Source organism: Miscanthus floridulus, chromosome 10 (genome assembly GCF_019320115.1).
Source record: "Miscanthus floridulus cultivar M001 chromosome 10, ASM1932011v1, whole genome shotgun sequence".
NCBI classification, from domain to species: domain Eukaryota; kingdom Viridiplantae; phylum Streptophyta; class Magnoliopsida; order Poales; family Poaceae; genus Miscanthus; species Miscanthus floridulus.
This window is the reverse complement of record NC_089589.1, coordinates 80477527-80549396: the sequence shown is the minus strand read 5'-3', so window position 1 is coordinate 80549396 and position 71870 is coordinate 80477527. Positions and strand designations below refer to the sequence as shown.

General features: G+C 44.8%; 2 protein-coding genes and 5 long non-coding RNA genes across 7 annotated transcripts; 1 reads left to right on the top strand and 6 right to left on the bottom strand.

Moving 5' to 3' along the window:
- Window positions 1–39537: 39537 nt before the first annotated feature.
- Window positions 39538–40679, top strand: LOC136488939 (putative cyclin-dependent kinase F-2). The gene is made up of 2 exons (XM_066485708.1): window positions 39538–40380; window positions 40431–40679. Exons 1-2 carry the CDS (start codon window positions 39538–39540, stop codon window positions 40677–40679), a joined length of 1092 nt encoding a protein of 363 aa, XP_066341805.1.
- A 3117-nt stretch (window positions 40680–43796) lies between these two features.
- Window positions 43797–44203, bottom strand: LOC136484950 (uncharacterized). The gene is made up of 2 exons (XR_010766277.1): window positions 44118–44203; window positions 43797–44000 (listed from the first exon to the last, which is right to left on the bottom strand). It is a non-coding gene; the product is annotated as an uncharacterized lncRNA (long non-coding RNA).
- A 2256-nt stretch (window positions 44204–46459) lies between these two features.
- Window positions 46460–46866, bottom strand: LOC136484949 (uncharacterized). The gene is made up of 2 exons (XR_010766276.1): window positions 46781–46866; window positions 46460–46663 (listed from the first exon to the last, which is right to left on the bottom strand). It is a non-coding gene; the product is annotated as an uncharacterized lncRNA (long non-coding RNA).
- A 2256-nt stretch (window positions 46867–49122) lies between these two features.
- On the bottom strand, window positions 49123–49529 carry LOC136484948 (uncharacterized). Its single transcript, XR_010766275.1, has 2 exons — window positions 49444–49529; window positions 49123–49326 (listed from the first exon to the last, which is right to left on the bottom strand). It is a non-coding gene; the product is annotated as an uncharacterized lncRNA (long non-coding RNA).
- Window positions 49530–51784: 2255 nt separating this feature from the next.
- On the bottom strand, window positions 51785–52191 carry LOC136484947 (uncharacterized). Its single transcript, XR_010766274.1, has 2 exons — window positions 52106–52191; window positions 51785–51988 (listed from the first exon to the last, which is right to left on the bottom strand). It is a non-coding gene; the product is annotated as an uncharacterized lncRNA (long non-coding RNA).
- Window positions 52192–54226: 2035 nt separating this feature from the next.
- On the bottom strand, window positions 54227–55831 carry LOC136488938 (translocon-associated protein subunit alpha-like). The gene is made up of 6 exons (XM_066485707.1): window positions 55815–55831; window positions 55619–55698; window positions 55295–55456; window positions 55017–55105; window positions 54768–54845; window positions 54227–54650 (listed from the first exon to the last, which is right to left on the bottom strand). The coding sequence occupies exons 1-6, from the start codon at window positions 55829–55831 to the stop codon at window positions 54390–54392; spliced, it is 687 nt and encodes a 228-aa protein (XP_066341804.1). The 3' UTR covers window positions 54227–54389.
- A 3939-nt stretch (window positions 55832–59770) lies between these two features.
- Window positions 59771–60172, bottom strand: LOC136484946 (uncharacterized). Its single transcript, XR_010766273.1, has 2 exons — window positions 60092–60172; window positions 59771–59974 (listed from the first exon to the last, which is right to left on the bottom strand). It is a non-coding gene; the product is annotated as an uncharacterized lncRNA (long non-coding RNA).
- Between the last annotated feature and the right edge of the window lie 11698 nt (window positions 60173–71870).

Here is a 71870-nt window from a genome sequence, read left to right as displayed (position 1 = left end):
CGAGCACCAGGTGATTCGATCACCTAGACGACGATCCTACAATGCAAACATGTAGAACGGGTAGTACATGATGCACCAATAAATAAACTCTGGAGAAAAATCAGCAATGGTGATGAAACGGCGTATGCAGTTTGTCGATCAGTTGGCGTGAAAATACATTCATGTTTAATATAAACTGCCCAAATAGTTAGTGTGTAGCTGAGTCTCTAGCCCTAGCTAGCCCATAGTCCATAACGTCGAGCACGGAGCCCGTGCACGTGTAGAAGGAACAAGCATCGCTAAGGAGCCGCTGTTGACCACCCATAACGTAGAGGGCAGACGCTCGTGCACGTGTAGGGAGGAGCCAAAGACAGAGCCATCTCTGGAGGCGTCTGATCGTCAATAGGACTGTTCGGGGGTTCGCCTTAGACTTAGCTGTATGTCATCTTTAAGATGGTATACATGAAAGAAAAACGTTTGGAGAGCAAACATAGAGAAAATAGCTCGGAGAAGCATTATGGCGATATACGGAGATTGGAGAATATTTAGGAAAAATATTAAAGCGTGACTTAGCTTTAGATAGAATGTCTGGTCTGTGGTGTATGGCATTATCTGGTCGGCATTGATGAAGTTGCCCGGTGCTCAAGCTTTTCGAACTGTCATCATGGCGGCAGTCGTGATTGTCATGGCGCCGTTCTTCGCGGCAATCATCATTGCGACGCGGCATGTGGTCGGAGTAAGTAGTCTAGGCGACGTCATCCTTATGCCTCTAGATGGCCATGGCGTGATGTCCAGATGGTGCCGTAGTAGCAGTACCTCACGTGCACAGCAAGCTGGATTGCTCTGTACATGAAGCATGCACACGTACATGCATGATTATCCTGCATGCCTTTTTCGATCTTGCTCTTTCCTTATTGGCTTACGGTTAGCAGCGTTTGGTGCCCCCGTTGCCTCGTGGAGCCGTGACAATGAAGGATGCTGAGCACGAAGACATCCGTGTCCGGCCCCCATAATCCTCATGTTTGATCCATCTAATCGTTGCCGGAGACATGTTGACATAGGACTCCGAGTTCTGTTGCGTGCAGCCACGAGTCGCTTCGTGATGCGAGTCTGAGGTCGTCGATGATGGAAGCAGATCGTGATGCACAATGTCGAGGGACACCGGGGCACCGCCGACGTCGTTGATCTTGAGGTATGCCACTTGGTTCACTAGAGGATCAGCACGCACACCCCTTACCTGGCGCGCCACTATCGACGAAATATGATCGGCAGTCCATCTAGGGGTATGCCCATGATGGTAGATTGTCGGTAGACAGTGCGTGTAATCAGGAACCAGATGGTTACAGAGGCACAAGACACAAGATTTATATAGGTTCGGCCACCATGTTGGCGTAATACCTACGTCCTGTGTCTCATTATTCTATATTGATTGAGGTCTGTTGGAGATATCGACTAGGGGACCCCTGCCTCTCCTTATATAGTCTGGAAGGACAGGGTTACAAGTAAAGTATCCTATTTGGTACTATACAATGTCTTGTGGTGCTCGCCAAGCAGCGCCGTGCACGTCTTGATCTTGTGGGCAAGGCCACCTCTGATGGTACGGCCCATGTCTTGTCTTGAGGATACCAGGGGCCATACCCCCACAGCGTTCGATCAGCATTGACCGGACGTGTCCGGTCATGTTTTCCCCTCACTAGAACCTTACTGATGTTGACCGAACGCTGGACCTCTAGAGTCCAGTCACTTGCTGAGCAGCGTCCGGTCAGTAACCGGAACCTGATCAGCGTCCGGTCAGTATTGATCGGACGCGTCCGATCAGAATTCTCCCTCTTTGGGACCTTACTGGAGTCTACCGGACGCTGGCCCTCAGCGTTCGGTGCCATGACCTCGCAGCATCCAGTCATTTCCAAATGATTTCACCTTGGTCAAATGAACTGACCGGACTCTAAGCCAGCGTCCGGTCACATCGGAGCCAGCGTCCGGTCAGTATTTGACCCTCCATTCACTTCCAACTCTCAATCATTTGTGAATGAAGTTTGCTCCATTGGATCAAAGGGCTATTGTGGAGCTACCAAGTGCTAGTTTTAATAAGTGTGCATCACACCTAACTCACTAGACTCACCTAGGTCAAGCTACCCGTTCATACCCCCTTAATAGTATGGCTATGGGGGTATTAACGCCTATACCCTTATGGCTAGGCTTGGGCTGGCCCAAACCAGGGGGTCTGGCCCACTAGAAGACGACACATGGCCCAGCCAATCTGCTCGGAGTCTCGTGCAAGGAATCAAGGCAGATTTGGAGATCAAGCAAGATCCTGGTCGGTTAGAATAGGGATCCTTATTCGGCCACCTATGGCAATTGTAACTAGTTAGGATTAGTTTCCAGATCTGTAACCCTACCCCCAGACTATATAAGGCGGGCAGGGGACCCCTCTCAAAAACATCTCTCATTGACATATTGCAATACAATCAGATGTAGGACGTAGGTATTACGCCTTCACAGTGGCCGAACCTAGATAAAACCTCGTGTCTGTCTTGCGTCACCATCTTGTTTGTAGCTTGCGCATCTGTCTGCTGATAATCTACTACCTTGGGTATACCCCTAGGTAGACTGCCAACCATATTTCGTCGACAGTGGCGCGCCAGGTAGGGGGTGTGTGTACTGCTCTCTAGACGAACAAGATGGTCATCATCCTTGGTTCCATGGCTATGACGAACGACCTCACGTTCACCATCGGCCAGATCACCTGGACCACTGGCTCCGACAACTTCATTGCCATGACCATGGAGGAGGCATGGATTCAATCTGCGTCGACCACTGCTTCACCTGCATCGGCTACGGCTCCGACCATGGTGGATCTAGCTCTAGCCACACCAGCATCGTCTTCAGCCATGCCGACAACCCGTCGTTCGCTTCCTCACTACAAAGGGAGGTAGATCGACAACACCGACCTGCTCGACTCCATCGATCGGGTCGGCACCAAGCTTGCTGAAACCCTAGCTCTAGTAAGTTCGATTCAAAATCAGCCTAATGAATAGGTAACCACTACCCACAACAGATCTACTCGACTAGCTCAGGCCAGTCGTCCTACATGACTCGGTATGGATCTCGTGGTCATGTCTACTCCTAAAGGGCGCTCCGTTCATCGCCGACCAGCCCCCGCGATGGGTCTTTGGCTCTCCGAGTGCGAAGCCTCGATGGAGAACTACCAGGCTCAGCCCTACGGCCTGCGCAACTTTGTCAACATGGTCTGGATTGAGGAGTATCAAGAAGGATCGGTCCACACAGTTCAAGAGGGCGGCTCAAGCTCCTCGTCCGGCATCGCATCTAATGGCTCCGTCTACACCGAGCTCCAGCATCATGACAATGAAGGAGTTGAATACGATCTAGACATCCCAGACCACTCCTTGGGTTTCCCACGATTCCCATCTTTCCCACCAAGGCAAGGAGACTTGATCAATGTCGTCAGTAATGACGAGCCACCGGCAGTTGGCGAAACAGAATAAGAAAGGCTAGCACGCGAAGCACGCAATATTGATCGGTTTAATTGCCGACAAGCCGAAGCCAAGGCAGAAGAGGAGGCACGACGCATAAGGGTCCATCCATGCAACCTTAACAATGCCTTTGATAGGGTAGGGGACAAGCAGGTCTTTAGGACTCCAAGCGCCAACGTAGCTATCGCTATGGCGACAATGCAACGACTACCCAATATGCTAGAAATCCAGGCAGTTCGTGATGATATACAAGCTTACCTGACGGCTGCTATGGCCCAGACCGTGGAGATTGCAAATCAAGCCCGGGCTTGTAACACCCAAAATTCTACTGCAAATTAGCAATTAAATTCTTGCCCTATTTATACATTTTCTAGGTATTTCTAACATAGGCCAAATAATAAATATTGTATAAATAAAATAAACTATAAGTTTAGAAACTTGTTTGTTGCATTCATGCCGAATCATATGGGTTTTGATTGAGTGTAGGGCTAGATGATTTGAAATTTTGCATTCAAAACTTATTTGAATTTGGCTTAAAAATGAAAATGGAGAAAATAGAATTGGATAAAAATTTGATTTGGAAAAAAAAAGAAATTCACCTTCTGGCCCAACTCCAGCCAGCCCGGCCTTCTTCCTCCCCCTTCCTGGCCTGCCTTGCTTGGAGCGGCCCACTCGGCGGCTGCCCCGCGCTGACGCGCTGGCCCGCACCCCGCGCGGCCCAGCTTGCCACCCGCGTGCGCGCATCAACTCGGCCGGCCTTGACCACCGAGCCAGCCCACCAGCGCTGCCCACCTCGGCACCGCGGCCCGCAACGCCCACGCCGCCCACCTATAAAGGCCGAGCCTCCCCTCTGCCCTTCTCCATCCCTTGCCCGCTGCCGTGAGCCACCGCCGTCGGTGAATCCCCCCTCCCAAGCGCGAACGTCGTCGCCAAAGCCACCCGAAGCACCGCCGAACTTCCCCGCGCCTGTTGGTACTCCCCAATTCACGTTTTGGCCTTGTTTTGCCCGGCTACATCCTCAACCGCACGCCTTTTCTCTCTCCAGTTCATGGCCGCCGTCGACGACCAACTTCGGAGCCTTCCTGGTCGCCACGTTCCCCTCCAGACGACTCACGGTGAGCCCCTCCGTCTTTCCGTGCCCTCAGATCTTGTTTTGGCGCCCTAGGAAGCCGTAGCCCAAGTTTCTATCACACCGACCATGGCGCCGCTAGCATCTCCTTCTTCCCCGGCGAGCCACCGCCCGGCCCTCACCCCTGCGCCGTTGGATCTAGCATGGATGGCCCATATTAGATACCGGTTGGATTTAAGTGGTCGGTCCACGGTGAACCATGGACCCGGCGCACCGTGCCTGCGTCAGCACCGGTCTACGCCATGTGGTGCACCAAGCGAACCACAGTGCGCCACGTGTCAGATGAGTCAGCAGCCCCGGTCAACACGCGGTCAGCCATGCCAGTTTTACAAAATAGCCCCCCCCCCCCGATTTTTAGTGAATCAACCCGCAGTCCTGGTTAGTTCAAAATAATTATTTTTCGGTCCTGATTTTATTCGTTTAGAACCCTGACATTTCCAGAAATAGTATGCCCGGTCCAAATTTCATTTAAATTCAGATTTTTAATTGTTTTAATTTGAAAATAGGTTAGTTTATTTACAGAATTGCCATTACATCTTATTTCATGCATAACTTTCACGTTTTAAGTCCGATTTGAGTGATTCTTTCGCTCATGTGTTCGTAGCAATGTGTAGAATAGATCTGTAAGCTTTTCAACATATGTTTTCACTGTTTGGTGTACTGTTCTAATGGAGTTCTATCTTGTATGCATGTAATGATTGGAATGATGCTTGATTGATGATTGGATCACGATTAGAGGGTGAGCCATTCGAGGTGACTGAGGACCCCCAGCAGGATCAGCAGTGTAACACCCCAGGTGTTTGTCACCAGTTAAGCAATGGGTTTAAGCTCAACCTTGACATGTTAAGTGGTGATGGAGATGTTAGGTCAAACATATGAAAATGAGCCACCACTTAAACTTGGACCATGCACCATTGCTTACATGTTGCCTTTTCTAAAAAGTATGCTTGAGTAATGCTGGATGTACTTGTTTCATGTGTCTCGCATCAATATCCATCTATATTGATCCATGGAAAAGTTTCATGAAGTTTGGAATCAAAAAGTCACATGAAATGATGAGTCATATATTTGCATGAATTGCTTTATCAAGTGGATGGAAACCTATGAAGCCAACCAAACCTTGGTACCTTGCTCAAACAACTCTACTTGCACTCATGAACAAAAGTTATGAAGGGTTAATGTTGAGCAGGTGGCCAGAAAATGCTCCAACAGATTAAAAAGGGTGATTTAAGCTTTATAGTGATGCTACTTTGACTTGGTTTGAACTGCAGCTTAGATTGTTTGCATGGCAGTGGAACCTAAATAAAAGTTGGAGTCCATGTTATGTACAGCAAACTTTATGTTTGGACCAAGAGCTAGATTAGCTTTGAAGCAAGTCAAACCGAGGCACAAAGATTGAACTCGGTGCTGTTTTGAAACCTCAAAAATCGGCTAAGTCTGGGATGACTGAAATTCGTGTTTGAGTTTTCGTGTACCCCACTTTGGAACCTTGTATCTCCCAAACTAGGCCTAACCAGCTCAACTTCATATAAGAAAAGTTGGAGACCCCATGTAGCTCTGAAACTTATATTAGTGAAGTTTTCGCTAATTCGCGTTAGTTTGGGAGTTTGAGGGAGTCAAAGTTTGTGTTTCAGTCGTAATTTTGCGGTAGTATTAGTTCCTTCAGTCATTGTAACGTCTGAAGCTTGTCATGGCCGACCGGCCACAGAACTTCGCTGCCGCGTGGCCTCCCATGCCCGCGTCCGTTCGCCAGCTCGCACCACACTCGCCCACTCTTCCCCGCGCTGTCTTGCTCTGCCTCAGTACATCTCCGCGCCGCAACAGAGCATAGCGCCACAGCAGAGCATAGCGTCCCCACGCCACCTCCTCGTCACTGTCCTCGCCATGTCGGTTCCGCTCCTCTTCGTTTGCCCTATAGAGGCGGAGACTGTGGGCGTGAACTACGGCCGCGTGGCGACCAACCTACCGAACCCGACGGCGGTGGTGTAGCTACTGAAGCGGCAAGACGTCGCGCTGGTGAAGCTATATGACGCCGACCCTACCGTGCTGTGCGCGCTGGCCAACATCGGCATCAAGGTGGTGGTGGCGCTGCCCATCGAGCAGTTCACCGCGGCGGCGTCGCGCGTGTCCTACTCGCTTCTGTGGTTGCGCCGCTCCTCCCCAGCTCCTTTCCCGAGCCCCCCTCGGCGTCGCGGCCTCGCTGTAGAAGCCAGTGCCACCGGTGCCACCTGCTCACGCGGCTAGCAAGCCACATGCCACCCAGGCTGAGCTGCGGTCGTCAGGAGGCGCGCCGGGAGCCGGGACAGCCAGAGCCAGCAACGGTCGTCGCTTCGCCACCGTCGTGCCCTTCCCTGTCGTGCCGCTTCACCGCCGAGCCACGGGCTCGCGTGGCCGGGCCAACTCGGGCCGCCTCGGGCCGAGCTGAGCTGTCCCTCGGGTGCGCACGGGACCGTACATGCTCCACCACCACTCCACCGCCACCGACAAGCCTCCTCCGGCCGTCCGTGGCGAACTCCCGCGCCTCCCCTGCTGTGATTTGCGACGAGGGGCCTCGGGCTCAAATTTGACAAAATAGAAGGGTCTAACTGTGAAGTCAGTGACTCAAAGGAATAGTGCCGATAAGGACCTATTTGCAGTAGATTTGCTGAATCTTTGAAAATTCATAGTAATTCATAGGAAATTCGTAAAATAGTAAATGAGGACTTTTTGGAATCCTTGTGAAATTCTCTATGCATTAGATCTATAATATGGCATGTTTTAGTTTCAATATTTTGTGGTAAAAATAGATTTGTACAGTAAGGTTGTAATGCTAGTTGAATTTGTTATTTTCCATAACTGTAGATCTAGGGCTCCAAATGAAGTGAAATTTTTGTGGCATGCTACTCATGTGATAGTTGATGTGTGGTAAAAATTTCATAAGTATTGGATGAAGTATGAGTGAGTTATTGGTTTATCTTGCTCTCCCTTGATTTCTTGCTTTAGCAACTTGTCTTTTTCATAGAGGTTGCTGTACATATTAAAATGGAGTGAAATTTGTACAGTAGACTATTGAGAGCATATGTGAGCCACTGTAATTTTTGTAGAATTTATTGTATACTTTTGGTATATGTTCATTAAATCACCTTATTATCTAAAATAAATTAAGAAATGCATTAAAAGAATTTATTTGGTCATGGACACTAGGTTTTATAGTGTTCTTTAGTCATGTGTGACATGTTGGTAAAGTTGGTTTTACCTAATAATGTGTTTGCAACATAAGTTAATATTTATTTTCTTGCAAATGTGGTTTATGGACAGATCTGGGAACCTAGCAAAGTTCTTCATGATAATGTGCTTTGTTGTGAGACTTGTTTATACAAAAGTTGTAGATAATTTATGTATCTAGCTGCTGTTAAAATTTGGTGGTATTTTGCCTTGTAGTTTGTGAGTTATGCCTATTTAAAGTTGGGTTTCAGAAATTGCTGCTCTCTGTCAATTGTGGACCAGTTTCTGTAAATGTATAATTTCGACCTACTTAACTTGTGAATCATGCTATGATGGTTATAGATGAAATGTAGATAATTTCATAAGCTTTCCAAAATGTCTTCTTGCAAGTCATTTGGATTTGTGTAACTCCAGTTATAGCTAAATCTTGTAGCTGCTATTTGCATGTCCAGAAATTGGCAGATTCCAATTATAGTGTTTGCTTGTATATTGTTAAGTGTGACTTATGCCTTGAATGATGACTGAGTTAGAGCACCTGAGATCTTGGAAAACTTGTGTCATGCTTGGTGTTGTCGTCTTCTTTGCCATCTTAGCATGATAGGATGTGTGATGTTAGTTAAATAGCTATTGGTGTCTATGTCTTGCATAATCTTGTGTTTGTCTTGAATGCTTATGTGATGCATCTTGTGTTACCATTCATCACATTCATACACATGCATCTTGCATCTCATCTAGGTGCGCTAGATGAACCACATGAAGGATGTGATGTTGGAGCCGAACCCGAAGACGGTGTTTGATGGATCTATCCCGAAGATGGAAGGACTAAGCAAGTGCTAGGACCTGCGATGTCACCAAGACGGTGCAAGCTAACTGAATTGACTTGTGTCGGATCCCAGGCAAGCCCCGGAGCATTCTAAGTCTCCCATGTTTTTACAAATATCTTGAGTATCTTTTATTGTTGATGATGCATTAAGTATAGGAATTGGTTGGAACCAATTGTTGCATTATATCCTTACCTTGTCCAGATAAAATCCTATGAATCCTAATTAAGTGTAGGATCGAATAATGCTTAGCTATGCTTAGACCGGTAGAAGTCAGGTGATTTCCTGTCACCTGCGAGATGTAGGATGAGCTCTGGTCATGGTTGGCTATAATGGCTATCATGAAAAAGAACCATGTGTTAATAATGAAAAGGAGATCGGACGGGATGATGGTAGTGCAGCAACAAGGCATGGAGGTCTTGGGTGTGAATCTATCCCCGTCTGTGTCGTTTAAGGACCGATACGCTGTACGTCCTCATGTCATGTTGAACGCAGCCTAACACTTAGCTGGCCGGATAAGTCGTTCCGACCGCGAAGCCTAGTAGCTCGACTTAGGCCGGGGACGCGAGCAGTGGCGTGCATTCTGGAGGTAGTAAGGATGTGTGGAGAGCCATTGGCATAAGTCCAAGGCGGGTTAGAGTCCCGAACAACCTTGGCAGAGTGGTTCTCTGAGAATGTCGATCTGTTCGGACTCGCGACTCCTGAATCGTACCAACGGTGACTTGTTTGCGACCCTGACGGGGGAAGCAGGGTTTGTGTTTAGGAATACCCCTCCAGCTGGATAGGAATCGATTCGAATCGCCGTCTCTCCCGGATAGTGAGAACTTGACTGAGCAGCGGCAACGTAGATTCACTAAATTTAAAGATATGGTTAAATAATGATGATGATGATAATGACAATGAGCCATGAAATACTTGATATGGTTATTATTGTTTGCAACTTAATCAAGTGATTGATTAGTACAGGTGCTAATATAGATGGTAGGTAATGGCTAAAAGTCACTGCTAGTACAGGTGAATAATGCTAATGGTTACTCAAGCTTTTATGCAAAAAGGTTGTCCAGCCAGATCCACTAAATTAAGCTATGCATGATCCTTGGTGTCATTTGTTTTGGTTTTCGACGGGTAAGTCTGGCTGAGTACATTCGAGTACTCAGGGTTTATCCCACCATGTTGCAGGCGGAGTTCTCGGCCTGTTGAAGATGGTGGCTAACCGCCGGTGGGCTCGGTGATTCTATAGTTACTTCTCATCTATATGCTTTTGTCGGATGATGTCACTTATGCTAGCAATATATTTGGAACTTATATTAATGTAATCATTTGAAAGCTATGTTGTTTTCACTAAGCGGTTTTGAAACTCAAACTTGTACTTTTATTAGTGAACCCATATGTAATATTATTTCCGCTGCAACCCTGTGTATGTGATGTGTATTTGCTTAATCACGCGATCTTGGTTGTGATGTTGATTTACCGAGGTCTTTTGGGACACTCGGCGGACTACCGGGTTTATATAAGTGAAAGTATGTGTGTGTCAACGTGTTAGCGGGGACAGCCGTACTTGATCTTGTATAAATTGGGCGGTTCTGTCACAGCTGGCATCAGAGCAAGATTAAGCATAATACTGTCATGTACATTGTTTTAAAAACAAAGTTTTGGTTTTAAAAAGCCTATTTTAACTAAAACTTTAGCTACAGGCAAATTTGTCAAAACTAATTTGCAAAACTATGCTAGCGACATCCTCCTTTATGCCCAGTTAAGGACTATTAGGTGGCTATCTAAGTACTAACATGGGGGTTTTTACTTTCGTCGTCCATACGGCGTGTTATTGTATGGATGCCATTCGCTTGAATGGTAATGTATGGATCAATTGTCTCTACGCTCAGGTAAGTGTGAGTTGTGAGAGCATGACCGTCCAACTGTCGGTCTAGGGGAGAGTTAGCTGTGGTTACTGGAATAATTATATGTTACACCCATGTATATATGAAGGTACTTAATTGCGGGTATATTTATCGGGTAGCTATGGATATCGAAGTATATACATCTGGGGATGTATATATGGAGAGTATCTTAGTTTACTGCTTTCATTGTGTGCTTATTTATATCTTGTGGGATGGGCTGCAATGAATTTGCCTGCAGGTACGCTAACCACGAATGCGTAGATTGAATGTAGCTGACGACTAGCTATATATCGAGAGAGTACGTGTTATGCCACCGACATAGAACGTGATTGCCACCTTAGGCTGGCAATTTGGTGAGGACGAATAGGACGAGCATGCATCATGATTGTGCTTGTGCATAAATATGCTTCCCTCACCTTGTTCTAATACTAAGTAACTTGTGATCAATGTGATGTTGCTATCTTCCCTGGGTGAAGCTAGACAAAATGCCTTGTTCCATGTTGCTTGAATAGGAAGTTCTTGAGAAAAGTGTGTGCTTAGCCTTGCTAGAAATAATTGTGGTTACATGTTTGAACCTATAAATGTCCTCTAGTTTAGCCAAGTGGTGGGTATGTTGTTCTTACAAGCTTTTGCAAATGCTTTAGGCCTCACTTAAGTACTTGGTGTTCTTATGATTAAAATTAATTTATTGTTGCTCTAAGGTAACAATGTTTAGAGCTGCTAGAATAACATGTTTGTGTGCTCTCTTGTTAAGTAGAACAAAGGCAAGTTTTGTTTTGCTTGTGGGACGTTGGCTGCTAGAACAGTTTCTGTAGTAGTGATGTTTTCGTGGTCATAACGGTGTTTTCTATAGTTATGGAGAATACCAAAGTCGTAGCTAACTTTCGTATCTTGCTTGTCCAAAAATTTCATGACCCTAGGCCTTATGGGTTAAGAGTTATGAATTTCAGAAGTTTGTTGTCAGGTTTTGTTTATGTTCGGAATAGATCTTAATATTTGGTTTGTTTTACCTGTGTGCATATAGAATTATTGCTTGGAAATAGTAGAAGAAGTGTAGTAATTTTTCTAAGCTTTCCAAAATGTCTAATAGCACTACTTTTGGTGATCTAAATCTCCAGTTATGAGCTTGCAAAATGGAATGACAGAATCTGTCCAAATCTGGGCAGAGATGTCTTCTTTGTCTTGTTTGGTCTTGTTAGTTGTAGGATCATCTTCATATGATAATAAGAAAGTTATAGACAACTTAATAAGCTTTACCTAAAGTCTAGGATCACCTTTGTTTGATGCCTACAACTTCAGTTATGCTTGAAACCTGTGCCTACTGTACTGTTGTTCAGTTTTCTGTGCATATACTAAGTGGATGCTTTAGCTTGCTTTGGTTTTGGGCCAAGCTTGTAGTTAAATCTTGTATGGTAAATGCTTGTTATGTGTGTGAGCCTTGTGCTTAGTAATTGTGCTTAAGCTAATTTGATTGAATCTCTCCAATGCTTGCTTGAAACTATGATGTGGTATGTATGCCTGTTATCTAATTAGTGCCATAGTTGTCACCTCGTTTGTCCTCGGTAAGCATATGAGTGTCAAATAGCTTTATCTTAGAACAACGCTCAAGTTACGTAATCGCACGGTTGTCGCCTCCAATTAGATTCTCTCTTAGGAACCTGAGCCTGTACATGTGGTTGCTAGCCTTGAACGTTGCGCTACGAAGACTTTATCTATGCCTTTGCTCGACCTTAGGCCCAAGCTTAGTTCCCTTGAATGCTTGCATGTGTCGTGGTTGTTTCGCTCCTATGTGGGAGGACCCTGCTCAAAAATCCTTGTCGGACCTCATTGCTCCTTCTCCTACAGCTGATCTGGTGCAACGCTAATCGCTATCTACCCTGGCTTTGGAACCTTTTCCTCGCAGATCATGTCATTGCTTTATCAACTCAATCCCTAGTCAGTGCATTGGCTATGTCCCTTGAATCTCATTTATTTTGCCTCCAACCCTTTCAAGTCTCTGGATGTTTATCAGTCTTGATCGCATGATGCTGCTCGACAAGACCAAATCTCAGTTTAATCTTTATCTGGTACTCACTTTGGTGGACACGAGGCGTATATGGAAATTAGGCAAGAAGTCCCCTGCTCAGTTGTCTTTGGTAAATAAGCTATGTTCTCTTGCGCTGTGTTTTGATCTTTAGATCGCCTCCTTGTTGATTCCTAACCTTGTGACTATCCTTGTTGCTATCCCTCTTTTGCACAATGCGTGTTCTTACAATTTAATGGGTGCCACGGGAAATTTCACTTTGGTTGTCAGTTCAGTAATGGTGTTACGATTAACAGTCTATGGTGCCACGACGAAACTGAGAGCCTCCTGTGGGCGCGCACACAAGGTTGTGCTGCTCGGCACGTGCAGGTATCAGGGTTGCTAGTCATGATCCATTATGAAACGACAGTTGATTTGATATTTTCTTGTGATCCTTTCTTGGTTATCTCCCCATATCTTATCAAAAGATCAATCTATTAGGACCATATGTAGTAGAGCTTCCTCCTGATGTCGTCTGGAAGATAACCTTTGAAGAACATATCACCGGCATAAACATTAACAGACTGCAAGAGGTGGTAGACAAGTGACTCCACTTGGTTGTCCCAGTATTGACGTCCGTCACCTAGTGAACAACTTATGTCATCATTGTTGGATCAGAAAGGCACACAACACTTAATGTTGGATACGTTGTTAGTAGATAAGAATCGAACGCCACATTATGATTATGACCTGGCTATCCAAGTCTTGATCATTATGTCCATGTGGATCGCACAGTCGAGATCAACCATTTCTAGTGTGACCCCTTTTCTGCTGACTTTGATGGCGACCATCTGTTATGCGTCAATCACAACTATGTTGGCAAGAGTGAAGATTTAGAACTTTTAGTGTTGAGAGACAACTGATTAGTTACTAGTAGGAAGCTTAACCTCTGGCTAGGTGGCAACTTTTTGCTAATTAGGAAGGCCATGTCTCGTAGAGCAATGTTAAGCAATGAAACAGCAAGCCGTTAGCAATGCAACTACTGCTTTGTTTTCCAAAACCTATGCTATCAAGTCAATTCCATCTTGGATAATCACATAGATAGTACAAAACGTTGTATCGGCTATGTAAGGAGCTAGCGAAAGCACGTCCCTAGTTTCAGTCAGCATCTTTGTGCCCCTAGGTGCCACTAACACATGTGTCCGAACTCTATTGAATGAAGTGCCGATGGATATATAGGAATGGTTCCTTATCTTTGTAGGACAGTCCCTCCATGTAGAGTATGCTTTGTGTTCCGAAAACATAGCCACAAGTCCAATGTTTGTGCATCGTCAAGTTGGTGTCTAAATCAAACGATTTAAGTTGTTTCCTGAGAACCACATATGGAAAACCTTAGTCTATATCCTCAGAGAAAAGAGATGCTGCTACTATACAAGGATATCAAGAGTATAGAACACACACCACAACGTGTGAAGCAAAGAAAGAAGAACAAGAAATTTGTCTAGATTTTAAGGTACAGAACCGAACATCTTCAAGCCGGCGATTAGTGACTCAAACGAAGTTGGATTGACCCCAAACTTGGTGATCTCATTCCTTGCTTAGGACCCTTCAATGTCTTAAGTTGGTTTGAGTATTGGTTGAGTAAAATATCGGATTTGAGAGATATCTTGTCGGCTCGGTTTGCTGCCATTTCAGAACAGAGCAGTTTTGGTAGATGAATTGTTTGGATGGTCAAACGGTGTCCGGTTGAGTTGAATTTTGGTGAGTAGTTAGACGACCCATGGATCTACATGCCCACCAAAATTTGTGCATATTGGAGCAGTAGTTTGTGAAATATGAATAGAAAATAAAAGGGTACAGAATCTGCAATTTCGCTGTGACTGCGATCATCCTTTGCATTAGACGGTTGTGTTTGTAATTCATGCCAAGAAATTACAACTTGTAGGTGTATTGCTGTTAGACAACCCTCCATACCCTTGAGAAGACTAATTGCACCCCTATGCGCCTTGCTTTTGCCCTCTTAGATCAGCAATGTGTGAGCAGTCAAGGTGTTCTAGAAGTCAAATTGTGCCTTGCAAATCGAATGTAATTGGAAAGGTGTCAAACCATAGATTTTTGGATTATGGTTTTTGAGATATTGATTGGCCAAAGAATGGAAGCCTCGACGTCAAATATAGTTTAAGAAAACTGGTTTTGCTACGATGCAAGTAAACCCAACTTGTTGTGCAACTGCACCACGAAGGCAAATTGTACTTAGCCTGCTTGGTAGTGAACTAGTCCCTAGTTTTGTGATTACTTGCCACTTATGTTGCCCTCCAAGCCTCGCTAACATCCTTCTGCATCAATGGTTCTCCAATACTGACATGCCTAAGGTGTCTTCTATGTGTTTTACCCAAGGGGTTGCCTCAGATACAACTCAGATAACTGTTGCCATTTAGGATACGAGAATTCCCTTAAATAATGGTCATTGAAAACGCTGAGTCAACAGAGTCAGCTATCACATTCACCGCTCACTCAACTGACTCAGGTAATACAGTATTGTTATCAGAAAAAGAGCACTGCACACATGGAACATTATGTAGCTTTCCATTAGTTGACATATGAGTGAGTGCACCGCTACAACCAGTTTGGATATTGGTTAACTAGCTTCTCATGCCCTCAAAGGATGTTTACCCCATCTATGATCACATCCTTTACGAGAAGTTGTGCTCAAGCCACGTTAGTAGAGAACTGCTTTTCAGACCTTAGGAGCCAATATAACACCGTTGTAAGGAATATCCGTCAACCGACTGCAATCTAGTGCAAAGTCCATAAGTTCTATGCTATATCCACTAGGGAAGTAGATGTTACAAGTATTTAGTCTACGCTCGAATCACTCTTCGTACATCGAGGACGAAGTACGTAGGACAGTGCTATCTTGGATTCCTTCCAATGTAATAATGCTTTATGGACGCCAACGAAAGAAATTCTTCAGACAACAACTTACGACGAAGAGCAAGTACCAGAAAGTGTCGTGACCAAATTATCCTCTCTGATACTTTGAAGTTAAAGTAGCCTAATGCTATCACTGATGTTGGAAACTGGATGACAAGTTTCTCTTCCCTTAAAAGTCTTTCGCACCGAATCTCGAGACGTGATTCCTTTAAGGGGGGAGGGCTGTAACACCCCAGGTGTTTGTCACCAGTTAAGCAATGGGTTTAAGCTCAACCTTGACATGTTAAGTGGTGATGGAGATGTTAGGTCAAACATATGAAAATGAGCCACCACTTAAACTTGGACCATGCACCATTGCTTACATGTTGCCTTTTCTAAAAAGTATGCTTGAGTAATGCTGGATGTACTTGTTTCATGTGTCTCGCATCAATATCCATCTATATTGATCCATGGAAAAGTTTCATGAAGTTTGGAATCAAAAAGTCACATGAAATGATGAGTCATATATTTGCATGAATTGCTTTATCAAGTGGATGGAAACCTATGAAGCCAACCAAACCTTGGTACCTTGCTCAAACAACTCTACTTGCACTCATGAACAAAAGTTATGAAGGGTTAATGTTGAGCAGGTGGCCAGAAAATGCTCCAATAGATTAAAAAGGGTGATTTAAGCTTTATAGTGATGCTACTTTGACTTGGTTTGAACTGCAGCTTAGAGTGTTTGCATGGCAGTGGAACCTAAATAAAAGTTGGAGTCCATGTTATGTACAGCAAACTTTATGTTTGGACCAAGAGCTAGATTAGCTTTGAAGCAAGTCAAACCGAGGCACAAAGATTGAACTCGGTGCTGTTTTGAAACCTCGAAAATCGGCTAAGTCTGGGATGACTGAAATTCGTGTTTGAGTTTTCGTGTACCCCACTTTGGAACCTTGTATCTCCCAAACTAGGCCTAACCAGCTCAACTTCATATAAGAAAAGTTGGAGACCCCATGTAGCTCTGAAACTTATATTAGTGAAGTTTTCGCTAATTCGCGTTAGTTTGGGAGTTTGAGGGAGTCAAAGTTTGTGTTTCAGTCGTAATTTTGCGGTAGTATTAGTTCCTTCAGTCATTGTAACGTCTGAAGCTTGTCATGGCCGACCGGCCACAGAACTTCGCTGCCGCGTGGCCTCCCATGCCCGCGTCCGTTCGCCAGCTCGCACCACACTCGCCCACTCTTCCCCGCGCTGTCTTGCTCTGCCTCAGTACATCTCCACGCCGCAACAGAGCATAGCGCCGCAGCAGAGCATAGCGTCCCCACGCCACCTCCTCGTCACTGTCCTCGCCATGTCGGTTCCGCTCCTCTTCGTTTGCCCTGTAGAGGCGGAGACTGTGGGCGTGAACTACGGCCGCGTGGCGACCAACCTACCGAACCCGACGGCGGTGGTGTATCTACTGAAGCGGCAAGACGTCGCGCTGGTGAAGCTATATGACGCCGACCCTACCGTGCTGTGCGCGCTGGCCAACATCGGCATCAAGGTGGTGGTGGCGCTGCCCATCGAGCAGTTCACCGCGGCGGCGTCGCGCGTGTCCTACGCGCTTCTGTGGTTGCGCCGCTCCTCCCCAGCTCCTTTCCCGAGCCCCCCTCGGCGTCGCGGCCTCGCTGCAGAAGCCAGTGCCACCGGTGCCACCTGCTCACGCGGCTAGCAAGCCACATGCCACCCAGGCTGAGCTGCGGTCGTCAGGAGGCGCGCCGGGAGCCGAGACAGCCGGAGCCAGCAACGGTCGTCGCTTCGCCACCGTCGTGCCCTTCCCTGTCGTGCCGCTTCACCGCCGAGCCACGGGCTCGCGTGGCCGGGCCAACTCGGGCCGCCTCGGGCCGAGCTGAGCTGTCCCTCGGGTGCGCACGGGACCGTACATGCTCCACCACCACTCCACCGCCGCCGACAAGCCTCCTCCGGCCGTCCGTGGCGAACTCCCGCGCCTCCCCTGCTGTGATTTGCGACGAGGGGCCTCGGGCTCAAATTTGACAAAATAGAAGGGTCTAACTGTGAAGTCAGTGACTCAAAGGAATAGTGCCGATAAGGACCTATTTGCAGTAGATTTGCTGAATCTTTGAAAATTCATAGTAATTCATAGGAAATTCGTAAAATAGTAAATGAGGACTTTTTGGAATCCTTGTGAAATTCTCTATGCATTAGATCTATAATATGGCATGTTTTAGTTTCAATATTTTGTGGTAAAAATAGATTTGTACAGTAAGGTTGTAATGCTAGTTGAATTTGTTATTTTCCATAACTGTAGATCTAGGGCTCCAAATGAAGTGAAATTTTTGTGGCATGCTACTCATGTGATAGTTGATGTGTGGTAAAAATTTCATAAGTATTGGATGAAGTATGAGTGAGTTATTGGTTTATCTTGCTCTCCCTTGATTTCTTGCTTTAGCAACTTGTCTTTTTCATAGAGGTTGCTGTACATATTAAAATGGAGTGAAATTTGTACAGTAGACTATTGAGAGCATATGTGAGCCACTGTAATTTTTGTAGAATTTATTGTATACTTTTGGTATATGTTCATTAAATCACCTTATTATCTAAAATAAATTAAGAAATGCATTAAAAGAATTTATTTGGTCATGGACACTAGGTTTTATAGGTGTTCTTTAGTCATGTGTGACATGTTGGTAAAGTTGGTTTTACCTAATAATGTGTTTGCAACATAAGTTAATATTTATTTTCTTGCAAATGTGGTTTATGGACAGATCTGGGAACCTAGCAAAGTTCTTCATGATAATGTGCTTTGTTGTGAGACTTGTTTATACAAAAGTTGTAGATAATTTATGTATCTAGCTGCTGTTAAAATTTGGTGGTATTTTGCCTTGTAGTTTGTGAGTTATGCCTATTTAAAGTTGGGTTTCAGAAATTGCTGCTCTCTGTCAATTGTGGACCAGTTTCTGTAAATGTATAATTTCGACCTACTTAACTTGTGAATCATGCTATGATGGTTATAGATGAAATGTAGATAATTTCATAAGCTTTCCAAAATGTCTTCTTGCAAGTCATTTGGATTTGTGTAACTCCAGTTATAGCTAAATCTTGTAGCTGCTATTTGCATGTCCAGAAATTGGCAGATTCCAATTATAGTGTTTGCTTGTATATTGTTAAGTGTGACTTATGCCTTGAATGATGACTGAGTTAGAGCACCTGAGATCTTGGAAAACTTGTGTCATGCTTGGTGTTGTCGTCTTCTTTGCCATCTTTGCATGATAGGATGTGTGATGTTAGTTAAATAGCTATTGGTGTCTATGTCTTGCATAATCTTGTGTTTGTCTTGAATGCTTATGTGATGCATCTTGTGTTACCATTCATCACATTCATACACATGCATCTTGCATCTCATCTAGGTGCGCTAGATGAACCACATGAAGGATGTGATGTTGGAGCCGAACCCGAAGACGGTGTTTGATGGATCTATCCCGAAGATGGAAGGACTAAGCAAGTGCTAGGACCTGCGATGTCACCAAGACGGTGCAAGCTAACTGAATTGACTTGTGTCGGATCCCAGGCAAGCCCCGGAGCATTCTAAGTCTCCCATGTTTTTACAAATATCTTGAGTATCTTTTATTGTTGATGATGCATTAAGTATAGGAATTGGTTGGAACCAATTGTTGCATTATATCCTTACCTTGTCCAGATAAAATCCTATGAATCCTAATTAAGTGTAGGATCGAATAATGCTTAGCTATGCTTAGACCGGTAGAAGTCAGGTGATTTCCTGTCACCTGCGAGATGTAGGATGAGCTCTGGTCATGGTTGGCTATAATGGCTATCATGAAAAAGAACCATGTGTTAATAATGAAAAGGAGATCGGACGGGATGATGGTAGTGCAGCAACAAGGCATGGAGGTCTTGGGTGTGAATCTATCCCCGTCTGTGTCGTTTAAGGACCGATACGCTGTACGTCCTCATGTCATGTTGAACGCAGCCTAACACTTAGCTGGCCGGATAAGTCGTTCCGACCGCGAAGCCTAGTAGCTCGACTTAGGCCGGGGACGCGAGCAGTGGCGTGCATTCTGGAGGTAGTAAGGATGTGTGGAGAGCCATTGGCATAAGTCCAAGGCGGGTTAGAGTCCCGAACAACCTTGGCAGAGTGGTTCTCTGAGAATGTCGATCTGTTCGGACTCGCGACTCCTGAATCGTACCAACGGTGACTTGTTTGCGACCCTGACGGGGGAAGCAGGGTTTGTGTTTAGGAATACCCCTCTAGCTGGATAGGAATCGATTCGAATCGCCGTCTCTCCCGGATAGTGAGAACTTGACTGAGCAGCGGCAACGTAGATTCACTAAATTTAAAGATATGGTTAAATAATGATGATGATGATAATGACAATGAGCCATGAAATACTTGATATGGTTATTATTGTTTGCAACTTAATCAAGTGATTGATTAGTACAGGTGCTAATATAGATGGTAGGTAATGGCTAAAAGTCACTGCTAGTACAGGTGAATAATGCTAATGGTTACTCAAGCTTTTATGCAAAAAGGTTGTCCAGCCAGATCCACTAAATTAAGCTATGCATGATCCTTGGTGTCATTTGTTTTGGTTTTCGACGGGTAAGTCTGGCTGAGTACATTCGAGTACTTAGGGTTTATCCCACCATGTTGCAGGCGGAGTTCTCGGCCTGTTGAAGATGGTGGCTAACCGCCGGTGGGCTCGGTGATTCTATAGTTACTTCTCATCTATATGCTTTTGTCGGATGATGTCACTTATGCTAGCAATATATTTGGAACTTATATTAATGTAATCATTTGAAAGCTATGTTGTTTTCACTAAGCGGTTTTGAAACTCAAACTTGTACTTTTATTAGTGAACCCATATGTAATATTATTTCCGCTGCAACCCTGTGTATGTGATGTGTATTTGCTTAATCACGCGATCTTGGTTGTGATGTTGATTTACCGAGGTCTTTTGGGACACTCGGCGGACTACCGGGTTTATATAAGTGAAAGTATGTGTGTGTCAACGTGTTAGCGGGGACAGCCGTACTTGATCTTGTATAAATTGGGCGGTTCTGTCACAAGCAGTACTCTTAGGATGACTGTGAGGAAGGCAAGTGTACCAAAGGCCCCTTGTTACCTATGAACTACTACCACTTACATTCATGCATGAGTTTAATTTGAATTGCCTTTAAGGACTTTACCTAGATGATTCCTTGTACCACATATCCTTGATACCTGGGTTTATTGGGTAGGCATTTTGGATAGATGCTGCAGCGCTTAACATGAAGTAATTGTTAAACATATTTAAAGATTATATGCAATGTGATAAAATGGAACTTTTTAGCAACAGATAGGGGGCTAGAGTACGGGGTTGAGTACTCTAGTGCATCTCCATAAGGACTTAATCCTGAAGCAGCAACCCAAGAGGGACCGTACAACCCCGAGTGTCACATGGCTCTGACTTTAACCTATTATCTAGATTGTACTAGCTCGTCTATAGCTCCAGTAAGAGGTAAGAGGGTATCTTTCCTTTTTCTGTTAGGGTGTGCATCGTGCTGCGATGCCCACGTGTGCCATTCCTTTGTAGCTACGACCTGTTAGTGCAACTAGCTAAGGGTTTCATAGTGAAACTCTGCCACACTTCCTAGGAAGAGGTGTAGTGGGACTCATGAACCCTGGCATTGGGAATCACGGCTCGGTGGGTAAAGATGTACAATTTCTGCAGAAATAATTAACCTGTTATAATAGCCGTGCTCACGGATACGAGCGGTCTGGATCCTTCGAGATTAGTGGTTACTGTGGATAATGGATGGATGGGTTATGAGATAAAGCTTGATGATACTTTAATACCACTTGGGAATTGGGACTATTCATTAAAGTAGTAATTCAGGTTGCTAAAAATTGATCAACTAAAATTGCGAACCGCAGTCAAACAGTGTCAAGCCTATTTGAGCCTCATAGATCCCTTTGTTATACTTGCTAAGCATGGTGAGCTTACACTAGCTTTACATCCAATGAAAATCCTGGATGGGTAATAGATAATGGATATGAAGAGTTTCTAGAGGATGTCCAGGACTACTAGGGAGACGTTCACCAGTTGGAGTCCCTGTGGCAGTTGGGCTAGTTATTCTGCTGTGTTTGTAATAATATTGCCTTCGAGCAAACTTTGTATTTAACTTTATGATGAGATATGCGATGTAATAAGTACTTTACTTTGATACTATTGCAATTTGTGATATATGTGTGTGTTTGGACATCCTAGGCGCACAGATATGAGTACTTGGTTTTGCTTTGCAAAATTGGGTGCGACAGGGCTCCATCCGTCTCAGTCGAATCTAGCCATAGCCGCCAGTACTCAAGTCGCTCACAGCCACCCAACCAACGTGGCTCGCGCAACAATGACCCATCAGACAACCGTCAAGGCGGAAACGGTGGTCATGATGGTGGTCGGGACGACAACTATCGCAACTACTGGGACAACAACCGCCGAGACAACCACGACAATCGCCGTGATAACTGTGGTCGCAGGGTTAACCAGGGTGGCAATCGGGATCGCCGTGATGGCAATAACGATCTCCGCCATTCCCTCGGAGAACGCGATCTGCGCGATCACATTAACCAAAGAGCCAACGATCGTGCATCCCGCGAAAGCTATCGCTGTATGGAATATGATACTACCCACGGCCCTCCGGGTTTGAAGCAGTTTACTCCACACCTTCACCAAGTCATACGGCCCAAGAACTTCAAGCTTGAAAAACTTCAGAAGTACGACGGCAGGGAGAACCCCGAATTATGGGTCATGCTCTACGAAACCACGTGCAGATCAGCCATGGCTGGCGAGCACGTCATGTCTAATTACTTCCTAGTCGCCGTCGGCCATGTAGGCCACCAATGGCTCGTCAGCTTGCCGGCGAACTACTTTGATTCTTGGCAAGAGCTCAAGCAAGCATTCATCGACAACTTCATTACTACTTGCGAACAACCCGGCAACAAATATGATCTGCAACGGATTCAAGATCGCAAAGATGAGCCACTGCGCAAGTATGTCCGACGCTTCTCGGAGATGCACATCAAGGTCCCATCAATCTCCTACAACAAGGCAATCGAAGCTTTCATCACTGGTCTTCGCTTCCACGATGCCCTAAGGGACAAGCTCCTCCGCAAAAGACCTAAATCAGTCACATTGCTCCTAGCCAATGCCAAAAAATATGCGGATGCCGATGATGCTAAAAAAATAATCATCGAAGAAGCAGCAAGGGTTCCATGCTCCGACCACCCCCCCCACACCATGACGACTACCGTGGTAACCGTGGTCAGAACGACAATTTTGATCGCCGCAACCAGCACAATGATTCCCACGACCACCGCGACCAGCGTAATCAGCGGCGTAATCGCCGTGACGGTTATAGGGGCAAGCGTGCTCGGGAAGATGACGACGAAGTCAACACCGTTAAAAAAGGTGGCGGACGTCGCAACTACAAAGGAGACTACGCCAAATCATTAAAAGGACCCTGCCAGCTCCATCCCAAGTCAAACCATACCATGGAGAATTGTCATGTTCTCAAATCTATCTACACGCGCCAATAGGCTCCGGATACATCCGACAAGCCTAACGACATAGGGGAGTAGCTCAACGAGGACAACGATGATGAAGACGCAGATCCCCATCACAAGTACATCAAGCCAACCGACCGCATCCACACCATCATTAGGGGCAAAGTGTCCATCGAGATCAAACGAGAACGCAAGCTGCTCGCCCGTGCTTGCTTGAACGTGGCCAACACCGACAACCTCATCACCGATCCATGGCTCCCTCCTTGGTCTCACCGCGAGATCTCCTTCAGCAGAAAGGACCAATGGGCTGCAATACCTGAGCCAGGACGTTTTCCTCTGGTTCTTGATCCTTGTATCAACAAGGTTCAGTTCGATAGAGTGCTGATTGACGGCAGCAGTTCCATCGATATACTGTTCAAGAACAGTTTGCCAGCCCTGAAGATAACCTAGGCTAATCTCAAGCCATATGAGGCACAGTTCTGGGGTGTTCTCCCCGGATAGAGCTCCACACCTCTCGGGTAGATCATGCTACCTGTGCAATTTGGTACCCCATACCACTTCCACACCGACTACGTCAACTTAGTGGTCACTAACTTCGAAGGCACCTACCAAGCTATCCTTGGCCGACCAGCGCTCACCAAGTTCATGGCCATACCTCACTACAGGTATTTGGTGCTCAAGATGCCTACTGAGAAGGGGGTTCTAACTCTCAGGGGCAACATATATGTAGCTTACACCTGTGAGGATGATAGCTTCAAAATAGCAGAGGCTCATGACCTCTCTATTCGCATTGCCAAGACCATGCTCGATGCCAAGAAGACCCCAGCCGACCACCTGGAGATCCCAGAGCTCGAGGCCCCATGCAAGAACATCAAGTCCAAAGAGCACAAAGCGATCTACCTGGTCGACGGTGATCCCAGCAAAACAGCCCTTATCGGGGCCAACCTGGATCCTAAATAGGAAGACGCGCTCGTCAGGTTCTTGAGGAGCAACGTGAGTGTGTTCACATGGAAACCTGCTGACATGCCCGGTGTACCTCGGAACTTGATCGAGAACTCCTTAAATGTCGATTGCAAGGCCAAACCTATCAAGCAGAAGCTATGACGGTTCGCTCGCGACATAAAGGAGGCTATTAGGGTAGAAGTTACACGGCTTTTGGCAGCCGGATTTATCAAAGAAGTGTATCATCCAGAGTGGTTAGCCAACCCGGTTCTTGTACACAAAAAGAATAATAATGGAGAATGTGCGTTGATTACACTAGTCTCAACAAACACTACCCTAAAGACCCCTTCGGCTTACCTCGCATAGACGAGGTCATAGATTCAACTACCGGTTGCGAGTTGCTTTCCTTTCTCGATTGCTACTCTGGTTATCACTAGATCGCTCTCAAAAAGGACGACCAGATCAAGACATCCTTCATCACGCCCTTCGGCGCCTATTGCTACATGACCATGTCGTTCGGGCTCAAGAATGCCGGGGCTACCTACCAATGTGCCATACATGCCTGCCTCAAAGACAAGATAAAAGACGACCTCATCGAGGCTTATGTTGACGATGTAGTTGTCAAAACCAAGGAAGCATACACCTTTGTTGACAACTTGGAACGTACCTTTGCAGCCCTTAACACATTCCAATGGAAATTAAACCCAAAAAAGTGTATCTTTGGTGTTCCATCTGGTATATTGCTCGGCAACGTTGTCAGTCACGATGGCATACGCCCTAACCCAGAGAAGGTAAAAGCTGTCTTGGACATGAAGCCGCCCAAAAAGGTGAAGGATGTTCAGAAGCTTACCGGATGCATGGCTGCCCTCAGTCGTTTCATATCAAGATTAGGCGAAAAAGGACTACCATTTTTCAAGCTACTCAAAGCATCCAAGAAGTTTGAGTGGTCAGAGGAAGCAGACATTGCCTTTACACAGCTGAAACAATTCCTTACATCACCTCCGGTCCTCACTACTCCTAGGGAAGACGAAACCCTCCTGCTTTACATCGTGGCAACTAATCGAGTGGTCTCCACTGCCATGGTGGTCGAGCATGACGAGCCTGACCACGTCTACAAGGTACAGCAACCAATTTATTTCATCAGTGAGGTGCTCAATGAATCCAAGACTAGGTACCCACAGATTCAAAAACTGATCTACGCCATACTAATCACATCTCGAAAGTTGAAACACTACTTCGACGGATATCGCATGGTGGTCATGACTGAGTACCCTCTAGGAGACATCATTCGCAACAAGGATGCAAATGGGCGCATCGTCAAATGGGCAATGGAGCTATGACCTTTCTCCTTGGAATTTGCAAGCCGTACTACAATCAAGTCTCAGGCACTTGTCGATTTCATCGTCGAGTGGACAAACTTAAGCACACCTGCCTCTTAGGGGCCCACTGAGTATTGGAAGATGTACTTCAACGGCTCTCTCAACATCGACGGCGTAGGAGCAGGAGTCCTTTTCGTATCACCATCCAAGGAGCAGCTCCGATATGTCCTCAGGATTTATTTCCTGGTGTCTAATAACGCCGCCGAGTATGAAGCATGCCTACACGGTCTGCGCATTGAGGTCGAGCTCGGTGTCAAACGTCTATATGTCTATGGAGACTCAGCTCTAGTCATCAACCAACTCAACAAGGATTGGGATACGACCAGCAAAAAGATGGACGCATACTGCAAAGCGATCAGAAAGCTGGAAGGCAAGTTCTATGGCATCGAGTACACACATGTGGTCTGGGACAAAAACCAAGCAGCAGATGCGCTGTCAAAGTTAGGATCATCCCGAGCCAAAGTACCACATGGCGTATTTGTCCAAGACCTGCTCGTGCCCTCCATCAAAGAAGAGGATCCCGCGGTCGACAAGCCTCCAGACCAGCTATTGGTGGCTACTGTTCTGACGTCAAACACCACCGAACCACCTCTGACCACTAAGGAGCCTGACTCGAGAGTACCTTTCATCAAGTACCTGACAGATGGTAGTAGTTACACTGATCGGATAGAAAATGAACGCCTGATGCGTCGCAGCAAGCAGTATCTGCTCGTCGATGGCAAATTGTGGCGCAAGAACGTGAAGGAGGAAATCTTGATGAAGTGTATAACCTAGGAGGATGGTGAACATCTCCTGGACAAAATCCACTCTGGCTCCTACGGCAACCACGCGGCCTCGAGAACGCCGGTTGGCAAGGCTTTCCGAGTAGGGTTCTATTGGCCGTCAGCCGTAGTCGATGCAGAGAAGCTAGTCCACCATTATGAAGGTTGTCAGTTCTTCACCAAGAGAATCCACATACTAGCACATGAGATTCAGACTATACTAGCCTCTTGGCCCTTCGCATGCTGGGGACTAGATATGATCGGGCCTTTCAAACCGGCCCCTAGGAAATTTATATGCGTCTTTGTGTTGATCGATAAATTTTCCAAGTGGATAGAGTACATGCCCCTGGTCAAGGCATCTTCAGAAAAGGCTATCACATTAATCGACCAGGCCATCCACCGCTTCGGCATACCCAGCAGCATCATCACTGATCTGGGTACTCAGTTCACCGAGAACGCTTTTTGAGACTTTTGCGATGAAAGGAGCATAGTAGTAAAATACGTCTCGGTGGTGCACCCTAGAGCTAATGGACAGGTCGAGCGGGCAAATGGTATGATCCTGGATGCACTCAAGAAGAGGATGTATAGAGAGAATGACAAAGCTCCTAGAAGATGGCTCAAAGAGTTACCAGCCGTGGTCTGGGGTCTCAGAACCCAGCCCAGTCGCAATACTGGCGTATCACCATACTTTATGGTTTATGGCGTTGAGGCAGTGCTCCTAGCAGATATAGCCTTTAGAGAATGACAAAGCTCCTAGAAGATGGCTCAAAGAGTTACCAGCCATGGTCTGGGGTCTCAGAACCCAGCCCAGTCGCAATACTGGCGTATCACCATACTTTATGGTTTATGGCGCTGAGGCAGTGCTCCCAGCAGATATAGCCTTCAGATTAGCATGGGTAGAGAACTTCGACGAAGGCAAGGCCAATGAAGTACGGGAGCTAGAAGTGAATAGTGCAGAAGAGAAGAGGCTCGATTCTTGCATACGTACAGCCAAATACCTTGCTGTTTTGCGCAGGTACTACAACAAGAACGTCAAGGAGCGGTTCTTCATGGTCGGGGACCTGGTCCTGAAGTGGAAGACGAATCAGGCTGGTGTCCACAAACTCGCAACCCCATGGGAAGGACCCTTCATGATCAAGGAGGTTACATGCCCTACATCTTACAAGTTAGCTCGCCTAGACGGCATAGACGTACCCAATTCCTGGCACATCGACAAGCTTAGGCGTTTCTATGCTTAGCTACTAAGATATGTACCCCTCTTGTACTATTGATTTATTTCAATAAAGCTATTATGATTTCTCCGACCACTCTAATGTGTCATTTCGAAGTCTATTGTTATTCTAACTCTACCAGTTAAAACCGACCTCCATTCCTTCTTGGGTTTTCAGAGCAGGCCCTGTCTCCGGTTCCTCCCAACGTGTGCATGTGATCCGCTCTCTACGCTACGGGTGATCCGCAGGTGCTCTCTGGTTTGACTTGTGTGTTTCTACGTGTGCACAAGCTATGCACCTCACACTCCGACCACAAGACAAACCAGGGCCATACAAACCTTTCAGGATGACGTGTCGACTAAATTGGTACAACTAAATTGTAACAGAACCGACCAAATCATAAGAACGTAAGTACAAAAACAATCACCGAAGTGATCAAATTCCTGTACTTAAGCTCCCATAATCCCGGTAGTCTAGAAATCACGAAGGATTTCAACCAACTCTTGACATACAAACCAAGATCGTAGTGATTCAACACAACACATCATCCGTTACAACATTTCATAAGTAGCATTCGGATTACATCCATCAGAGTTTAAATAGAATATTACAAACCAAGTTTGAGTGTGCGGAAGCAACATAGTTTGGTACAAAACATCGTAGTTTTCGATTACATTGCCAAGTCTGAGTCATGTCTCACAAAAGCATTATCGGGTACGAGAACTAGTAGAGACCGTGCCCAACGGTCTAGTCTTCATCCCCAGCTGGGAGAAGGCAGTACTTGCAGCAACCAAAGTAGAACTGGTCATCTGCAACAGGTGGGAGATAAACCCTGAGTACGAGAAGGTACTCAGCTAGACTTACCCGTCAAAACCAGAAATAAAAGACACCAAGGATCATGCAAGGCTTTTCAGGTGGGCTAGCTTGACACAGTTGCATAAAAGAGCTTATGATTATAGTAACCAATTTAAACTTAGCATCAAGCTTATCATTATTTACCTATCCACTAGATTAGCACCTGTACTAGAGCACTCACTTATTAGGAGCAAACAATATTAACCATAGCAGGTATAATAAGGCTGTCATCATCATATCATCATTTTCGAACCATTATGTTATTTAGTGTATCTACATTGGAGATAAGCCCGTCAAGTTCTCACTAACCGGGAGAGACGGCGACTCGAATCGAATTACAACTCAGCTGAGGGGGTACTCCTAACTCTCACCCTGGCATACTTAGCAAGGGTAGCCGTGGGTTACCTTTGGTACAACTCAGGAACCAAATTCACGGGTTCGATCAGCGCCAGCGCTCTCAGGGATTACCCTTCTGCCAGGACGATCAGGACTTTTAAATCACCTGCCCTTGGACTCACGCCTACAGCTCCCTTCTGAGGCATACTTTATACTTATCGACTCCCGGCCTGAGTTGAGCTACTCGGCTTCGCGGTCGGTCATCGGACACGGCCAACTAAGAGAGAGGCATGCATTCAACATGAATAGGAAAGGCTCTAAGAATCAGTCCTTAAGCGACGCAGACGGAGTCACTGCAAACCGGCAAGCCTCCGTCCGGTCTTCAATTCAAATTAAGACTGGTTCTTTTCCACGATAGCAAATATAGCCAACCGTGCCACATGTATCTTCCTATATCTCGCAGGTGACAGGAAGTCACCTGACTTCTACCGTGTTTAAGTAGGGCTAAGCACTACATGAGCCTGAGCTACATAGGATTCAGGGTAACAATATCTGGACAAGGATCGGATAACCAATGCAGCAAGTGTTTGTATCCAACACCTAAACTTAATGCAACAATATATGTAATAATAATACTGTAACTGCAGTTCGGAAATTAGGAGGCTTAATATGCTCCGGGGCTTGCCTTTCACAAAGTTGCAAGGACGGTGATCCGGGCACTCAACGGCGACCTCGTCTGGCACTTCTCCTGAAGGCTGCTCCTCCTGAATCTCCGGTGCCGGCTACTGCTGCTCGCTCGGTTCCTCGAATTCCAGCAGTGTTACTCCCTCCGGTACACCTATTGCATGCCGATGCACGAGATAAATATCATGGATGCATAAGGAATGACATGATGCTCAATGATGAATGAATCACAATGAGTGTTTACGAAAGCATCACTGGACACTCGTTTATCGAGTAATTAGCTCTATTCAAATCACTTTAAGCATGTATCTACTTAACTTAAAGAACAAGATCAACTTACCTAACTTGCATAACCTAAGATAAAGATGCTCATCTTCAGTTAAAGGCCTAACACCTAAGAACATTACCACAAACTTAGAATAGTAAAGGGATACATAATTTAACATTTAAAGTTTCATATGCATACCAGTAGTCCCTTAATTCAATCACAACTAAAGTTCTACAATTCCAAATGACTTGCATGAGGACATTCTGGAAAGCTTATGAAATTTTCTACAAATCAATGGTAAACAGCAAAGCATGATTCTTATGTTAACCAAATCAATTTCTAGTAAACCTAGAATCTGTCCAGGAATGACAGGGTTACTAAATTAATTATTTAATGATGATGCAAAAGCATAATTTGATCAAACCAAGTTTACCAACTTGTTTTTCATACCTAAGTAACATCAGAAAGTATAGTGCCAACTTCTAAATAAATTATTTAATATCATTTTCCAATTTATTTAGTTAATTAGGTGATTTAAGCAATATATAGTAAAACTATTCATAAAACTCTACAAAAATTACAGTAGCTATCTCATGCTTCACATAAACTACCATAAAAATTTCAAAGCCATTGAGCAAGAAGAACTTGCTGTATCCCAAAATAACAAGTGGCATGTCCAATTTTAGCATAATTAGGAAACCTTAGTGAAAAGTGTCAAGCAATAGATTTTACATTTTTCCTAGCATCATTCTAGCATAATAACCTTACTCACCAAATTTTACCTATACTGGATCTATAGAAAAATTATGAAAATTCACACAAGATCCATACATTGATAAAAAGAAATTCTATAACTCAAAAACTATACATGCACTAGCTCTGAAATTTTAACCAGAGATTCTACTAAGCAATAACAGATTACCCACAAAATTTCATAATTTTTGGACCACAGAAACTCAAGATAAAATTCAAACAAGTTTGCATGCATCTAAAAACACATTTCAAAGTCCTATTTTATTCATCCAAAATTTCTAAAACATGTGCTCATATAATATTTTTATTAAATACTAGACAATACTAGGAACTCAATAAAATTAGAACCACATCATTTGGATCTATATACTAGGAAATACATATTTTTGAATATCAATACAAATCTGTGAAATAATAAAACAAAACAAAATAAGGAAACAAGTCACAACCACTGTTGGGCCGGCCCGAAGGAACAGCGGCCCGCGAAGCGCACCAGCGCGGCCCAAGACGCGGCGCAGCCTAGCTAGGCTCTCGCCTGAGCCTCGGCGGCTGACAGCCGGGACCCGCGCGTCAGGGAGAGAAACAGGGGAGGCGGCCTCGGCGACGGTGGAACTCGCCAACGGCGACTCCTCCGGCGAATTGGACAGCACCAGCGTGCTCCCCAAGTTCCCACGCGTCGATTGTCCTACAAATCCGAAGCTCTAGCGGTCCTTAAGTGCTCTGGCCACGGAGCTCGGCGACTCAGCCATGGCGCACGGCGGCGCTCGGCCGTGTCCCGGCGCGGCTGGACCGGCATTGGTGGTAGCCATTACACTCAAGCATCTACACTTGGTGGAGAAGACTAAACGCGAGCTAAGAGAGGAGGAGGGGAAGGGTGCCATGCTGGCCACGGTGAGGTCACCGGCGTGGCCACGACGGCCATGGCGCGGCGGTGCATGGAGCCGGCAAGGCTGCTTACCTAGGGTTCGTACGACTCAGAAAAGATGTAGACGAGATCTGTGGGAGGCTAGCGGAGCACTGAGCGAGATGGTGCTGGGCGAGGCACGGCGGCGAGCGCTTGTGACCTCAGCGGAGCAACAGGCGACGGCGGTGGCATCTCAGCGGCTCAGACGCGTGCGGGTGGAGCGAATGGAGTAGGGTCAAAGCCGGGGTGAGCGCGGGCGTGATGAGGAGCGTCGAGACCCAACGTGGCCTGAGCGAGCAGCGCAATGGCGACGCGCGGCGCCACGCGGTGGATGACCTCTGTTGCCGGTCGGCCATGACCGACTGAATCATTTCAGAAACGTTGCGATTCAGTTATCCAACGACCGACTGACAGAGCAGGTTTGACGATGATTAACTCCTAATCCGTGACGATCTGGTTCCTGGTGTAGTTAACAAAATTAAAGATCCAAGTGAGTACAACAACTTTGTTAATTGGAGCTTGGACTAATTCGATTAGGATTGGGAGATACAAGCCTCCAAACAGGGATACACGAAACTAAAATTCGCCAAAAGACTTAGAAAAATTCTAAGTGTGAATCCAGCCTAGAAATCTGACTTGTGGGCCATGTTTGACCATGTTCCACACATTTTCATGAGTTGGACATAAAACAACTTTTGTTCCTTGATAAATTATCTACAACTTTGGTAAAGAGTGCACAGCCATGCAAAGTCTCTAAGCTAGTCTTTTGAATCAGTCAAACAGTGACACACCAAGGGTCAATTCTAGTCAAACCTTCACTTGAGGGCATTTTGGTCATTTTGATCTACATGAACAATGTCCCAACAAGTAACCTAAGTATAGTTAAGGTGTAATAGACCATAATCAACCACTTTTACAAAATTGTTATACCACTTCTAAAGATCACATGTGATAAAGCAATTAAAACAAGCAATTCATTCATATGTTTCACTTCCATGTTTCACATGTTTCATGACCTTGTGGTTATTTTATACTTGTCATATTACTACCATGTTGCCATGTTTCAAGGGATGAGAAACTCAGGTTGCATTCACATGTTACACCATTACTATTCACAACACTCAAGTATGAAACATACACAATTGGAAAATGTTGCATATGCATGTTTCAGTAATCAAAGGCATGATGAGATAGATGATGCACATGTTTATGAAATGAAATGCAATTAGTGGAAGCCAAACACCTAGGGTGTTACATAAATAGAATGCCAACACGTTCTAACTTAGTTACATCAGCACGATATCCGAGCTTAAACACGTTTTCTACAAAAGAAACAAGCTCATGTTGATATACAGTTACGTTATTACAAGCTTGCCTGAAAAGGTCCAAGTTTACAATAACACAACTACATCTTCTTCTACAGCTGTAGCCTACACTAATGGCTGGTCGGGGAACGCGGCACCTGCTGCTCGCTGGGCCTGACATCATGCTCGAGTCTCAGGGACTCTGGCATTGATCGAGCTGAAGAAGATGGCCCTGTCGACGCCTAGCTGGTCGAGACCGCAGGCTTCGCCGGCTGGCTTGAAAATAAAGGCGCTCCCAGCTAACTTGTTGACAGCGTTCCTTGTATGGGTGGTGTCGCACCTCCACAAAGGTTAATGTCGCCAATTATTTTTGCCGACAAGTCCATCTAGGTCATCCGTAGCTCCTCGGCCTTGTCTGGATCTACCTCCTTCGGGTATCCAGCCTCTAGGCACTTGAGATCGATCAGGGGGTAGTGAGCACGTACCAAGCTCAGCACATGTGCACCTACGTACTCTCCTGCCTCCTTCATGAACTCCTGGAACCATCCCCATGCCTTTTGGCATCTCTCGATTAGTCCCAGATGCGGCGTCCTTGGCGCATCTTCTACTAGCGCCGGATCGATGAGGTTAAGGACCGGCAAAATGCCCTTTGCCACCTCCTGGCACCGATTTCTCTAGGTGTCACGGTCCTTGGTGATCTCTTGGCATTGCGCCTTCTAGCCGTCACGGTCTTTCATCACGGCCTCTAGATGTTTCTTTGCATTGATTTTTATAACTGCAAACCGCACATGCTGTTAAGACGCTATACTACGCCAAACTATGGTAGGCAACAAAAATGAGCAAAGGTGGTTGGACAACTTACCTTTCAGCTCCTCTGTCATCTTGGTCGTGTGGTCTCGAAGCTGCGACCGGTCTTGCGCTAGTTTTCTGTTGTCCTCGTTTAGGCGATCACACTCCCCGACCACGCGACTGTTCTCCTCTCGGAGATGGATCATTTCAGCTTCTAAGCCTGCACTAAAGCTATTACTACCAACAATGCAGCATCACTTGTCAGTAGTAGGTATGATAAAATGGCTACTTACTTGTTCTTTCCCGCTCTTTATTACTAAGCTGGATGATCATGTTTTGGTTCTGGGACTCTTGCACTGTCTTTTCATTATTGGCGGCTTCAAGTCGCTGGCGCAAGCGTTCCACCTCCGCTGTCAGCTCTTTGTTGCTTGCAGCGATCCCCTCGATTTGGTCAAAGCATTTCTTGCGGTACCTTACGGTCTTCATTAAGTCCTGTGTGCAGATAGCTAAGTAAGACAGCTACGACTAGACAACAAGATCAGGGGGTGAAGCGAAGCTTACCTGCACCTCTGTCACAAGCTGTTTCACCGCCCGTTCAACTTTCTTAGTTTCTTCGACCTCCGGGATTTCCTCATGGACAACCCATTGGTCGTTCCGCCAATGCGACACATACACATGTTGTCGCTTGTCCTACGGATGGCCCAGGACCTCCTCCACTTCGTCCTCTTCGAGCTCTTCTTCGGGTCTTGGTGCTGGTCCATCGTCAGCAGCATCTGTGATCACCATAGCCTTCCCACGGGCTGTAGCGTCGACAAACGTGGTCTGTGCTCTCACCTCCGACTGTTGCTCCTCGGTCTGCTCCGTTACCCTCGACGTTGAGGTGTTGCCCTCAGCAGGTTTAGCGCTCGGAGCACTCGTGCTCGGCTCGGCTCTTCCCTCGACCACCTGCTCGGGGACTGTTGTCTGACTATTTGCTTGTTGAGGCCCCGACGGATCTTCTACTATGGGTTCCTCGGTGGTCGGCTGCTGGGCAGTCTGCTCTACACTTATTGGCGGTGCCACGCTACTTCTGGCCAGCTGGTCTAGACTTTCAGTGGATGCCGAGCTAGTACATCTGTGATAAGTTCAAAAAGCAATCATATTAAATGCAAATTGCTAACTTATAATAAGGTTACAAATACTTACATGTTGGAAGCGCAGAATGATGTGGAGAAGGCACGTCTCTTCGGCCGTACTTGCTCCACGTGCTGTGCGGGTGACTCCTGGTCTCCCTCTACATCCAACACTGTCGTTGGGCCTTGGTGCTCGACCCATCCGCCGCTTGTCCTTCGCGCTGCAGTGGTCGGTGGTGTGCTCGGTCGGGTTGTCGCTTCCGTCGCCGGTCGCATTCCTTGCCTAGGTACTCCCGAGGTCGACCCGGCTGCATCCTTCACCGTCGTCGGCGATGTGGGTCCCATAGGCGCGGAGGAGACACCTTGCCCCATTGACTCCAGTTGTTTCCTCCTCTTTCAAGGGACAAGTCGAAAGGTGTCTGCATCCTCTCCTTCCTCTACATCATCATCCGACCAGGCAAAAATCACCTGTCGACGCTTGCTGGCCGGGTTCTCCTCCGGGCCCCCCTCGGGCTCATTGATATTTAGCGCCCCCCAGTGAGCAGGGAGGTTGCTGATCTCTTCTTCGACTGTTTGGGGGCAGCTAGCCGCTTACCAGCGGCTAGGGCCGCTGCCTCCTCTCCAGCTCCGAGCACCGCCTAGTCGACATCCTCGTCCTCAATCTCGACGCTGGTCTGGGTGGTGGGACCAGCTCCTTGTGGCCACTCCACTCCAGGGGGGTGGCGACACAAACACTGTCGCTCTATCCCAACCATTAACCTAGGTAACAAAAATGAGTGAACACAGTTTCCACTTATCCTACCACAATATAAGACTACGGGTATAGGGCAAGACGAGTTACCTTTGGGGGAGGCCGGGCAAGCTTGAAAGCATGCTCGATGTCACTTAATCTGGCATAATTTGGATCAGCTAAGTTAAATAGCTCGCCAATTCTGGCTTTGACTTCGATTTTGTCAAGCACCCCCTGCCTCGTCCTCGTCGGGTGCACACTCCCTTGATACTCATAGCCAGGATGTACTCTCCTCTGGCAGGGCTAGATCCGTCGGCTGATGAAGCTCCTGACCACACTTGGATCATCCAGTTTTTTCCACAGGATCATTCCAAATATTTCTAGAATCTATTCCAGGTGCTCGGGTTTCTTCGACCAGCTTGTCCTCTTCTCCAGAATGTAGCCCACGTCGCACAGTGTGATCGTGTTTGGTTCTTCGCGGATGTAGAACCATTTCTTGTACCAGTCGTCGAGCGACGTGTTCCATGGGTAGTACAGGTACTGAGCTTTCATGCCATCACGGAGGTTGAGGTACACACCCCTGGCTATCTTCGAACCACCGCTTCCTTTCTTCCACAGATAGAAAAGATGGCGGAAAAAATCGAAATGGGGCTGGAAGCCGCCATATGCTTCGCAGAGATGTATAAACGTGGCGACAAGGAGGATCGAGTTGGGATGCAGATTACAAATCCCAATCTCGTAGTAAAGACAGAGCCCTTGAAGAAATGGATGTACCGGAACCCCAAATCCCCATTTAAAGAAGTCTTCGAACACCACGATCTCACCTAGTTGTGGATTGGGGTATCCCTCGCCCTCCGGCGCACGCCATCCTGCGAGCTCCTTGTTGTGGAGTACCCCCATGGTGACGAGGTCTTCAATGGTCTGCTCATTGCTTCTCGATTTCCACCATTCCTTTGCCATGACCCCTGCTTTCTTCTGCGCATCACTTTTTGCCATGAATCTGGCCTTGCTGGTGAATGGGGAAATGGCGGCGGATTGATTGGTGGCGATTTTGGATGTATTAAAGTTGGCGAGAGGAAGAAGAAAGCTGCGGTTGCGAATGGCAATGGGGTTCAGTAAAAAGTAACTTACCTATCGTATACTGTATTTAACCCAAGAGTTATGTCGTTTCGTCTGCCCGGGGACTACATCGGTACGATGCACCTGCCAGTGCATCTCGTATCACTTGTACGATGATTGGATTCTCAACTTAATTGGGAATTCTTTTTAGACCCTGGCACCACGTGCTTGCGTCACCTACTACCAGGCTCGAGGACTAAGTGGGCACACTTCACTTTGCGGTGAATGTGGTTATTTTATCGACCCCTATGCTCTAACTGTTGGTCATAACTACTACTGTACAAGGGTTACTTATATTTCTTTTCAGAAATACAAGTGGGCACACTTGATCAGGAAAAAAATCTTTTTCTTTTTTCTTTAGAGCACCATGCATTCTTTGGACAACCAGAATCTTCGGCTATAATCGTGGTCTACTGCTCTCTGTTCTGATCAGAATACTGGCACATTCACTTGGTCAATGTTTCAACCAGTTGGAGATGACATGAAGACGGATCGCATTAGCCAAAGGAGATCGAACGGCGTGTCGCAGCATAATACATGGTGCTCGGGGACTAGCTGTGGGGGTATTAACCCCTATACCCTTATGGCTAGGCTTGGGCCGGCCTAGACCAGGGGGTCTGGCCCACTAGAAGAAGACGCGCGGCCCGACCAATCTGCTCGGAGTCTCGCGCAAGGAATCAAGGCAGATTTGGAGATCAAGCAAGATCCTGGTCGGTTAGAATAGGGATCCTTATCCGGCCACCTATGGCAATTTTAACTGGTTAGGATTAGTTTCCAGATCTGTAACCCTGCCCCCCAGACTATATAAGGTGGGCAGAGGACCCCTTTCAAAAACATCTCTCATTGACATACAACAATACAATCAGACGTAGAACGTAGGTATTACGCCTTCACGGCGGCCAAACCTAGATAAAACCTCGTGTCTGTCTTGCGTCACCATCTTGTTTGTAGCTTGCGTATCTGTCTGCCGATAATCTACTACCTTAGGTATACCCCTAGATAGACTGTCGACCATATTTCGTCGACAACGGCCAAAGGAAAAACAAAGTCCTAAACTACTCTAAGTGTCTCTCCAACTTCAAACGACACTTAGAACTAGTCCATCCTTAACCTTGTCGTCCATCCTTTGAAAACCGAAACGATTTCCATCGTAGGGGCATGACAACCATAGTTGCCCAGTCAATCTCCATTACCGTAACCTAACTCAATTGTTTCTGTAAAACACACGTTAGTCACAGTAATCACGTATTGTCATTAATCACCGAAACCCAACTAGGGGCCTAGATGCTTTCACTTGTAAATGAACATAGTAATTATTGTAACTCAAAGTGGCTACAGAATAAGTTATTTTGTAGCCAGCTACAGGGTAGTAGTTCTCTCTCTATATAAGAGCGTAATTTAGGGAAAAACTAAAACTGGTTTCATATTTTTGTCGAGGTAAAACTATTTTTATGACTTTTGTAATATTAAACCAGATTTTATGATTTTTTTATTTGTCTAATTTTCCAAAGACATACTTGGCTAACTTTCTCAAAAAATTATTTGTAGTCTAATTTAAGCCTAAAATATCACCTCATAGGTAACATGATGCCACGTAGAACAATAGATGTGGCGAGTGGCGCTACGTACGTAAGACCAAAACCATTATCTAAAATGTCCATAGTGGAAAAACAAATAGATTTAAAAGTTGAAGGGACCAAAATATGTTTTTGTGCATGGTCTCAGTTTGCCCCCATAAAGTTCCTCCAGACTTCAGTCCTGTTCGGTAGCTCAATAAGCCAACATTTGCCAAAATAAGTCAGGCGTTTGCAAATGATTTCTATGTGTTCATGATCGAAAATTAGACTTTTTTGTATTTTGCACATGAGTAGACCATTGAAAAATTCACCTTTTTCATTATGTGAATTTTCAAAATTTTGGAAATTGTTACATACCTTCACTTAGACATCCAAATACTAACCAAAAAAATTCTAACAAGTTTGTATTCTAGAGTATATGCTCTTTTTCATGTGCTTCATAAAATTTACTACTCCCTCCGTCCCTAAACGTGTGTTGATTTCGCTTTTCGAGAAATATTTTTGACTAAATATATATTAAAAACTATTAATATTTATGATACATAATTAGTATCATTGGATAGATATTTGAGTCTAGTTTTTTAATAAATGTATTTAGAGATAGAAATGTTACACGTATTTTCTATAAACCGAGTCAAAATTATTGGCACGTAAATTGTGACGACAAATATTTAGGGACAGAGGGAGTACAATGTAATGAGAAACAAAATGTATCGTCTTTTGTTCTCATCATATAAACACATTAGTTATTACGAGATGCAAAATGATCATGGATCGGTTGGTTCGGTTTTCTTGTGGTGGAACCTGTCACCTAGGATTAAATCCTCGACTTGGCACGGGTGCTCGTATTTTTCTGTATTTATTTTATGATTTAACGGCGCTATGCTTTCTGTGGTAGACGACGACAGCGAGACGCTTGTGGTGATTTCATGAATTTTAAGATTTGTCGGCTCATCCATAGACGACGACAGCGAGACAGCTATGGTGACTTCGTGAATTTCAAGATTTGTCGGCTCATCCGTAGGCGACGATAGCGAGACGCCTGTGGTGACTTCGTGAATTTCAAGATTTGTCGGCTCATCCTTCGAATGTGCTCATAGAGGTAGGTTTACATACGTGTGTTCATAGAGGTGAGTATGCGTGTTGTTGATGTCTACGTTGTACTATGGAATTCTAAACAAAAAAGTTATTATGCATGGTTGAACCAAAGGTAGTAGAATCCTCAAAATCATTAAATCTCTCATATTTCGTTATTACGATTGAATGAAAGGTACCGAATCATTAAATCTCTCATATTTCCTTTTTTCGGCTGCTTGAACGGTGCTTTGCAAGTCGAGTGCAAAGGAGTATTTTGTGGTCTTTGCAAATGTTGAATAAGCAATAGGCAACCTTTTTCTATGAAATACGCCTTGTATTATTACGATATAATTGTCACCCGTTCGTTGGAACAGAGGGGGGCGGCTCTGCATTGCACTCGTTCCAGATCTCCTTGACGAACACGAGGCAGGGTTGACGACGGAAACCGGGAAACATATGCACATGATTCTTTTCGTTTACATACAGGATCGGAGTCGGCCGGAGGTTCCGAACACGTATACATGATCGGAGTCGGAGGGGTTGCAAAGCCCAATCCCGTATGCACCGGATAGATTCTTTTGGTCTATACGTAGCAGCTGCAGATTCCGATCCGATCGATGCACTGTCCGCGTCCGTCCGTGCCATATATAATCCCAGCGGCCCTAACAGCCTTCCCTCTTCGCCACAACCAGCAGCGACGCGCCTTCACCAACTAGTAGGGCCTTCCGAGCCGCGTCACGATCCATGGCTGCCGCCTCGGATCTCGTCAACGGCGGCGTAGCGGCGCTGCAGATTGAGGAGGAGCTGGAGGAGCCGCCGGAGCAGAAGAACAATGCGGCGGCGGTGTTGGCGTTGGCCCCTCTCCCCTGGGTGGCTGCCGTGGCGGAGCGGTACGAACGCCGCGAGAAGCTGGGCGAAGGCATGTTCGGCGACGTGTACAAGGCCTGGGACCGCGTGCTCGAGCGCTTCGTCGCCGTGAAACGGCTCTCAGGGAGGACCGACGACCGCTTCGTGAAGACCTCGCTCGGCTACTTCGCGCGGGAGGTCATGTCCCTCGCGGCGTGCCGCGGCCACCCTTCCGTCGTCCAGCTCCTGGCCACGTACGCCGACTGCGGCCGCGCTGACGGCGACTGCTTCGTCGTCACGGAGTACGCCGGGCCCATGAATCTGCGCCAGTACATGGACGTCCGGCGCCTTAATGGCGAGCCGTTCGATGAGGACGAGGTGCGCGACGTCATGGAGCAGCTCCTCGCCGGCGCGAGGCACGCGCACAGGGCGGGCATCCTGCACAGGGACATCGTCCCGGAGAACGTGATCGTCGACATGGACAGTGCCAGAGACGACGGCGCGATCCGCGGCAGGATGGTGTACAAGATATGCGGCTTCGGCGTGTCGGAGCCGGCGGCGCAGGCGGAGAAGGACGACTCCGGGCTGTTGGCAGCCTCCAGCCCGTACCGCGCGCCGGAGCTCTTCCTGGGATCCAAGGACTACGATGGCCGGGTCGACACGTGGTCGCTCGGCTGCATCATGGCCGAGCTTGTCGTCGGCGACGGTGTGCCTTTCTTTGGCGGCACGCAGGACGGCGAGGTCTTTAACGAGATGCTGCCCTCGGCACCAAGGGCATCGTCACGTGGAAGGGGCTGGAGCGTGTGGCGCCGCGCGAGAAGGCGGCCAGGCTTCGGAAGATGGGCCGCGGGGAGCGCGGCTACCTGAAGAAGAAGTTCGCGCCGGAGGTGCTGTCTCCGGCTGGCTTCGAAGTCTTGAAAGGGCTGCTGCACAGCAATCCGGACCGCAGACTTTCGGCAGCGGCCGCGCTTCGGAAGCCATGGTTCCGGCGCCGTCGCTTCTTCAGTGCCTGCTGCTTCATGCCTCAGGGTGGACCTTAGCCGACGTACTGCATAGAGGTTTTTACCTAGGTGCCATTAAAAAAGATCGAAATGCCCTACGTGCTATTGAAATTTGAAAAAGTTGCTCAGTACCCTGATCCGAAGTTTCTTTTACCTGTGTGCCACTTCCGTCAATTTCGCAGTTGATTCTAACGGAGTTGGCTCCAACTGGACTTGAAATTACTCTTTTGCCCATCACTCTTTCGAGAGCCCAATCGTCTTTTCAGCATTAGTGTATGATTTCAGTCTGTAGGGGTGTGTAGTCCACCTCTAGAGTAATATTCAACATTACCCCTTCAAGTAAACTTTTGACTATTGAATGTACTGGGATTCAGGTAAATCACAAAGAAACAACCTGAATTACCACCTCACTATGGTTTATTGAATGCTGAACAGCTTATATTTCCTGAAGAAAGGTACAGATTACACTAAGAAATTTAGAATACAGGATTACCTTCGAGAGCTGCTGAACCTGGCCATATGCCCACAATCCAAAGAGACCAAGAAGTGCAATTCCAAGGGTGATGAGGAGCACAGACTCAACACTGAGTAAGCCTCCAGCCTCAACGACCTCAACAGTGCCATTGTAGAATACATTCTGGTACGGGTGCTGGTCGATCTCATACACTATGTAACCAACCAGATCATAGGCTCCAAGCTGCAAGGGCACAAAACATTAGATATTCATGGTAACAGAAACTGATGCATTGAAGGTAAAAGACACATGAATATCGTGAAATGAAATGTTTCAAAGGTAAAAGAAAATTTAACACACCTGCAAGAACTTGCTCACAACGAATTTATAGGGGAAGGTTGCTTGCACAGAAACAGGAACTGATGCATTGAAGAAATTCTGTAGAAAAAATAAAACAGGTGATAAAAAGTTGTTAATATCATTTAAAAAAGTGCCACAGTTAATTCAAAAAAAAACTGGTCAGATGATGTATATATCAAAAAGTGCCACAGTTACTTCAGAAAGAATAAAAGACGACAAACAATAAGGAGAATAAATTTCTTTCCTAACCTGAACAGTAAGGAGAATAAAAGATGACAAACAATAAGGAGAATAAAGATGACCAACTAGTAATTCAGTTTCTTCACCTGCTGGTACAACTGCAACAAAATAAAAAAGGTAGGCATTATTGGTTACTGTGATCATGAGATATACTATATATAATTAAAGGAACATCACATGCTGCAGGTATTCATGGAGTCCAGTTTAGAGTTTATCGCAAGTGATAAATACAGAGACCATGGTGAATTATAAGATAAATAATGGATGCTACTTGAAAGTATACTCACTTTTGCCAGCATTTTTGGGGAAGACAACTACTGTCTCTACACCAGGAGCAGAGCTTAAAGGTCCATCACTGGAAACCTGTGTATCATCACCCACAATACCTAGATCAGCCCCTTCAACAACCTCAGCTGCAGCAGCATCTTCCTCCGATTCAGCTCTAGCAACTGTGCAAAGGGGAGAAAAGCTCAATTCAGTGCAAAAGACATGGTAAGGAAGGAAGGGTGTATGCGGAGTTGTATCAACTGTGGATATGGACAACATGAGACATTTGTTAAACAAGATACAGAAGATAAAACACATTCTATTTATCAATTCAATAGTTTTACCAATGTTGGGTTGAGCAACAGGATAAAGCATACTTGCAGAGACAGTAACTTTTAGCATTAGCAACAATATCCACTTTGAACTTCAGGCATAATAAGACCATTATAGCAAAAGTGAGTCAATGATAGAACAGAGACAGAGAACTTATCCTAGCTGATTAAAAGACATGTGGTGCAAGCAATTCATCATGATGAGTACTTGAAATTTAAACCCATGCTACTCACTTTAATTGTCTAATGTGAACGGTGGCTGCAGCTTCTACTTTCATAAGCATTTGTTAGAGTCGCATAGGATTACTAAAAGGCACTGATGTTGTATTTTAAAAAAATTACCAACTGAAAAATTACAGTCTGCATGACAGCAATGAAACCTTATCGAGAAATTCCGGAAAATTGCAATAACAGCCAATCCTCAGACGATTAGCTAGCAACATGCGAGCACAGATTCACCCAACTGAGGAAGTCAGCATCACATAAACTTCGCCCAAAACTCTGCCAACTAACGCCGCCCTGCTTCCTCCGCCGCCCCGGCCGGCGAGCGCCCCCACGCGGCCGCCAATCCGGCGCGGGCCGTCCCACCCCTGCCCTCTGCTGCGCCCGACGGCCTGCCGGCGAGCGCCCCCCGCGTGCTTGCTCCGCCTGGTTGCTCCCTAGGGTTTGCGCGTGTGCGTGCGCACGAACGGGGGAAGCAGAGAACGAATGGAACAAGTGGCTGGCTGTTGACCAGAAAGAGTGATGGGCAAAAGAGTAATTTCAAGTCCAGTCGGGAGCCAACTCCGTTAGAATCAACTGCGAAATTGACGGAAGTGGCACACAGGTAAAAGAAACTTCGGATCAGGGTACTGAGCAACTTTTTCAAATTTCAATGGCACGTAGGGCATTTCGATCTTTTTTAATGGCACGTAGGTAAAAACCTCTACTGCATACCAATATTTAGTGCTAGTGATAAATAGAGCCAACATCCGTTTGCTCTTATTGTAGTTCTTCGTTGTGCTATTTATATCTTTTTCAGTCGTTGCAACGCTAATGTATTCTTATCTGTAGGTTTAGATTATGAGGTTTTTACCTAGGTGCCATTAAAAAAGATCGAAATGCCCTACGTGCCATTGAAATTTGAAAAAGTTGCTCAGTACCCTGATCCGAAGTTTCTTTTACCTGTGTGCCACTTCCGTCAATTTCGCAGTTGATTCTAACGGAGTTGGCTCCAACTGGACTTGAAATTACTCTTTTGCCCATCACTCTTTCTAGAGCCCAATCGTCTTTTCAGCATTAGTGTATGATTTCAGTCTGTAGGGGTGTGTAGTCCACCTCTAGAGTAATATTCAACATTACCCCTTCAAGTAAACTTTTGACTATTGAATGTACTGGGATTCAGGTAAATCACAAAGAAACAACCTGAATTACCACCTCACTATGGTTTATTGAATGCTGAACAGCTTATATTTCCTGAAGAAAGGTACAGATTACACTAAGAAATTTAGAATACAGGATTACCTTCGAGAGCTGCTGAACCTGGCCATATGCCCACAATCCAAAGAGACCAAGAAGTGCAATTCCAAGGGTGATGAGGAACACAGACTCAACACTGAGTAAGCCTCCAGCCTCAACGACCTCAACAGTGCCATTGTAGAATACATTCTGGTACGGGTGCTGGTCGATCTCATACACTATGTAACCAACCAGATCATAGGCTCCAGGCTGCAAGGGCACAAAACATTAGATATTCATGGTAACAGAAACTGATGCATTGAAGGTAAAAGACACATGAATATCGTGAAATGAAATGTTTCAAAGGTAAAAGAAAATTTAACACACCTGCAAGAACTTGCTCACAACGAATTTATAGGGGAAGGTTGCTTGCACAGAAACAGGAACTGATGCATTGAAGAAATTCTGTAGAAAAAATATAACAGGTGATAAAAAGTTGTTAATATCATTTAAAAAAGTGCCACAGTTAATTCAAAAAAAAACTGGTCAGATGATGTATATATCAAAAAGTGCCACAGTTACTTCAGAAAGAATAAAAGATGACAAACAATAAGGAGAATAAATTTCTTTCCTAACCTGAACAGTAAGGAGAATAAAAGATGACAAACAATAAGGAGAATAAAGATGACCAACTAGTAATTCAGTTTCTTCACCTGCTGGTACAACTGCAACAAAATAAAAAAGGTAGGCATTATTGGTTACTGTGATCATGAGATATACTATATATAATTAAAGGAACATCACATGCTGCAGGTATTCATGGAGTCCAGTTTAGAGTTTATCGCAAGTGATAAATACAGAGACCATGGTGAATTATAAGATAAATAATGGATGCTACTTGAAAGTATACTCACTTTTGCCAGCATTTTTGGGGAAGACAACTACTGTCTCTACACCAGGAGCAGAGCTTAAAGGTCCATCACTGGAAACCTGTGTATCATCACCCACAATACCTAGATCAGCCCCTTCAACAACCTCAGCTGCAGCAGCATCTTCCTCCGATTCAGCTCTAGCAACTGTGCAAAGGGGAGAAAAGCTCAATTCAGTGCAAAAGACATGGTAAGGAAGGAAGGGTGTATGCGGAGTTGTATCAACTGTGGATATGGACAACATGAGACATTTGTTAAACAAGATACAGAAGATAAAACACATTCTATTTATCAATTCAATAGTTTTACCAATGTTGGGTTGAGCAACAGGATAAAGCATACTTGCAGAGACAGTAACTTTTAGCATTAGCAACAATATCCACTTTGAACTTCAGGCATAATAAGACCATTATAGCAAAAGTGAGTCAATGATAGAACAGAGACAGAGAACTTATCCTAGCTGATTAAAAGACATGTGGTGCAAGCAATTCATCATGATGAGTACTTGAAATTTAAACCCATGCTACTCACTTTAATTGTCTAATGTGAACGGTGGCTGCAGCTTCTACTTTCATAAGCATTTGTTAGAGTCGCATAGGATTACTAAAAGGCACTGATGTTGTATTTTAAAAAAATTACCAACTGAAAAATTACAGTCTGCATGACAGCAATGAAACCTTATCGAGAAATTCCGGAAAATTGCAATAACAGCCAATCCTCAGACGATTAGCTAGCAACATGCGAGCACAGATTCACCCAACTGAGGAAGTCAGCATCACATAAACTTCGCCCAAAACTCTGCCAACTAACGCCGCCCTGCTTCCTCCGCCGCCCCGGCCGGCGAGCGCCCCCACGCGGCCGCCAATCCGGCGCGGGCCGTCCCACCCCTGCCCTCTGCTGCGCCCGACGGCCTGCCGGCGAGCGCCCCCCGCGTGCTTGCTCCGCCTGGTTGCTCCCTAGGGTTTGCGCGTGTGCGTGCGCACGAACGGGGGAAGCAGAGAACGAATGGAACAAGTGGCTGGCTGTTGACCAGAAAGAGTGATGGGCAAAAGAGTAATTTCAAGTCCAGTCGGGAGCCAACTCCGTTAGAATCAACTGCGAAATTGACGGAAGTGGCACACAGGTAAAAGAAACTTCGGATCAGGGTACTGAGCAACTTTTTCAAATTTCAATGGCACGTAGGGCATTTCGATCTTTTTTAATGGCACGTAGGTAAAAACCTCTACTGCATACCAATATTTAGTGCTAGTGATAAATAGAGCCAACATCCGTTTGCTCTTATTGTAGTTCTTCGTTGTGCTATTTATATCTTTTTCAGTCGTTGCAACGCTAATGTATTCTTATCTGTAGGTTTAGATTATGAGGTTTTTACCTAGGTGCCATTAAAAAAGATCGAAATGCCCTACGTGCCATTGAAATTTGAAAAAGTTGCTCAGTACCCTGATCCGAAGTTTCTTTTACCTGTGTGCCACTTCCGTCAATTTCGCAGTTGATTCTAACGGAGTTGGCTCCAACTGGACTTGAAATTACTCTTTTGCCCATCACTCTTTCTAGAGCCCAATCGTCTTTTCAGCATTAGTGTATGATTTCAGTCTGTAGGGGTGTGTAGTCCACCTCTAGAGTAATATTCAACATTACCCCTTCAAGTAAACTTTTGACTATTGAATGTACTGGGATTCAGGTAAATCACAAAGAAACAACCTGAATTACCACCTCACTATGGTTTATTGAATGCTGAACAGCTTATATTTCCTGAAGAAAGGTACAGATTACACTAAGAAATTTAGAATACAGGATTACCTTCGAGAGCTGCTGAACCTGGCCATATGCCCACAATCCAAAGAGACCAAGAAGTGCAATTCCAAGGGTGATGAGGAACACAGACTCAACACTGAGTAAGCCTCCAGCCTCAACGACCTCAACAGTGCCATTGTAGAATACATTCTGGTACGGGTGCTGGTCGATCTCATACACTATGTAACCAACCAGATCATAGGCTCCAGGCTGCAAGGGCACAAAACATTAGATATTCATGGTAACAGAAACTGATGCATTGAAGGTAAAAGACACATGAATATCGTGAAATGAAATGTTTCAAAGGTAAAAGAAAATTTAACACACCTGCAAGAACTTGCTCACAACGAATTTATAGGGGAAGGTTGCTTGCACAGAAACAGGAACTGATGCATTGAAGAAATTCTGTAGAAAAAATATAACAGGTGATAAAAAGTTGTTAATATCATTTAAAAAAGTGCCACAGTTAATTCAAAAAAAAACTGGTCAGATGATGTATATATCAAAAAGTGCCACAGTTACTTCAGAAAGAATAAAAGATGACAAACAATAAGGAGAATAAATTTCTTTCCTAACCTGAACAGTAAGGAGAATAAAAGATGACAAACAATAAGGAGAATAAAGATGACCAACTAGTAATTCAGTTTCTTCACCTGCTGGTACAACTGCAACAAAATAAAAAAGGTAGGCATTATTGGTTACTGTGATCATGAGATATACTATATATAATTAAAGGAACATCACATGCTGCAGGTATTCATGGAGTCCAGTTTAGAGTTTATCGCAAGTGATAAATACAGAGACCATGGTGAATTATAAGATAAATAATGGATGCTACTTGAAAGTATACTCACTTTTGCCAGCATTTTTGGGGAAGACAACTACTGTCTCTACACTAGGAGCAGAGCTTAAAGGTCCATCACTGGAAACCTGTGTATCATCACCCACAATACCTAGATCAGCCCCTTCAACAACCTCAGCTGCAGCAGCATCTTCCTCCGATTCAGCTCTAGCAACTGTGCAAAGGGGAGAAAAGCTCAATTCAGTGCAAAAGACATGGTAAGGAAGGAAGGGTGTATGCGGAGTTGTATCAACTGTGGATATGGACAACATGAGACATTTGTTAAACAAGATACAGAAGATAAAACACATTCTATTTATCAATTCAATAGTTTTACCAATGTTGGGTTGAGCAACAGGATAAAGCATACTTGTAGAGACAGTAACTTTTAGCATTAGCAACAATATCCACTTTGAACTTCAGGCATAATAAGACCATTATAGCAAAAGTGAGTCAATGATAGAACAGAGACAGAGAACTTATCCTAGCTGATTAAAAGACATGTGGTGCAAGCAATTCATCATGATGAGTACTTGAAATTTAAACCCATGCTACTCACTTTAATTGTCTAATGTGAACGGTGGCTGCAGCTTCTACTTTCATAAGCATTTGTTAGAGTCGCATAGGATTACTAAAAGGCACTGATGTTGTATTTTAAAAAAATTACCAACTGAAAAATTACAGTCTGCATGACAGCAATGAAACCTTATCGAGAAATTCCGGAAAATTGCAATAACAGCCAATCCTCAGACGATTAGCTAGCAACATGCGAGCACAGATTCACCCAACTGAGGAAGTCAGCATCACATAAACTTCGCCCAAAACTCTGCCAACTAACGCCGCCCTGCTTCCTCCGCCGCCCCGGCCGGCGAGCGCCCCCACGCGGCCGCCAATCCGGCGCGGGCCGTCCCACCCCTGCCCTCTGCTGCGCCCGACGGCCTGCCGGCGAGCGCCCCCCGCGTGCTTGCTCCGCCTGGTTGCTCCCTAGGGTTTGCGCGTGTGCGTGCGCACGAACGGGGGAAGCAGAGAACGAATGGAACAAGTGGCTGGCTGTTGACCAGAAAGAGTGATGGGCAAAAGAGTAATTTCAAGTCCAGTCGGGAGCCAACTCCGTTAGAATCAACTGCGAAATTGACGGAAGTGGCACACAGGTAAAAGAAACTTCGGATCAGGGTACTGAGCAACTTTTTCAAATTTCAATGGCACGTAGGGCATTTCGATCTTTTTTAATGGCACGTAGGTAAAAACCTCTACTGCATACCAATATTTAGTGCTAGTGATAAATAGAGCCAACATCCGTTTGCTCTTATTGTAGTTCTTCGTTGTGCTATTTATATCTTTTTCAGTCGTTGCAACGCTAATGTATTCTTATCTGTAGGTTTAGATTATGAGGTTTTTACCTAGGTGCCATTAAAAAAGATCGAAATGCCCTACGTGCCATTGAAATTTGAAAAAGTTGCTCAGTACCCTGATCCGAAGTTTCTTTTACCTGTGTGCCACTTCCGTCAATTTCGCAGTTGATTCTAACGGAGTTGGCTCCAACTGGACTTGAAATTACTCTTTTGCCCATCACTCTTTCTAGAGCCCAATCGTCTTTTCAGCATTAGTGTATGATTTCAGTCTGTAGGGGTGTGTAGTCCACCTCTAGAGTAATATTCAACATTACCCCTTCAAGTAAACTTTTGACTATTGAATGTACTGGGATTCAGGTAAATCACAAAGAAACAACCTGAATTACCACCTCACTATGGTTTATTGAATGCTGAACAGCTTATATTTCCTGAAGAAAGGTACAGATTACACTAAGAAATTTAGAATACAGGATTACCTTCGAGAGCTGCTGAACCTGGCCATATGCCCACAATCCAAAGAGACCAAGAAGTGCAATTCCAAGGGTGATGAGGAACACAGACTCAACACTGAGTAAGCCTCCAGCCTCAACGACCTCAACAGTGCCATTGTAGAATACATTCTGGTACGGGTGCTGGTCGATCTCATACACTATGTAACCAACCAGATCATAGGCTCCAGGCTGCAAGGGCACAAAACATTAGATATTCATGGTAACAGAAACTGATGCATTGAAGGTAAAAGACACATGAATATCGTGAAATGAAATGTTTCAAAGGTAAAAGAAAATTTAACACACCTGCAAGAACTTGCTCACAACGAATTTATAGGGGAAGGTTGCTTGCACAGAAACAGGAACTGATGCATTGAAGAAATTCTGTAGAAAAAATATAACAGGTGATAAAAAGTTGTTAATATCATTTAAAAAAGTGCCACAGTTAATTCAAAAAAAAACTGGTCAGATGATGTATATATCAAAAAGTGCCACAGTTACTTCAGAAAGAATAAAAGATGACAAACAATAAGGAGAATAAATTTCTTTCCTAACCTGAACAGTAAGGAGAATAAAAGATGACAAACAATAAGGAGAATAAAGATGACCAACTAGTAATTCAGTTTCTTCACCTGCTGGTACAACTGCAACAAAATAAAAAAGGTAGGCATTATTGGTTACTGTGATCATGAGATATACTATATATAATTAAAGGAACATCACATGCTGCAGGTATTCATGGAGTCCAGTTTAGAGTTTATCGCAAGTGATAAATACAGAGACCATGGTGAATTATAAGATAAATAATGGATGCTACTTGAAAGTATACTCACTTTTGCCAGCATTTTTGGGGAAGACAACTACTGTCTCTACACTAGGAGCAGAGCTTAAAGGTCCATCACTGGAAACCTGTGTATCATCACCCACAATACCTAGATCAGCCCCTTCAACAACCTCAGCTGCAGCAGCATCTTCCTCCGATTCAGCTCTAGCAACTGTGCAAAGGGGAGAAAAGCTCAATTCAGTGCAAAAGACATGGTAAGGAAGGAAGGGTGTATGCGGAGTTGTATCAACTGTGGATATGGACAACATGAGACATTTGTTAAACAAGATACAGAAGATAAAACACATTCTATTTATCAATTCAATAGTTTTACCAATGTTGGGTTGAGCAACAGGATAAAGCATACTTGCAGAGACAGTAACTTTTAGCATTAGCAACAATATCCACTTTGAACTTCAGGCATAATAAGACCATTATAGCAAAAGTGAGTCAATGATAGAACAGAGACAGAGAACTTATCCTAGCTGATTAAAAGACATGTGGTGCAAGCAATTCATCATGATGAGTACTTGAAATTTAAACCCATGCTACTCACTTTAATTGTCTAATGTGAACGGTGGCTGCAGCTTCTACTTTCATAAGCATTTGTTAGAGTCGCATAGGATTACTAAAAGGCACTGATGTTGTATTTTAAAAAAATTACCAACTGAAAAATTACAGTCTGCATGACAGCAATGAAACCTTATCGAGAAATTCCGGAAAATTGCAATAACAGCCAATCCTCAGACGATTAGCTAGCAACATGCGAGCACAGATTCACCCAACTGAGGAAGTCAGCATCACATAAACTTCGCCCAAAACTCTGCCAACTAACGCCGCCCTGCTTCCTCCGCCGCCCCGGCCGGCGAGCGCCCCCACGCGGCCGCCAATCCGGCGCGGGCCGTCCCACCCCTGCCCTCTGCTGCGCCCGACGGCCTGCCGGCGAGCGCCCCCGCGTGCTTGCTCCGCCTGGTTGCTCCCTAGGGTTTGCGCGTGTGCGTGCGCACGAACGGGGGAAGCAGAGAACGAATGGAACAAGTGGCTGGCTGTTGACCAGAAAGAGTGATGGGCAAAAGAGTAATTTCAAGTCCAGTCGGGAGCCAACTCCGTTAGAATCAACTGCGAAATTGACGGAAGTGGCACACAGGTAAAAGAAACTTCGGATCAGGGTACTGAGCAACTTTTTCAAATTTCAATGGCACGTAGGGCATTTCGATCTTTTTTAATGGCACGTAGGTAAAAACCTCTACTGCATACCAATATTTAGTGCTAGTGATAAATAGAGCCAACATCCGTTTGCTCTTATTGTAGTTCTTCGTTGTGCTATTTATATCTTTTTCAGTCGTTGCAACGCTAATGTATTCTTATCTGTAGGTTTAGATTATGAGGTTTTTACCTAGGTGCCATTAAAAAAGATCGAAATGCCCTACGTGCCATTGAAATTTGAAAAAGTTGCTCAGTACCCTGATCCGAAGTTTCTTTTACCTGTGTGCCACTTCCGTCAATTTCGCAGTTGATTCTAACGGAGTTGGCTCCAACTGGACTTGAAATTACTCTTTTGCCCATCACTCTTTCTAGAGCCCAATCGTCTTTTCAGCATTAGTGTATGATTTCAGTCTGTAGGGGTGTGTAGTCCACCTCTAGAGTAATATTCAACATTACCCCTTCAAGTAAACTTTTGACTATTGAATGTACTGGGATTCAGGTAAATCACAAAGAAACAACCTGAATTACCACCTCACTATGGTTTATTGAATGCTGAACAGCTTATATTTCCTGAAGAAAGGTACAGATTACACTAAGAAATTTAGAATACAGGATTACCTTCGAGAGCTGCTGAACCTGGCCATATGCCCACAATCCAAAGAGACCAAGAAGTGCAATTCCAAGGGTGATGAGGAACACAGACTCAACACTGAGTAAGCCTCCAGCCTCAACGACCTCAACAGTGCCATTGTAGAATACATTCTGGTACGGGTGCTGGTCGATCTCATACACTATGTAACCAACCAGATCATAGGCTCCAGGCTGCAAGGGCACAAAACATTAGATATTCATGGTAACAGAAACTGATGCATTGAAGGTAAAAGACACATGAATATCGTGAAATGAAATGTTTCAAAGGTAAAAGAAAATTTAACACACCTGCAAGAACTTGCTCACAACGAATTTATAGGGGAAGGTTGCTTGCACAGAAACAGGAACTGATGCATTGAAGAAATTCTGTAGAAAAAATATAACAGGTGATAAAAAGTTGTTAATATCATTTAAAAAAGTGCCACAGTTAATTCAAAAAAAACTGGTCAGATGATGTATATATCAAAAAGTGCCACAGTTACTTCAGAAAGAATAAAAGATGACAAACAATAAGGAGAATAAATTTCTTTCCTAACCTGAACAGTAAGGAGAATAAAAGATGACAAACAATAAGGAGAATAAAGATGACCTACTAGTAATTCAGTTTCTTCACCTGCTGGTACAACTGCAACAAAATAAAAAAGGTAGGCATTATTGGTTACTGTGATCATGAGATATACTATATATAATTAAAGGAACATCACATGCTGCAGGTATTCATGGAGTCCAGTTTAGAGTTTATCGCAAGTGATAAATACAGAGACCATGGTGAATTATAAGATAAATAATGGATGCTACTTGAAAGTATACTCACTTTTGCCAGCATTTTTGGGGAAGACAACTACTGTCTCTACACCAGGAGCAGAGCTTAAAGGTCCATCACTGGAAACCTGTGTATCATCACCCACAATACCTAGATCAGCCCCTTCAACAACCTCAGCTGCAGCAGCATCTTCCTCCGATTCAGCTCTAGCAACTGTGCAAAGGGGAGAAAAGCTCAATTCAGTGCAAAAGACATGGTAAGGAAGGAAGGGTGTATGCGGAGTTGTATCAACTGTGGATATGGACAACATGAGACATTTGTTAAACAAGATACAGAAGATAAAACACATTCTATTTATCAATTCAATAGTTTTACCAATGTTGGGTTGAGCAACAGGATAAAGCATACTTGCAGAGACAGTAACTTTTAGCATTAGCAACAATATCCACTTTGAACTTCAGGCATAATAAGACCATTATAGCAAAAGTGAGTCAATGATAGAACAGAGACAGAGAACTTATCCTAGCTGATTAAAAGACATGTGGTGCAAGCAATTCATCATGATGAGTACTTGAAATTTAAACCCATGCTACTCACTTTAATTGTCTAATGTGAACGGTGGCTGCAGCTTCTACTTTCATAAGCATTTGTTAGAGTCGCATAGGATTACTAAAAGGCACTGATGTTGTATTTTAAAAAAATTACCAACTGAAAAATTACAGTCTGCATGACAGCAATGAAACCTTATCGAGAAATTCCGGAAAATTGCAATAACAGCCAATCCTCAGACGATTAGCTAGCAACATGCGAGCACAGATTCACCCAACTGAGGAAGTCAGCATCACATAAACTTCGCCCAAAACTCTGCCAACTAACGCCGCCCTGCTTCCTCCGCCGCCCCGGCCGGCGAGCGCCCCCACGCGGCCGCCAATCCGGCGCGGGCCGTCCCACCCCTGCCCTCTGCTGCGCCCGACGGCCTGCCGGCGAGCGCCCCCCGCGTGCTTGCTCCGCCTGGTTGCTCCCTAGGGTTTGCGCGTGTGCGTGCGCACGAACGGGGGAAGCAGAGAACGAATGGAACAAGTGGCTGGCTGTTGACCAGAAAGAGTGATGGGCAAAAGAGTAATTTCAAGTCCAGTCGGGAGCCAACTCCGTTAGAATCAACTGCGAAATTGACGGAAGTGGCACACAGGTAAAAGAAACTTCGGATCAGGGTACTGAGCAACTTTTTCAAATTTCAATGGCACGTAGGGCATTTCGATCTTTTTTAATGGCACGTAGGTAAAAACCTCTACTGCATACCAATATTTAGTGCTAGTGATAAATAGAGCCAACATCCGTTTGCTCTTATTGTAGTTCTTCGTTGTGCTATTTATATCTTTTTCAGTCGTTGCAACGCTAATGTATTCTTATCTGTAGGTTTAGATTATGAGGTTTTTACCTAGGTGCCATTAAAAAAGATCGAAATGCCCTACGTGCCATTGAAATTTGAAAAAGTTGCTCAGTACCCTGATCCGAAGTTTCTTTTACCTGTGTGCCACTTCCGTCAATTTCGCAGTTGATTCTAACGGAGTTGGCTCCAACTGGACTTGAAATTACTCTTTTGCCCATCACTCTTTCTAGAGCCCAATCGTCTTTTCAGCATTAGTGTATGATTTCAGTCTGTAGGGGTGTGTAGTCCACCTCTAGAGTAATATTCAACATTACCCCTTCAAGTAAACTTTTGACTATTGAATGTACTGGGATTCAGGTAAATCACAAAGAAACAACCTGAATTACCACCTCACTATGGTTTATTGAATGCTGAACAGCTTATATTTCCTGAAGAAAGGTACAGATTACACTAAGAAATTTAGAATACAGGATTACCTTCGAGAGCTGCTGAACCTGGCCATATGCCCACAATCCAAAGAGACCAAGAAGTGCAATTCCAAGGGTGATGAGGAACACAGACTCAACACTGAGTAAGCCTCCAGCCTCAACGACCTCAACAGTGCCATTGTAGAATACATTCTGGTACGGGTGCTGGTCGATCTCATACACTATGTAACCAACCAGATCATAGGCTCCAGGCTGCAAGGGCACAAAACATTAGATATTCATGGTAACAGAAACTGATGCATTGAAGGTAAAAGACACATGAATATCGTGAAATGAAATGTTTCAAAGGTAAAAGAAAATTTAACACACCTGCAAGAACTTGCTCACAACGAATTTATAGGGGAAGGTTGCTTGCACAGAAACAGGAACTGATGCATTGAAGAAATTCTGTAGAAAAAATATAACAGGTGATAAAAAGTTGTTAATATCATTTAAAAAAGTGCCACAGTTAATTCAAAAAAAAACTGGTCAGATGATGTATATATCAAAAAGTGCCACAGTTACTTCAGAAAGAATAAAAGATGACAAACAATAAGGAGAATAAATTTCTTTCCTAACCTGAACAGTAAGGAGAATAAAAGATGACAAACAATAAGGAGAATAAAGATGACCAACTAGTAATTCAGTTTCTTCACCTGCTGGTACAACTGCAACAAAATAAAAAAGGTAGGCATTATTGGTTACTGTGATCATGAGATATACTATATATAATTAAAGGAACATCACATGCTGCAGGTATTCATGGAGTCCAGTTTAGAGTTTATCGCAAGTGATAAATACAGAGACCATGGTGAATTATAAGATAAATAATGGATGCTACTTGAAAGTATACTCACTTTTGCCAGCATTTTTGGGGAAGACAACTACTGTCTCTACACCAGGAGCAGAGCTTAAAGGTCCATCACTGGAAACCTGTGTATCATCACCCACAATACCTAGATCAGCCCCTTCAACAACCTCAGCTGCAGCAGCATCTTCCTCCGATTCAGCTCTAGCAACTGTGCAAAGGGGAGAAAAGCTCAATTCAGTGCAAAAGACATGGTAAGGAAGGAAGGGTGTATGCGGAGTTGTATCAACTGTGGATATGGACAACATGAGACATTTGTTAAACAAGATACAGAAGATAAAACACATTCTATTTATCAATTCAATAGTTTTACCAATGTTGGGTTGAGCAACAGGATAAAGCATACTTGCAGAGACAGTAACTTTTAGCATTAGCAACAATATCCACTTTGAACTTCAGGCATAATAAGACCATTATAGCAAAAGTGAGTCAATGATAGAACAGAGACAGAGAACTTATCCTAGCTGATTAAAAGACATGTGGTGCAAGCAATTCATCATGATGAGTACTTGAAATTTAAACCCATGCTACTCACTTTAATTGTCTAATGTGAACGGTGGCTGCAGCTTCTACTTTCATAAGCATTTGTTAGAGTCGCATAGGATTACTAAAAGGCACTGATGTTGTATTTTAAAAAATTACCAACTGAAAAATTACAGTCTGCATGACAGCAATGAAACCTTATCGAGAAATTCCGGAAAATTGCAATAACAGCCAATCCTCAGACGATTAGCTAGCAACATGCGAGCACAGATTCACCCAACTGAGGAAGTCAGCATCACATAAACTTCGCCCAAAACTCTGCCAACTAACGCCGCCCTGCTTCCTCCGCCGCCCCGGCCGGCGAGCGCCCCCACGCGGCCGCCAATCCGGCGCGGGCCGTCCCACCCCTGCCCTCTGCTGCGCCCGACGGCCTGCCGGCGAGCGCCCCCCGCGTGCTTGCTCCGCCTGGTTGCTCCCTAGGGTTTGCGCGTGTGCGTGCGCACGAACGGGGGAAGCAGAGAACGAATGGAACAAGTGGCTGGCTGTTGACCAGAAATAGTGATGGGCAAAAGAGTAATTTCAAGTCCAGTCGGGAGCCAACTCCGTTAGAATCAACTGCGAAATTGACGGAAGTGGCACACAGGTAAAAGAAACTTCGGATCAGGGTACTGAGCAACTTTTTCAAATTTCAATGGCACGTAGGGCATTTCGATCTTTTTTAATGGCACGTAGGTAAAAACCTCTACTGCATACCAATATTTAGTGCTAGTGATAAATAGAGCCAACATCCGTTTGCTCTTATTGTAGTTCTTCGTTGTGCTATTTATATCTTTTTCAGTCGTTGCAACGCTAATGTATTCTTATCTGTAGGTTTAGATTATGAGGTTTTTACCTAGGTGCCATTAAAAAAGATCGAAATGCCCTACGTGCCATTGAAATTTGAAAAAGTTGCTCAGTACCCTGATCCGAAGTTTCTTTTACCTGTGTGCCACTTCCGTCAATTTCGCAGTTGATTCTAACGGAGTTGGCTCCAACTGGACTTGAAATTACTCTTTTGCCCATCACTCTTTCTAGAGCCCAATCGTCTTTTCAGCATTAGTGTATGATTTCAGTCTGTAGGGGTGTGTAGTCCACCTCTAGAGTAATATTCAACATTACCCCTTCAAGTAAACTTTTGACTATTGAATGTACTGGGATTCAGGTAAATCACAAAGAAACAACCTGAATTACCACCTCACTATGGTTTATTGAATGCTGAACAGCTTATATTTCCTGAAGAAAGGTACAGATTACACTAAGAAATTTAGAATACAGGATTACCTTCGAGAGCTGCTGAACCTGGCCATATGCCCACAATCCAAAGAGACCAAGAAGTGCAATTCCAAGGGTGATGAGGAACACAGACTCAACACTGAGTAAGCCTCTAGCCTCAACGACCTCAACAGTGCCATTGTAGAATACATTCTGGTACGGGTGCTGGTCGATCTCATACACTATGTAACCAACCAGATCATAGGCTCCAGGCTGCAAGGGCACAAAACATTAGATATTCATGGTAACAGAAACTGATGCATTGAAGGTAAAAGACACATGAATATCGTGAAATGAAATGTTTCAAAGGTAAAAGAAAATTTAACACACCTGCAAGAACTTGCTCACAACGAATTTATAGGGGAAGGTTGCTTGCACAGAAACAGGAACTGATGCATTGAAGAAATTCTGTAGAAAAAATATAACAGGTGATAAAAAGTTGTTAATATCATTTAAAAAAGTGCCACAGTTAATTCAAAAAAAAACTGGTCAGATGATGTATATATCAAAAAGTGCCACAGTTACTTCAGAAAGAATAAAAGATGACAAACAATAAGGAGAATAAATTTCTTTCCTAACCTGAATAGTAAGGAGAATAAAAGATGACAAACAATAAGGAGAATAAAGATGACCAACTAGTAATTCAGTTTCTTCACCTGCTGGTACAACTGCAACAAAATAAAAAAGGTAGGCATTATTGGTTACTGTGATCATGAGATATACTATATATAATTAAAGGAACATCACATGCTGCAGGTATTCATGGAGTCCAGTTTAGAGTTTATCGCAAGTGATAAATACAGAGACCATGGTGAATTATAAGATAAATAATGGATGCTACTTGAAAGTATACTCACTTTTGCCAGCATTTTTGGGGAAGACAACTACTGTCTCTACACCAGGAGCAGAGCTTAAAGGTCCATCACTGGAAACCTGTGTATCATCACCCACAATACCTAGATCAGCCCCTTCAACAACCTCAGCTGCAGCAGCATCTTCCTCCAATTCAGCTCTAGCAACTGTGCAAAGGGGAGAAAAGCTCAATTCAGTGCAAAAGACATGGTAAGGAAGGAAGGGTGTATGCGGAGTTGTATCAACTGTGGATATGGACAACATGAGACATTTGTTAAACAAGATACAGAAGATAAAACACATTCTATTTATCAATTCAATAGTTTTACCAATGTTGGGTTGAGCAACAGGATAAAGCATACTTGCAGAGACAGTAACTTTTAGCATTAGCAACAATATCCACTTTGAACTTCAGGCATAATAAGACCATTATAGCAAAAGTGAGTCAATGATAGAACAGAGACAGAGAACTTATCCTAGCTGATTAAAAGACATGTGGTGTAAGCAATTCATCATGATGAGTACTTGAAATTTAAACCCATGCTACTCACTTTAATTGTCTAATGTGAACGGTGGCTGCAGCTTCTACTTTCATAAGCATTTGTTAGAGTCGCATAGGATTACTAAAAGGCACTGATGTTGTATTTTAAAAAATTACCAACTGAAAAATTACAGTCTGCATGACAGCAATGAAACCTTATCGAGAAATTCCGGAAAATTGCAATAACAGCCAATCCTCAGACGATTAGCTAGCAACATGCGAGCACAGATTCACCCAACTGAGGAAGTCAGCATCACATAAACTTCGCCCAAAACTCTGCCAACTAACGCCGCCCTGCTTCCTCCGCCGCCCCGGCCGGCGAGCGCCCCCACGCGGCCGCCAATCCGGCGCGGGCCGTCCCACCCCTGCCCTCTGCTGCGCCCGACGGCCTGCCGGCGAGCGCCCCCCGCGTGCTTGCTCCGCCTGGTTGCTCCCTAGGGTTTGCGCGTGTGCGTGCGCACGAACGGGGGAAGCAGAGAACGAATGGAACAAGTGGCTGGCTGTTGACCAGAAATAGTGATGGGCAAAAGAGTAATTTCAAGTCCAGTCGGGAGCCAACTCCGTTAGAATCAACTGCAAAATTGACGGAAGTGGCACACAGGTAAAAGAAACTTCGGATCAGGGTACTGAGCAACTTTTTCAAATTTCAATGGCACGTAGGGCATTTCGATCTTTTTTAATGGCACGTAGGTAAAAACCTCTACTGCATACCAATATTTAGTGCTAGTGATAAATAGAGCCAACATCCGTTTGCTCTTATTGTAGTTCTTCGTTGTGCTATTTATATCTTTTTCAGTCGTTGCAACGCTAATGTATTCTTATCTGTAGGTTTAGATTATGAGGTTTTTACCTAGGTGCCATTAAAAAAGATCGAAATGCCCTACGTGCCATTGAAATTTGAAAAAGTTGCTCAGTACCCTGATCCGAAGTTTCTTTTACCTGTGTGCCACTTCCGTCAATTTCGCAGTTGATTCTAACGGAGTTGGCTCCAACTGGACTTGAAATTACTCTTTTGCCCATCACTCTTTCTAGAGCCCAATCGTCTTTTCAGCATTAGTGTATGATTTCAGTCTGTAGGGGTGTGTAGTCCACCTCTAGAGTAATATTCAACATTACCCCTTCAAGTAAACTTTTGACTATTGAATGTACTGGGATTCAGGTAAATCACAAAGAAACAACCTGAATTACCACCTCACTATGGTTTATTGAATGCTGAACAGCTTATATTTCCTGAAGAAAGGTACAGATTACACTAAGAAATTTAGAATACAGGATTACCTTCGAGAGCTGCTGAACCTGGCCATATGCCCACAATCCAAAGAGACCAAGAAGTGCAATTCCAAGGGTGATGAGGAACACAGACTCAACACTGAGTAAGCCTCCAGCCTCAACGACCTCAACAGTGCCATTGTAGAATACATTCTGGTACGGGTGTTGGTCGATCTCATACACTATGTAACCAACCAGATCATAGGCTCCAGGCTGCAAGGGCACAAAACATTAGATATTCATGGTAACAGAAACTGATGCATTGAAGGTAAAAGACACATGAATATCGTGAAATGAAATGTTTCAAAGGTAAAAGAAAATTTAACACACCTGCAAGAACTTGCTCACAACGAATTTATAGGGGAAGGTTGCTTGCACAGAAATAGGAACTGATGCATTGAAGAAATTCTGTAGAAAAAATATAACAGGTGATAAAAAGTTGTTAATATCATTTAAAAAAGTGCCACAGTTAATTCAAAAAAAAACTGGTCAGATGATGTATATATCAAAAAGTGCCACAGTTACTTCAGAAAGAATAAAAGATGACAAACAATAAGGAGAATAAATTTCTTTCCTAACCTGAACAGTAAGGAGAATAAAAGATGACAAACAATAAGGAGAATAAAGATGACCAACTAGTAATTCAGTTTCTTCACCTGCTGGTACAACTGCAACAAAATAAAAAAGGTAGGCATTATTGGTTACTGTGATCATGAGATATACTATATATAATTAAAGGAACATCACATGCTGCAGGTATTCATGGAGTCCAGTTTAGAGTTTATCGCAAGTGATAAATACAGAGACCATGGTGAATTATAAGATAAATAATGGATGCTACTTGAAAGTATACTCACTTTTGCCAGCATTTTTGGGGAAGACAACTACTGTCTCTACACTAGGAGCAGAGCTTAAAGGTCCATCACTGGAAACCTGTGTATCATCACCCACAATACCTAGATCAGCCCCTTCAACAACCTCAGCTGCAGCAGCATCTTCCTCCGATTCAGCTCTAGCAACTGTGCAAAGGGGAGAAAAGCTCAATTCAGTGCAAAAGACATGGTAAGGAAGGAAGGGTGTATGCGGAGTTGTATCAACTGTGGATATGGACAACATGAGACATTTGTTAAACAAGATACAGAAGATAAAACACATTCTATTTATCAATTCAATAGTTTTACCAATGTTGGGTTGAGCAACAGGATAAAGCATACTTGCAGAGACAGTAACTTTTAGCATTAGCAACAATATCCACTTTGAACTTCAGGCATAATAAGACCATTATAGCAAAAGTGAGTCAATGATAGAACAGAGACAGAGAACTTATCCTAGCTGATTAAAAGACATGTGGTGCAAGCAATTCATCATGATGAGTACTTGAAATTTAAACCCATGCTACTCACTTTAATTGTCTAATGTGAACGGTGGCTGCAGCTTCTACTTTCATAAGCATTTGTTAGAGTCGCATAGGATTACTAAAAGGCACTGATGTTGTATTTTAAAAAAATTACCAACTGAAAAATTACAGTCTGCATGACAGCAATGAAACCTTATCGAGAAATTCCGGAAAATTGCAATAACAGCCAATCCTCAGACGATTAGCTAGCAACATGCGAGCACAGATTCACCCAACTGAGGAAGTCAGCATCACATAAACTTCGCCCAAAACTCTGCCAACTAACGCCGCCCTGCTTCCTCCGCCGCCCCGGCCGGCGAGCACCCCCGCGCGGCCGCCAATCCGGCGCGGGCCGTCCCACCCCTGCCCTCTGCTGCGCCCGACGGCCTGCCGGCGAGCGCCCCCCGCGTGCTTGCTCCGCTTGGTTGCTCCCTAGGGTTTGCGCGTGTGCGTGCGCACGAACGGGGGAAGCAGAGAACGAATGGAACAAGTGGCTGGCTGTTGACCAGAAAGAGTGATGGGCAAAAGAGTAATTTCAAGTCCAGTCGGGAGCCAACTCCGTTAGAATCAACTGCGAAATTGACGGAAGTGGCACACAGGTAAAAGAAACTTCGGATCAGGGTACTGAGCAACTTTTTCAAATTTCAATGGCACGTAGGGCATTTCGATCTTTTTTAATGGCACGTAGGTAAAAACCTCTACTGCATACCAATATTTAGTGCTAGTGATAAATAGAGCCAACATCCGTTTGCTCTTATTGTAGTTCTTCGTTGTGCTATTTATATCTTTTTCAGTCGTTGCAACGCTAATGTATTCTTATCTGTAGGTTTAGATTATAGTGTTTTTTTTCAGTATGTCGATGTTCAATTCTGAATCATTGTACCGATGGAATACCCTCAATAGATTAGAGAACGATATACCAAGCCTAAACCTCCAAAATCCAACATATATGACTCACATCTAATTTCAGGTCTGTTTGGTTGGAGGCTCGGAGCCTTTGGTACTAGAGATTAGAGAACAATGCCAAGCCTAAACCTCCAAAATCTAACGTATATAACTGTTGCCTGGTATAGGTAGATTTTGACAGCTTCAACAAAAATAGCCTCTTCTTGCAGCCTAGCTACCGCTGCTCTTGCTCACAGTCGCAGCGCCTCTACACGCTATCGCCCGCATGCCGCATACTAGGCGTGTTTGGTCATGTCCTGTTTTTGCCATGCATGGACAAATATATATTTAGGTAGCGTTTGGTTCAGAATCAAGGTGGAATTGGATGGCTCTGTCTCTCTTCGTGGATGGGATGACATCACTTTTTGTTTTGTCGAGGAGGGATGGACCGATCCGTTTTCTGTTTTGTCACATCAAAAGTGGGATGAGCCACCGACGATAGATGGGACCCATTTGTCATTTTTTATTTTTTCTTTCACCTCTCCTTATCTCTTCCACCTGGGTCCACTTAGTTTGTGATCATGCTGAAAATCTAGATCAACTGTGAGTATGATGATATGAAGGACCCACTTAGCATAAAAAGATGATGTGAGAATATATTCAATATGAGTCTTCATCTGTAGATTAAAATTCCAACGGAAGATGACGTGAGAATATATTCAATATGAGTCTTCATCTGTAGATTAAAATTCCTACGGATAATGAATGCACACTATGGTTTAATAAGAATGGTCATTTGAAGGCTGGAAGCCAATGATTAATGCGTGCAAGATTATCCAACGTGGTGCTACCACGTCATGCACATGAGAAATATTGTTGCTCTGATAGCCAAGACATGGGCGATTTGGCTACCCAAAATGGCACGGTAATGCTAGAACCGAGACGTTCCTATCCGGAGCACCGCGTCGGACGACAGTTCTCTAGCTGATAATGATCGAATGATTCATGTCACACGATGTGCACCTGTCATCAGTACGACCAACACCCTCCCTCCCGTCGCGCGGTGCCACTAGACATTACCGATACAGGGAGTGAGGGAGAGATTGTGCAAGCAGCTACAACATGAAAATACAAACGTTGCAATTTATATCTCTTATAAAGCAAAGTGTGGGTGTCTGCTGGACGGACGGACGCCCTGTCCTGAGATGCTCGGCCTCCACTCCTTTGTGTGCTGCCGCTGCTACCTCCACCCACGCTTAGCGTCATTGCTACCGGCCCACCCCCCCACCCCCCCTCTGTGCCACCGCTGCTGTCCTCACCCGCCGTCTACGCCATCGTTGCTACCTCTGCGCCCACACCCACCCTCTGCGCCATAGCTGCCACGCCCACCCGCTCTTTGCGTCGTCATTGTTGCCCGTGCCGCCTCCACCCTAACCTCTGTGCGCCACCGCCCAGCTCCGTGTTGCCGGCGAGCTCGATCGGTGACCTCCATGCGCCGACGAGCCTCCATTCGTCGAAGTAGCAAGGAAATGTTACGCTGAAAGCGCATGTTGCAAATGTATGTTTCCAGTATCTCAGGTGTTTCAGAGGTATGTTGCAAAAGTAGGTCGGGATATTACATATATTGCAATGGCTATATGTTTCAAGTGTATGTTCCAAATGTTTCATCTGTTTTAGACGTATTTTGCAAGTGTTTCATCTACATACTGCAAAAGTAGATCTGAATGTTGCATATGTGTGCAATGGCTATATATACACGTATGTTGCAAAGTGTATGTTCTAAATATTTCATCTATTTCATATGTATGTTGCAAGTGTTTCATCTAAATGTTGGGAAGTAGATCTGGATGTTGCATATGTGCGCAATGGCTATACACGTAAGGAGGTAATTAGCGCTTAGTTAATTCTTCTCGATTTCTCCCTCATCCAATTAATGTTGAGCCTCCGTCGCTCTACATGCCTCGCATGACGTCCTACATGCACTGCCCTTTAACCCAGCGCAAAACAAAGCAGCAGTGCGTGGTTATTAGCGTGACCTGCGTCCGGACGGACACCCGCATCTGGACGTCCGGATGCTAGTTGTACCAAAAATGGAAATCGATCCCCACAGAATTGGCAACCCTATAATTGAAAGCCCTGGTTTGGTTTTGGTTAGTTGATGAAACCTATTCGGACTAACTCTATGCTCTAAGTGTGGATTTGAGATAGGTTGGTCCAACCCAAGTGAAGGAGCTAGGTGGAACTCATGGATGGAGATGGCCACATAAAATGAAGTCCATGGTGGTGGTGTGGACATGTGATGATGATCAAGCTCCGAACTTGGAAAAAGAAGAAAGAGAAAAACAAAATAGGCTCAAGGCAAAGGTGATATCAATAGGGCCATTTTGTTTTCGATAATCAAGACACTATAGAGAGTGTGATCATATTTAGGATATATGGTTGTATTATTAAGAGAGGAGCCCTTATCGGACAACTCGATCATCTAGTGCCACTAGGTGTTGGAAAACTTGCATATGCATTTTAGGCCTAGTGCACAATCGGTGAGAAAGTGATTAACCTTTGAAAAATGATTGTGAAAATGCTAACACACTTGCACGTGATGGTGAAACACTGGGAGTGTTAGCACATTTGCAAAGAGGGTGAAAAAGAGGTGACGAAAAGAAGGCGAAACATGGCTCGGGGTGCTGCCCTGGGGGCACCGCCACCCCATGCTCGGTGCACTGCCACTCCTATGACGGTGACCAACTGAGCCAGGCTGAGAGGGAGGTGTTTGGGCTAGCATCGCCACCCCTAGGGTGGTGCCCACCTGACCCCGACCGAGAGCAGTAGAGAAGGAGGTGGCACCGGCGTGTCCGATGTACACCGCCACGGCGAGGGCGGTGCACCGCCTGGTCACCGCCACTGGTGGGGCGGTGCCACCGCCGCTTTATCCAAAGAGTGGGGTAAACCGGGGTGGTCACCGCCATGGGGAGGGCGGTGCACCGCCATTTTTTCCCAGAGACTTGGGTTTTCGGGGGGCTGGCCGAGTGGTCATCGCCACCCCTGTCCGGTGACCAACGACCCGTTGGAAAGTGACCGTTGGGAGGGACACCGCCATGTCTGGTGCCCTCGTAGAAACTAGCTCCAAGGGGTAATGGCTCTATTTCGAGGTGGGGCTTATAAATAGCCCCCTTGATCGGCCATGGCCACTCTCTTGGAACCCCAAAGTGCTGAGATTTCATATTGTGAGCAAGCTACACCACTCCACTCACTTGCACACTTGATTTCATCATCTTGAGTGAGATTGGAGAGCCTCTAGTACATTGCTTAGTGTTCTAGCATCTTGTGGCACTAGTTGGGCAATTTGGGCTGGTGGAGATCTTGTTACTCTTGGTGTTTGCCGACACCTAGACGGTCCAGTGATTGGTGTGTTGTCGAGCGGAGGAAGGTGATTGTCTTTGGCTCCGATCATTGTGATTGTGAGGGGTTCTTGTGCCTTCTCCGGTGGAGGGCAAAAGACAACTCTAGTTGATTACACATGTGAAAGGTCCTAATGGCTAGAGGGTGGGTGAATAGCCTATAAAAATTTCTACAACAACATTAAATAAAACCGGTTAGACAAATATATGGCGAAGCGAATGTTGCGCTAGCCTACTAAAAATGCAAGCCACCTACCACAATTCTAGTATCTATAATCTCTATGCACACCAAGGCTATGTCACTACACTAAGTTAGTGAGCTCTCAAAGACTAACTTAAGAGCCTCACTAACCACTAGACCCAACACAAGCTTGCTCTCAAGACTAACTACACTAAAGAGTGAAGCAACACTAGAAATGTAAATACAAGAGAGGATGGCGATGATTATACCTATGTGTCGAGGTATGAGCCAATCACAAGATGAAGCCAATCAATCAATCACAAGATAGCCAATGAAATCCTCGGGACAAGGTGACACAAGAATTTTTACCGAGGTTCACTTGCTTGCCGGCAAGCTAGTCCTCATTGTGGCAATTCACTCACTTAGAGGTTCACGCGCTAATTGGCATCACACGCCAAACCCGCAACCGAGTGCCGCACAACCAACACAAGATGAGGATCACACAAGCCATGAGCAATCAACTAGAGTACCTTTTGGCTCTCCATCAGGGAAAGGTCAAGAAACCCTCACAATCACCATGATCGGAGCCGGAGACAATCATCTTCCTCCGCTTGATGATCTTCGCTACACCAAGCCGTCTAGGTGGCCGCAACCACCAAGAGAAACAAGCAAACCCCCAGCGAAACACGAACATCAAGTGCCTCTAGATGCAATCACTCAAGCAATGTACTTGGATTCACTCCCAATCTCACAAAGATGATGAATCAATGATGGAGATGAGTGGGAGGACTTTGGCAAGATCACAAGGTTGCTATGTCAATGCAAATGGCTAAGAGAGTGAGCTTGAGCTGGCCAAGGGGCTTAAATAGAGAGCCCCCATGAAAAGAGCCATTGGGCACACAGAGTAGCCCAACTCGGGGCGACCGAGAGCACTGGTCATCGTGATCGAACGCATGGCCCCCAACGTCCGGTCAACGGATGGCATCCATGTGTTCCCCATTTAAAGCACAATCACCGATCTCTAACGGTCGAAACCAGCCACGCCAGAGCCTAAGTGATGACCGGACGCGTGCAGACACGACCAGACGCTCTCGCGTCGCGTCAAGTGCTCACAATGTCGTGCGCCTCCAACTATCTAAAGCTCTAGTTTGATTTTGGTGAATTGATGAACCCTAAGTGCTAACCTAGTTTATCAAGTGATCATGAGATAGGTAGCACACTCCAAGTGGTGAAGCAAACGAAGATCATAGCATGACAATGATGATGCCATTGTAATGATCAAGTGCTTGGACTTGGAAAGAAGAAAGAGAAAAAACAAAAAGCTCAAGGCAAAGGTATAAACCATAGGAGCTATTTTGTTTTGGTGATCAAGACACTTAGAGAGTGTGATCACATTTAGGTTTGATAGTCATACTATTAAGAGGGGGTGAAACTCATGTCGGAATGCGGTTATCAAAGTGCCACTAGATGCTCTAACTCTTTGCATATGCATTTAGGATCTAGTGGAATGCTAACACCCTTGAAAATGTTTGTGAAAATATGCTAACACATGTGCACAAGGTGATACGCTTAGTGGTTGGCAAATTTGAAGCAAGGGTAAAGAAGTTAGAGGTAAAATAGAGTTGGTCGCAAAGATGCTGGCGTCGGTCACTAACTGGACGCTGGGTCGCTAAGCGACCAGACGCTGAAGAGCTACATCCGGTCGTGTTGTCGGTCAGCACAGTAAGAAGTTACAGTGTGACCGGACGCTGGAAGGGTCCGGTCGAGCATGACCGGACGCATCCGGTCAGCAAAAGTTGGTTTTTGGAACCTTACTGTAAAATGACCGGACGCTGGTGGTTCAGCATCCGGTCAACTCAAAACGCAGTGTCCGGTCAAGACTGATGACCGTTGAAGTCAAGACACGTGGCTGACTGCGAGCGACCGACGCTGGGGCTCAGTGTCCGGTCAAACTGACCGGAGCGTCTGATCAGCCCGCGTTATGCCCAGTGAAGGGGTATAATGGCTCTATTTCGTGGGGGCTTCTATTTAAGCCCCAATGGCTGGCTGTGTAGCTCACATCTTGGCCATTTTCATTGACATAGCAACCTTGTGAGCTTAGCCAAAGCTCTCCCACTCATCTCATCATTGATTCATCATCTTTGTGAGATTGGGAGTGAATCCAAGTTCATTGCCTTGAGTGATTGCATCTAGAGGCACTTGGTGTTCGTGTTTCGCTGCGGATATCGCTTGTTACTCTTGGTGGTTGCCGCCACCTAGACGGCTTGGAGCAGCGAGGATCGTTGAGCGGAGGGTGGTGAATTGTCTCCGGCTCCGATCATGGTGATTGTGAGGGGTTCTTGACCTTTCCCCGGCGGAGAGCCAAAGGTACTCTAGGGATTTGCTTGTGGCTTGTGTGATCCTCAATCTTGTGTTGGTTGTGTGGCACCCTAGTGAGGGGTTTACGTGTGATGCCAATTAGCACGTGAAACCTCCAAGTGAGTGAATCACCACAACGAGGACTAGCTTGCCATCAGGCAAGTGAACCTCGGTAAAAAAATCATTGTCTTCATCATTGATTCTGAGGTGATTGGTCTTCATTGTTATTCATCCTTGTGATTGATTGGTTCCATCATCTACATGGCGGTATAACCTTCTTGATCACTCTCATTACATTACCGCAAACTAGTTGTCAAGTTCTTTAGTGTACCTAGTTGTGAGAGCTTGCTTGCTTGGTTGGTGTGGCTCTTTAGTTAGCCTTTGAGAGCACACTAACATAGAGTAGTATCTTAGCTATTGTGTGAATCGATACTATCTAAACTAGAATTGTGGTAGGTGGCTTGCTTTTTGAGTAGGCTAGCGCAACACTTGCTTCGCCTCATAATGTTCTAACCATTTTGTTAAGTATTGTTGTAGAAATTTTATTAGGCTATTCACCCCCCCTCTAGCCATTAGGGACCTTTCAAGTGGTATCGGAGCCGAGGTCACCGTGATTTGAGGCTTAACAACCTTCGGTGTAAAAATGGCTCAAATCAATAACAACCAAGAAGCCATCCCAATTTGATGGATCAAATTATCCATATTGGAAGTCAAAGATGACCACACATATCAAGTCAATCAATAGAAGAGTGTGGAAGGTGGTAGAAACCAAAATTGAGATTAAAGATCCAGAGAATCCCACCGCGGCCGAAGAAGTGCTTCTCCAAAACAATGACATTGCTCTAAGTGCTATTCATGATGCAATTGATGAAAGAACATTTGAGCAAATCAAGAATATCGAGATGGCTCATGAGACATGGAAGAAGTTGGAAGAATCATTCGAGGGTACTCAAGCCGTGAAGGGTGCAAAGGCTTACATTCTCAAGGAGAAGTTTGCAAGCTTCAAGATGAAGGAGGATGAGAGTGTGCCAGAGATGTTTCATAGGCTTCAAGTGCTTATCAATGATCTCAAAGCACTTGGAGAAGAGGTGAAGGATAAGGACTTCTCCCACAAGTTCTTGAGATGCTTACCTTTAAGATTTGGCACATTGGTCCACTATTCTAGTAAGGAGTGGTTTGGACACCATGACACCAAACCAAGTGTTGGGAGACATCATGACCGGTGATACATATAGAGATGAAGATGAGAAGGAAGAAAGAAGGAGAAGAAAGATGAGAAGAAGAAGAGTGTGGCATTCAAGGCCACATCATCCAAGGGCAAAGCTAAGCAAGAAACATCAAGTGAAAAAGATGAATCTTGGGATGATGATGATGATGAGAAGATGGCTCTATTGTTAAGAGATTTGGCAAGTTCATGATGAAGAAGGGCTACCATGCTAGAAGGAAGAAGTCTTCATCCAAGAACAAAGAAGAGTCAAGAAGGTGCTTCAAGTGTGGAAGCAAAGATCATCTTGTTGCTCAATGCCCATACAATAGCGATAATGATGATGACAACAAGAAGAACAAGAAGAAGGACAAGAAGGAAAAGAAAGAGAAGAAGGACAAGATGGCCTTCAAGAAAAAGAAGGGTGGTTTCATATGTAGTTACTTGGGATAGTGATGCTTCCTCAAGTGATGATGATGATGATGAGTGATGATCACAAGACCACCAAGAAGAAGGTTCTTGCAAGCATTGCTATAATGAGAAGCCTTCTCTTTTGAATCTTCATCATGCTTCATGGCTAAGGCCACTAAGGTACAATTGTGATAATGAAAGTGATGAAGAACATGATGATGAAAATGAACATGAAAATTAAAATGATAGTGATAGTGATAATGATGAACCCACTAAAGATGAACTATTGACATGCTAGAGGATGCAGTAGAGAACACTTTGACATCAAGAGAAGGAATGCAAAAGCTTGTGTAAGGAACTAAAAGACCTTAAGCAAGCCTTTGATGAGCTCAATGCATCTCATAAGAGGCTAGAGGAAGCCCATGAGAAGCTTGGCAAGGCTCACAAAAAGCTTGAAAAGGCTCATTCATCTTTGCTTGATGACCAAAATAAAAAGAAGCATGTTGAAACTTGCAATGTAGGTTTAACTTGTGATATAATGATGAATCACTATCTATGCCTATCATTGTTGCTCCCACTACTAACCCTTCTTGTAGCACTTCCAATACCTCATCTAGTAGTGATGGTCTCACTTGTGACACCTCACTACTAGTGGTTGAGGAATGAGAACCCTTAAGAAGGAGGTTAAGAAGCTCACTCAACCTTAGCTAAAGCTTATGTGTGGTGAGGACGCTGTTATGTGCTGGGTAGCAAGAGCTTCTCTTCTACAAAGAGGGGATGGGCTAACCCCAAGAAGGCAAAGCGGCCTTTGCTCCTTACAAGACTAGTTTTGTGAAGAACAATGGTCGTTTTGCAATAGTTGCAAGCAAGTGGGTCATAAAGAGCAAGAATGCAAAAACAAGAGTAAAAATGCTAATGTATCCTCATAAAGCTTGATTCCATGTATATTCTTACTAGGGTACAAATTGTAACACCCCTGGTGTTTGGATTCACATTGCACTTGTATATTCATGAACATGTGCATCATTCATCCATCATAAGCTTATATCACATGAAACATGATTTCAAAACATTGCAACATGTTGCATATTCATGTGTGTTGTTTCTTTTATGAAATGAATAGTGGCAACACTTAAGTGCAACATGTTGCAACTCACTTAGTGAAACAAAGCTAGTTAGTAACAGCAACAAGATCATGAAACATGTGCAAACATGACTATGAACAAATGTAACATTTCAGTGTTTTTCATTGTTCCAGTACATACAATGCTTGATTCTTGTGTGTGACTAAGGTGTGTTGTGGTGTGGCTAATAATTCTCTTGAACAAACTTAGTGACACCTAGAATGTTATGTTGGAACATTTCATATTGATCATGGGTCCCTTCTAATTATGATTTCAAAATAGTGTTTGACTGTTTGACTCCTAAACTCTTTTGTTGACTCATTAAAAAGTGTAGCTAGAGTGTTTCCATGTCTAAGCAATCTAAAGCAAAGTTGTAGTAAATGTTTATAAGGAACAAACTTTGTTTAGAAGCCTAAGTCATGTAAAGATGAGCACAACATGCTCAAAAAGGGCTCACACAGTCAGGGTTGAGGGCTGGATTCAACACTTAGAAAATTTCTATCCTAAATGCAATGTCAGTTTGATCGAGCTGGACTTTGGCTTGATAAACTCGTGATCCTTTGAGTTTTAGCTGGTGATTTCTGAAGCATTGTTGTAGCCAGCTACATAGCTTTACAACTTCATGTATATGGTTTTCACTGATCATCACGGTTTAAGAGATCAAGCACCATCAAATATCGTTGTCAGGCGTCGAGGGAACTCTGAAACGAGCTAAAGTGCACTGGCCGGTTCAGAACTTGATGGCCGCATGGCGCCGTGCGTCATCGGCCGCCTGACCACGCAAGGCCACGCGTTGTGGCTGGCCTGACGCCGCTGCCCGCTCTACCAGCAAAAGCCATGCCCTGCATGCCTTTCAGCTCGCCAGTTCAATTTCATTTCCTTCGCCTCCACCACGCACCGCAAACCGAGGCACCGCCGCTCCACCATGTTTCCGAGTAGTAGCTCCGCCATCGCCTAGCTCACATCGCCGCCGAAACAAAACGCGAACCCACAGCTCGTGGACCATAGCTCTGCCGTGTCCTCCTTAACTCGTCGACCGCCTAGCCGAGCCATCATGCCTTAGGTGAGGGCCAGGGGCTGTTTTCTGTCGCCGTCTCCATGGGCCGGCTCGCCGGAGCAGAGCTCGCCGCGGCACAACCACACCAAGATCCT

Coding starts and splice junctions, on each gene's coding strand:
- LOC136488939 (XM_066485708.1), top strand. CDS start 39,538: ATGGCTGCCGCCTCGGATCTCGTCAACGGCGGCGTAGCGGCGCTGCAG. Junction 40,381..40,430: donor GCGGCACGCAGGACGGCGAG/GTCTTTAACGAG, acceptor GTCACGTGGAAG/GGGCTGGAGCGTGTGGCGCC.
- LOC136488938 (XM_066485707.1), bottom strand. Junction 55,457..55,618: donor TGTTGCTCAACCCAACATTG/GTAAAACTATTG, acceptor CCCTTTGCACAG/TTGCTAGAGCTGAATCGGAG. Junction 54,651..54,767: donor TTGTGAGCAAGTTCTTGCAG/GTGTGTTAAATT, acceptor GTGCCCTTGCAG/CCTGGAGCCTATGATCTGGT.